This window comes from Thalia democratica, chromosome 4, assembly GCF_965202585.1.
Source record: "Thalia democratica chromosome 4, ktThaDemo2.hap1.1, whole genome shotgun sequence".
NCBI classification, from domain to species: domain Eukaryota; kingdom Metazoa; phylum Chordata; class Thaliacea; order Salpida; family Salpidae; genus Thalia; species Thalia democratica.
Window position 1 is genome coordinate 20,964,867 of NC_139168.1, and position 72,089 is coordinate 21,036,955.

At 25.9% G+C, this 72,089-nt stretch overlaps 2 protein-coding genes across 4 annotated transcripts; one reads left to right on the top strand and one right to left on the bottom strand.

The window, feature by feature from the left end:
• Positions 1-13,084: 13,084 nt before the first annotated feature.
• Positions 13,085-37,352, top strand: LOC145834038 (galactose-3-O-sulfotransferase 2-like). Of its 3 annotated transcripts, none has more exons than XM_082941360.1 (9): positions 13,085-13,182; positions 17,318-17,447; positions 18,264-18,479; positions 24,624-24,753; positions 26,063-26,168; positions 27,039-27,190; positions 29,280-29,472; positions 35,128-35,268; positions 35,788-37,352. In XM_082941360.1, exons 1-9 carry the CDS (start codon positions 13,162-13,164, stop codon positions 36,049-36,051), a joined length of 1,353 nt encoding a protein of 450 aa, XP_082797486.1. In that variant the 5' UTR covers positions 13,085-13,161; the 3' UTR covers positions 36,052-37,352. The 3 variants fall into 3 exon arrangements, with proteins under 3 accessions (XP_082797486.1, XP_082797487.1, XP_082797488.1); XM_082941361.1 differs by having other exon boundaries at positions 18,276-18,479; XM_082941362.1 differs by lacking the exon at positions 13,085-13,182 and adding an exon at positions 15,200-15,313.
• A 22,411-nt stretch (positions 37,353-59,763) lies between these two features.
• Positions 59,764-64,540, bottom strand: LOC145833120 (leukocyte elastase inhibitor A-like). Its single transcript, XM_082940321.1, has 3 exons — positions 64,328-64,540; positions 63,549-64,184; positions 59,764-60,006 (listed from the first exon to the last, which is right to left on the bottom strand). The coding sequence occupies exons 1-3, from the start codon at positions 64,538-64,540 to the stop codon at positions 59,764-59,766; spliced, it is 1,092 nt and encodes a 363-aa protein (XP_082796447.1).
• Positions 64,541-72,089: the final 7,549 nt, after the last annotated feature.

Here is a 72,089-nt window from a genome sequence, read left to right on the forward strand (position 1 = left end):
TCAAAATTATGATTTATTACCTTAAGTAATTAGTTTATTTTATAGCACATTAAACTTTTATGATTGACAACGTTTTTTGATGGCAATTATTTTTAGGCATTTTCAGTAGAGATTTAAAACTCTAGGTTTTTGTGTCTGAACATATAGGATAACTTCAATTGTTTTTGACATGACTGGAAACTTTAAAATATCGATAGACCAATCAACCTTATTAAGCTACAAAAATTATTAATGATTAGAAACTAAAGTTTATCAAATTTTTTTTTGACTTATAGATTGTAGAAACTTTTTTACATTTATTCATTTATCTAAAACATTTAGTAATTATAAGTTTTTATAACTTATGATAAGAGACAAGCTATGTTAAAACTTTTTTTGAAAAAAAATGACTATTCGGTTTTATTTGTATTTTAATGTCTGCTACAAAATAATATCAATAAAACTTAGAATTCTTAAAAAAGAAATGAAAATTTTAGAGAAGTTATTACAATCTAACGTAAGATAACGTCATAAAAAATTAGTTATAATGTTTAAATCTAATAACTTGGTGAAAAAAGTTTTAATTGCCGCTAAGACACTGTGTTTTATATAGCCATAATGTTTTACAATGTAATCCGTCAATAGTTTAAAACAATAATTAATTTAAAGTTTTAACTTAAAAATTTTCTAGTCTCATCTGTTAAAACAAAAGAAATAACTGGCCTATCAAATTACCTTTATGTGATTTCAAATCAAGTATAAATTTGTGATTAATTCTACATATTTTATAAAGTTTGTACGACAATTTTTTAAATTGATACTATAAATGATCTAGTATGATAGATTTTTAAATTTTACAACTATAATTAACCTGCGTACTTAATTTGTTAAAAAAAAAACTGCGAAATATTCTAAGACTAACAATCTCTTTAAAAAAAAAGTTTTATATATACTTTCAAGGTTATCACAGGTAAAAGTTTTTTTTTTGGTCAAAAATAAATCTTTAACCAGAGTTAAATAATAGTTTGGTAATAAATAAGTAAAAACTTTGACAATTTTATTTGTGGAATATGTTCTTAATATAAAAAGTTAGTAAGGCTTGCAGGTTTGCAACTGAGCTATAAGCAGATTCTGTTTTATAAGAATAACGTTTGTAACTAATTGTTTTTTATTTTTAAATTACAGTAAATTTCACTTGAACTTTATGAACATGTACAACTACTTAAAAAACTATTTTTTAAGTTTTATTTCAAAAGCTTGATAAAAAGCTTAATAGTGAGTATATTTTCACTGCTTTAATACTTACATAATGCATTTTATCTCATCATCTAGAAATTCTTACAATAACTTTGATAAGAAAGATACTGTTGTGAAGGTATCTAATCATTTAGAGTAGTGTTGTCAACTTATTTTTGTTAATTTTTTTACTTAGCACTAGTTATACCATCAAACATATACTACTTTACTTTTTTTATTATATTGGCCGTATAAAATATAAATTTAGGTGTCATGTAGTAATTAAACTTTTAATATACAATTAGATATATAACTTGAAATATATTTCACAAAATTTTATACTTGAGATAATTTTTATTGAAAGATAAATTTAATTTAAAGTTTGATATTTACATGTTAATATTTATTGTTTGTGGTTTCCAGTTATTTTACAACCAAATAATCGTTATCACATTTAAGTCTATCTGATAAACATTTGTGACAAAATAGTTATTACTTATTTTTTATGTATAAAATGTTTATACGTTAGGTTTTCTTTCTTAAAAGTAATTTTACTTAATTATTTAAAATAACTAAAAGGCTTAAAGTTTGAAATTTTAAATTTTAACATTTTTACTTATTTAATTTAAAGTTGGTTTTACGGTTAAAGTTAATTTTTATTTCAATGAATAATTGGTTTTAAGTTATATATAATTCCAGACACGTTAAATTGATTAAACTTAATGGTAGGTTAAAGTTTTAAACTCTAATTACATTTTTTTGGAAAGATTAATTTATCGTCTTAAACAGTATACAGATTTTAATGTTTTTTTAAACTTAAAAGATATTATGATTGCCTAAAGTTTTATAAAAGAATTTTCTATGACCAATATTAAGATTAATACAAAGTTGACGTGAATGATATTAGTTTTGCTGAAAATACCGTTAATAAAACTTTTGCTTATAACTAAGCATAACTTAATTAATTTTGCCATATAATGAAATATTTTCATGTTTGTAAAGTATTAACGTACAAGTTATAATTATGTAGTAAGTAGTAATTATGTATTATTAATAAGTAGAAAAAAGTCTATGGAGAGACAATAAAAAGTATTTAATTAAAGCATTTTAAAATCAAAGAAAGTTAAGTTGAGTTTAGATATTTTTTAAAGTACAATTAAATGTAAAAACACTACTATATTACTCACTAAAAAAGTTTGCATGTCAAAATACTTAAAATGCATAAAAAACTTAACAAACTTTGTTTCATATACTGTTTTATTATTATTTTAATACTATAATCATTATTGAAAACACTTACAACATAATTATTTTAGAATTCAAACTAAAAATTTAGACAATGAAAACAACTGAATTTAGTTTACAGACTAAACAGTAAAATGTATTACGAAAATTTTAACTAAAAATAAAGAAGATATTATCTGTGAACGTTTTAATAAGGAAAAATTATTTTTGCAAGTCGCTAATCTAGTACGGTTTTTGTACAAAAGTAGTGACCCGACAGACACTATTTTTTAAGTTCTTAACACCTACTAGTAGTATCTGCTGGTGCTAAGATATCTTTTTGTTTGCTGTTAGTCACATAAATTTAACGACAAATAAAACGAAAGTTAGTCAAGGTTGTCGTTTCAAAAAGGAATTGTTAATAGACTAATTACAAATTAAATGTTTTGTTAATAAATGTTGGTTATATTGAGGTTAATGAACAAGTATAATGTTTAAAAATACACATCGTGTTATAATTTTAGCATTTAATAAAAAAATATACAATAAATAGTTTATATAGAAAAAAGTTCTAACAAATATGCAAAGTAAACAATACATATTTTTTTAATAAATTTTACTTCTATTTAAAACATGCGTACGTTTAATAAAATGTTTAAGCATGTTCAAACTTAAGCAAGCTAAATAAAACCTTTTATTAAGCTATTATTGATATAGCTTAATAATTATAATAGTTTTCAAATGAGAAATAAAACTACAGATAAGGTGTTTTTTCTTTGTTTAAGAATACTATGTTTTGATATACAATTGTTTTTTATTCAGAAAGAGCTACAGCATTTATCATGTTAGTGTAAAGCTAATATTATTCAATTGAAAATATTAAAAAATTAAGTACTAAAAATTATATTTAGAATATATTTAAGTAATTAAAACATGAAACTTATACTATTGAGTAGACTAAAAAATCTTTATAAATAGCTTGTATAAAGTTTTCAAATAAGAATGATACATTAGTTTATGTATCATTCTAATAATTTTAGTAAGTTATAGAAACATTAAAAGCTTAATTGTATAGATTCCACCATGGGGAAAGGTGTGAATTAAATTCGAGGTAAACAAGAATTAGATATACTATATTCACGGATGTCTAAAATCAATTATGCAACTAAAATTTGCAGAAAATACACGTTTCTTCCTTAATTTGTATAAATGTTTGTTTAAAGCTTAGTTACTATTTGAATAAAACTGTAAACAAGATTAAGCATAAAGTCAAATTTATAAGCTGGTAAGTTTTACGAAAAATTTTTAAATTCATGATTTAACTAGGTTAGAAAAAAAAAACTTTAAGTTTAAAAGTCATTCATTTACATAGTTGTTTATGTTTACATTAACACGAAGGCGACCAAACCTTAAAAGTATTTATTTTTACTCTAAATAAATATGGTTTATATCATATTTTTTGTTTTGGATATAATATATTTTCTATTACAATAAAAGCTTTGTGGTCGGTTAAAAATTAAAATTGATTATTTTTCTAGAATTTAATTATCAAGATTTGATATATTTTTAACAAATAAAAAGTTGTTAAATAATTTTTTTAACCATTCTAGATAGAAAGAAACAACTAGAAATACTCACACTTTTTATATCGGTTTTAGCTTTTAATTTCTTTACTCGTTATTTCTTTTAAAGCTTAATAAAGTCCCAGTAATTCTTCACTCATGCAAAAACTATAAAAATAGAACTTTACATGCTTAACAACAGTAATTAAAACATAAATAAGATTATTAGTCTGCATAAACCGTTCTTTTTAGTTTCAAAGTAATTATTGAAATATTTAAAAAGGTTGCAAAAATTTGTTTAAGGTGTGCAGATAACTAAGTTTAGGAATAAAAAAGTATGTTACATATATAATAAACTTTTTGAAAATAGTAACTAATTTCAGAACAAAATAAAACAAAATCAATCTATTTAAAAAACTTGCGTATAAATATAAAGTTTTTATTTCAATGTAAAAATTATGGCTTTTTAAAAACAGCATAAAAATCCTAAAAATTTTTTTTTTTTTAATAGAAACTAAACTCATCCATAGATGTTATTTGTGCTATTATAAACAGTAGAAATAACTCTTATTAACCAATAATTGTATATACGACTTTAACTAATTCCACTTTAAAACTTCATATCTCTAAAAAATTAACCAAGCTTTTTATGTATCTCAATAGAAAAGAGGATAATTTTCGACACACTTAAGACTTTAGTTCAGATGTTTTTTATAAACACACTTAACATGAAAGGAATGTTTTGGAAGCTGAAAGACTACTTATCAGTGCTAGCTTCCGTGTCAACTAGTTGATACGTTTTTTAATCTAGTGTGCCACATTTACTTTAGTGAAACTTTAGAAAAAATACTGCAAACGTGTCGGTTACGGGCAGTGCCAAGACAAAACCTTGTTTATAAAAAATAGATTGCTTTAGTGATAAATACGTACGTGTTAAATTAAACTTTAAAGTTGAACGAATGATTGAAAGTTAGTTTAAGTTACAAAAGCAATGCATGAAATATAAAAAAGTGTTTTTTTTTCAAGTTTTTACATTTATATTTTTCTTTCGAAGATATTAGTTTCCAAAATTAAATTCTCAGCTAAAATTCAGAAAGTTAAGCGTAATGCATATATTAAATATTTTTGTTTTATAAATAGGTTTTTATAACTTAGCAGGTTTTGTTTCTACACAAGTCTGATGTATTTTGATGTTTTAAAATTCTTTGAAATTAAACAAACTAGTTAATTTTTGCTCATATGAAACGGAAAAGTCGAAAAAATTAAGGTTAGCCGTTGTTTTGATTCACAAGTTGAACATTTATTTATGCATACCAGTTATTTAAAGTTTTTATGCGTAAAAATATTTAATTATTAATTGCATAAAAGTTTTCAGTTAAAAGTGTACTGTTTTTCAAAAAGAACAACTTTAACTCGTAGATAAAACTTATCTATTCAAAATACTACAAATGCTTAACAAAATTTTTTGTTGCTTTATTAATTTTTTATACAAATGTTTTTGAATAATTTAACTAAAATTAAATCTGATGACTTTATATAGAAATGATATTCATTTTAATGTATTTCAAATAGATAAAATCTTGTTCAGATATTTTTCAAATTGTATGATAGCATCAATACATAGTCTTTATCTCAATTTATCTATTGTTAATACTTGTTGATAATACCATACATATTACTTTACTGCATAAAATAAAAGATCAACTAAATTGTATTAATAAAATACAGCTTACTTTAAATAAATTAGAGCATAACTATGCGATTAAAAATTTTACAGATATTGGCATCCATGTCAATATTAATAGCAATTATTTGAAAAATTGTAAGTAGAAATTTTTAAAAACTATGTAGCATAAACTTTCTACAGACAGTATTTTGTTTAAAACAAATTGTTAAGAATTTAAACTAAATATGGCTTTTATATGAATTTAGTAATCATTTTCTTTAATAAATAAAAAACATATTTTGTTCTAGAAAAAAACGTGTTTTTAAAATAATTTTATTTATTTTTAAGTTATCGTCATCTTTGAACTCAATTTCTTTTTTTAGGAGAGCTTTTAGTCAAAACAGGATTTTAGCAAGACTTTTTCATAAATCTAAAAGTTGTGATCGTTACTAGTTTTTAACAAAAATAGGCTGCTAAAATACCTAATTGTAGTTTTGTTTGTTCTAAACAAAGCATCCGTATTATGTATTGTAGATATATTTAAAGATAAACTTATTTTTTTGATTTTTAAGCTAAAACGTCTTAGTTTTCTAGTTGTGCTTTAATTACAATGATTTCTTGCATTTACGCTTAAAAGGAAATTAGTTACAGCTAGTTATAGAATCAAAAAATAGTTTTTCAGAAATACTTATTTCTGTTTGACTAAATTAACTAAGCTTAAATAAAATCTAAAAGTAATAAAAGAAGAGAGTTTTAGTTAGGAACATTGTAATCATAATTCATAAAATGTTTAGGGCATTTTCTATTAAAGTAACATAAGAAAAATCTTATCAAAAGTAGTAATTAAACCATCTTTTACACTTTAATAAAAACAACTATAACTATTGAACTGACGTGTAAGATTAACATGATTAGTTGTTATAAAACTATTTAATATTTAAAGGAAATAGTTTGCTAATAAATAAGTTCACTGGAAAATATAATACTAACAAATTAAAACATTAGTATTTCATTTTAAACTAACACATGTTTCTGTGTGTTAACAAGTTAACTTAAAATTTAAACCTGTTATTAATAGTTGTTATTTATATATTTTTGGTTTGAAAAAAAAATATTTAAAAGTGCTTCTAAAATACTTAAAAAATATAAGAACGTTAATTTTATAACATAACATGGCGTGTACAGACTAAATGTTGTTGAAAGCTAATCTTATGTAACTAGTTTATCTTGAAAAGTTTTATAAACTGTTTTATACAATATAACTAAAATAATAACGTTTAGTTTGTTTGATATTTCAATTATATTTGAAACACATTTAGCTAGAGTTTTCTTACCTACTTTACTTACTTTCTAAAATACTTACCTACTTTCCTAAATGAGTATATCTGATTATTAGTTTTATTCAACGTATTAGGAGTGTCTCTTTAAAGTACAAAAGTACAAAAGTAAGTAAAGCATAAACTTAAAAGTTAGATTTTTTCACTTAGTTTATTAATAAGTTGATAAAATTTTTTACATATAAGTAATGCTGTAACAATATAGTTATAACCATAATTTTGTTCTGAAAACTTTTAAAATGAAACAACAATTTGATACACAGAAAAAAATTGACACATGTACTGTAGAAATCATTATATAATTAAGTACAGGTGTATGACTTCAACGGAATAAAAGCAAATGTTCATTTAATCACGTCAATCAAATTTACTTGCTTTCATTAAATATGAATTTGTCATTTTCAAAACACACTTATGCCCCTGCAACTGCACTTTTGTAGAAAATAAAGACGGGTTTATCCGTTTTGAAGTTTGTTGTTAAGATATTAAAAGTTAGAATAAGCCGATCCCCAAAAATAAATTCAAAAACTACTGAGTAGGTTTGCTAAGATTTTAATTAAAAAATGTAAAAGCTTACGTTAAATTAAACTTACGAATTACAATTTTGATAAAATCCTAACATGTATATTTAAGTATATACAGTATACCTCTTTTTTTTTAATATTTAAAGCTTTTACTATAAAAATACTACTGTGTAAGAAGAAGAAAAAATATCAAATAATAAAATATAAAACTAGTTGATCACGACTTAAATCAGCTAATTTAAAAGATTGTATGCAAGGTTTTGAATGATATTTATTACAAAAACTTTGCTTATACGAGTATACACTAACTTAACCATACAAATAGTATTTTGGGAGCCGAAAGATGAAACGAATTTAGAATTTTTTCTTCAATATCTTATATAAATTTTGTAAGACAGAACAAAAATAACATAACATCATAGTCAACGCCTTTACAGTTAGTTTCTACTTATGATTGTTTAGCAGATTTTTTTTAAAGAGCTTTTAATTGTTATAGACACAAAATAACTTTAAATAAAAAACTTTTAAGAAAGCTAACGAATTAAAGTCTTCGGAACTATTACTTACAGCGTCAAGAATTTAAAAAACTTACTTTATACTTTCAAACACAAATAAACTAACATTAAACTATTTATTAAGATTTAAACATGTTAGTTTTGAAGCTTTTTATTATTATAAGTAAAAACCATTAGACAGGGCTAAAAATTAAACGTTAACAAAAATTAGAACTATGACGTTTATTGAAACAAATCTTGCTATAATTATAAGTATCTCAATAAAAGTAAAATCTTTTAAGAAGATTAGTCCAGTTATTGGCGCCTAATAATTTATACAAGTACTTATAATATTTGTAAACTTTCAAGCATAAAGTACTTTTAATCGTTTTAAGGCAACCAAAATTTTCGAAATTTTTTTTATTTTAAATGATAAGTTTTTTTAAAAACACTAATTTATAAAAACTAAAAGGACTGTAAGATGCAGTTTTGTTAAGAATATAACATAAGTATTTCGATTGTCAAAATTTTACACTCAAAAACCTTTATATTTAATAGCTTAGGTATGAGAGTGTTAATAAAAATATTAGTAAGCATCTGAATGTTTTTGTATATTAACAAAGTAAGCAACCAAATTATTATTTGTAAAAATGGGTGTCATAAATTTTTAACATATCATTTACCTTTAAGAATGTCTATGTTGCATTATGTCTAAAACAAGTTACTAGTTATAAATCGAGGAAAGACATAGATTTGTTAACTTTTAACAACTAGTCGTTTAATAACAAACTCAAAACCGGTATAACAATATTTGAATACGTAAAGCTGCTTAATTTTTTTTATTAACTAAAATTATTTTTAAGATGTAAAAACAAAATAAAGTTAAATAGTCTTATACATACGTAAAGTCAACATCTTTACAGTGTAAAAGCAATTAACTTTGTATTTCTTAACAAACTATCCTTGAAGTTTTAAAGAATAAATTACTAGAATCGAGTTTAACATGATTTATTGCTATGTAGGTGTCAATCTCAAACAAATTAGCAAAATTAGAGCACATTTTATATGTTAATTTTTGTATGTAAACAAAAATTAAGGAGACAACATTTTGTTTACATTCTAAGATAATCGTACCTAACAAAACTAAATAAGGTGATTATAATTTTATTTATTAATCCCTAACGACTTTAAAGAAAACAATAGATAGCAATCTGTTTACCCGTTCAAGCAAATTACAAACAAAAAAACTGGTTTGATTAATTTTATGGCAACACAAACACTTACACATACTTATTAGCGGATTAATAAGTTGTTCATTGTACTTTGCCCTGGGGTCAGTTGAATATTTTGCGGTGATGAAATTATTAATCATTTTTATTATATGAGTAGAATAACTTGAAGTCGGATTATCATTGTTTTTAACACGGGTGTATTGTCTTTACTTTTATATTTTTAATTAAGTGTATCCATGCACTTTAATATAAGATAAAATTAATCTATATCATTTTTTGTTTTATTTTATGTATTGAAATATTTCTATCCGTTTTCAAATGCAAAAATAATTTATGTCTGTTTTTATTCTATTTTGTAATTAATCTTTAATTCATCTATTGTTGTGGTAAAAGTGTATTATGCTTAAGAAAATAAGAACGTTTCAAGTCTGGAAACTTGAACTAATCAAACTTTTTAAATACAAGTAACGTGTTTTTGGTGAATAATTTTTTACTTAGTAAAGTAAAACTTACTAATTGAAAGTGTTTCGTTTTAATGATTTTATGATACATTTCTAAATTGATAATGTTCAACAATAGTTACATCTTCATTTAAAACATTACAACTAACAATAGTATAAGTTTTATTGAAAAGCAATGTACAAAATAAAGTCAAATACTTAAAAGTATTTAATCTATAAAGCATACAACTGTAAAAATAAACTTGGTAAGTAAGCTTCTAATTTATTTATGCTTATTTGTATATACAATGTTGTTAAATTTTAATATAGTTAGTAAGGTTAGTTTTTAAAGAAAAAAACTTAAATATGTTAAGTTTTGTGTATTCGAGTTTTAGTTTAACTCCTTGCATATGCTTGTTTTATAAAAGGTGGTAAGAAAACAATCCTTGCTTATAAATAGCTTAAGTTAAAGTAAAACTAGAACACCGTTTTATTTATAAAAGCTAATGATTACTAGCTTAACTTTTGTTTTATTTGATAACTTTTTTTACTAGAAAATAATATTATTTAAAAATATTATTTTTATTTTTTCTTAAATAATTAGTTATTTTTACTATATTTTAATTATACATTAAATACTCATGCTGTTTCGATGTCATTAACGTAAAAGCATTACATTTCTTATATATTAAAAATGATAAATCAAATTGCAAAAGACTTTAGCAAATAAAAAAACTATTACAAACAACCTTTAGTAAATATTAAATTTTAAATACAATGAAAAGATGATGATTTTAATTTAACTTCACTTAAGTTACCATCACAAAAACAAATTTAAAAGATGACGTTAATAATAAATCATTTAATTGCAGTTTACATCAACACTCAAATGTTAACTATTATTAAACTTTTTTTTTTATATTAATGATGTTTGTTTTGCACACGGCTATTAGAATACTCCTTTATTTAAAGTTATATTTCCAAACCACATTTTTATGTTTGTTTACTGCACAACTGTTATCTTTACATATTATGCACTATTATCTTTGAAAAGCATCTATAAATAAAAAGGAAATATGAATTAGTTTGCAAAGCAAGTTTTATTTTGATAAAAACAATTTATTCAAAAGTTATAATTTAACAGTTTAATAATTTATTACAACAAGCTAATATAGCATTATGTTATTCTATATCGTCATTAATTAAGCACCAATAAACATCCATATAAAGCTTAAACACAACTTCCTAGAAAATTATGTTCCTAGAAAAACTTGTTTTTTTTTTTTTGCAGACACTTATATTTACGCTTCCTAGGATTTTAACTGCCATCAGCTAATTGCTAATAAACTGTGTTTAATTTATTTTAACAACAACATTGATAAGTATTGTTGCGATATGCACACGTAATAGTTGTCTGCACCCTTTTAAGTGATCACAATCTTATTATCTTCGCTGCCTGTATGTTATCTTTGTGTATTACCTGCTACCATCTCCTTAAAATCGGATTAAATTTTCCTTGCCGAACATGTCATGGAAATGTTTTTTCATCCTTTTAGTTTTCAGAATTCTAGACAGTATGTATAGTACAATTATTCTCATTGCAGTCAGTTTGTGAACTTTGTAAAAACACCAAATCAAAGTGATACTATACAAAACAAACGATTATATGATGGGATAAAAAAATAAATAAGAGTTAGGGGTAAAATTATAAAATATTTAACATAACTGTCGTTACTCACGTACATAAAAACAGTTATATTATTAATTGAAAAATACAAAAGTTTACAAAATTTATACTCTTTATAGTTGTATACTAAAACTGTATTTTCTAAGAGTTTAGGTATTACGTCAACTTAAAATCTAAAAGTAATAGAATTTAGTTTGCTTGAACTTTATTGTCTTCCTTAAATAAAAAAATTGCGGATCTATAATTAGTTTTATCAGGATTAAAGTCTATTTAATTGTTTTTGTCTTAAACTTACCTAAAATACTAATACTTAAAAAGTAATTATGTAAGTTAGAAAGTATTTAAACAATTATGTATAGACTTATTAAAATTTAAGTTTTTATGTCGTAAACACTATTATAAAAAGGTTCGTAATAGTTTTAACGGAAAATTTCTTATTTAAAAAATCCACTTTAATTTGACGTTTGAAGTATAAACACTCTTACATTCTTTCGCATTTGTATAAACAATAAGCTTTAAAAGTGGATATAAAAATTTAATAAAATTTTAAAACTTAATAATAAAATTTTAAATTAAATTTTTTAAATCGTTGTTTATCAGTATGTTTTTCAAATTTTCTATAACGTTTTTGAAAATTCAATAAAAGTTTTTTAATGATCAAACTATAAAATTTTAATCGAAATATATAAAAAATTCTTTAAAACTGCTTTTTCGTCGAAAGTATTAATTTATACCAAAAAATTGGAAAATAAATAATCATTAAAAAACATATATTTTAAGCAATCTATAAACCTAAATCAAATGAATAACCGTTTATACGAATTAAAAGGTGTTCCAACACCAATCAATTAAAACAAACCAGTTTTAGTGAGCATCTGAGGTAAGGCCCATCATCATGAAATGTGTGAGGAAAAGTTGCTTGTCCGCATTTCACAATTGAAGTTAGAAAAAAAAAGTAGGAGAGAAAATTAAGAAAAAGTATGGTGAAAATATTGTTTAAAATATCGCAGTGAGTTGACACTTTGAAGCATATATGAAGTGTTAGTTGGTTGGAACCTGAAAGTTATTTAGGAGGCCGTGCAAATTAGCTACAGTTTATTAATAGGCTAGTGAGAAGTTTTTAAAAAGCTAATTAGTTGTATTATCTTAAAATGAAAATTTTATAGTAGTTCAAAATCTTAAGTTACAAATATAGTTTTTGTAGTTTTATACCAATAAAAAAAAGCCGAGGTAAGTTTTATAAGTTACAGAGCAATATGAGCTGAAGGTTAATTAAAGCTTTGGTATATAAAATAGTGAACAATATAACTAGATAGATAAGTTTTATAATAATTACAATTTAAAAAAAAAGATACTTACCAGGAAACAACTTTTCTATATGTTAAACTAATAAAAAAGCACAACAAATTTTAAAATTTGTTACTTGTAAAGTTTAACAACTTTAAAATGAAAAGTTTGAAGTAAAAAAACGAGCTATAAATACAGTAAGTAGCGCGTGAGAAAATAAAAAGTTATTAATATAAAGACCATAAGATTTATCAAGCTGTAATATATACGAACATACAACATTAATTTTTAGGAAAATATTTAGATAAACTTACCTTACCTAGTAATAAATTTATATGACTTAAAATTAGCTGATAATCTGTAATAGTTAAATGTTTAGTTAACTTGTTACTTTCTCATGAAATTTGTTACCACAGGAACGTTTGTTTTGTTTCAATATTTATACTTCACCTAAACATTCTGTCACAGTTTAAACAAAAAGAAGCATCAACAGATGAAGTTTTCTTCCTATTCTGTAAGTTTTTAAGTTTGTAGTTTTTTGTATAAACTATAAATTTTATAATATCAATTTTTTTATTTAAAAGGGGTTATATTTTTCAACCAAATATTAATCATTTAATTTTTTCGCATTGTTCAACATTTGGTATTTTGAAATTTGAAATAAATGTTATTAAAATCTTGTTAGCTCTTTTCATTAAGCAGCTGTTTAGTCTCTAAATTTTTTTATCAAGAAAGATTATGTGCATAAAATTCACTGTATTTAAATAATTTAATTTGATGTTTATTAATTTTAATATTAAGATTGTAGTAGTAAAATATTTCAATATCCTTTAATTTATTTTTTACGAACAACATTTAATAAAATTGGTTTGAAATAAAGTTAAAATGAAATTTTTCAAACGTAAATTCAATTTACTCTATCTTAAGGTTGTTTGACCATAATTTAGCCTACTTTTAGTGAAATGACGCTAAAAACTATTATTGCTTAAAGTATTTTATATTAAAAAATAAAGTTAAATTTAAACAGTTTATAGTTCTACGATCAGCACCGTATTTGTATTGAAAATATCGTTGCTTTTTCGAACTCAGATTGTTTAAAAACAAAATTTAGATTCTAAAATCAGAAACTAAAAGATATTTAATCGTGATCAGCGGTATTAATATTTAAAAAGTTAGACTGCACTAAGTAGATAATCAATAAAAATAAATAAATTAATTTTGTTCTGCATTCTAATTTACATTATAAGATAAATAACTATAAACCAAGTTGAACTGTTTTAAAGACATACTCAACTAAACACAATATCCGATGTACTTTCAAACCGGTTGTGTTGTAATACATATTAACACGTCGCTTTTATCAGACGGATGGAATATTAAACAAACACAAGTTTTAAGCAGCAAATAATTAAAAAAACTGTGTATTTAAGTAACCATAAATTATGAAAATTTATAGCTATTAAGTGTTGGGAAGTAAAGTTTGCTTAAAACATGTTAAAACTTATGCCGATTAGCTTGAAGCCGTCAAATCGATTTCGTAATTCCAAATGTAGAAAAAACCTTAAAATAAATAATTGCACATATGCCTCGTGACAAATTATACTAAGTTGTGGACAATTTTGCCCATGTCGACAAGATAAAGACGCCAAATTCGGCATTTAGAAATTTAAAAAATATGCAAGATTATCAGATTAAATACTTTGTTTTACGATTTTAACATAAGAACCAAGAAACTTACGTCAGATTATCAAAATAGTGGTTTTCTAAATACTGAGAGATAAAAGTCACTAGTTTTATTAGAAATTTCTAAAATATTTTTTTTATCAGATGCAATCAAACTTTCTACTTTAACATGCAAAAGAAACAAACAAAACTAAATTAGTTATTTCTGTTCAAGTAATATAAGTTTTAAATTATTTTAATAAACAACATAAAAACTAGATTCATCTTGAAAAAAAAAAACAAAAACGTTATCAAATAGATCGGAATCAGATTTAACACTTCCGATTGTTGCGTCACAGAGAACGTTGAAACGTTGAGATTTTCGCATTTCAGCCTGAGGGCATGCGGGCCAGCAAAAGTTGCCAGCCACAATTAGCTCATTGTTAAAACGCTGTGTGCAAATTTCTACGTGTTTTTCTACTGCAATATGTTTTTTATGTTTTTGTGTCGGACACAGCTTTTGCTGGTTTTGATGAGAAAGTTTAAGATGTTATAAGAGTTGAAATATTTTTTGTAGATGTTTTAAGTTTCAGTCTGTGTTTTTCTGGTTAGCCAAGTTCAAACGTCTTTTTTTAGTCACGATTTTAATGTAATGAACAAGAGAAATTTATTCTTTTTGAGAGCTAACATGAGTTTGGTTTTGACCTCATGTAATTGTAATTATTTTAAGTTATATTCGTTTTATCATGAGTTATAGCGAAAAAATGTATATACTTGAGATTTAAACTAACTTTTTTTTTTGCAAGATAAAAAATACAGTTTAAATTGTTAACTTCAATACTAAATCGTTAAAACTTTAGAACTATTATAAAAAAAAAACAAATTTATATGGCTAAAGAATGAAAACCTGTAACGTTTCATCAAAGTCTTCAAAATAAAAAAAAGCTAGAAAAAAAGTTACATAAAAAATAGATATATTAAAAGTAAGTTTATTAAAGATGATTGACTTTTAACAAGTATTACTTTATTCATAAGAGCTTGTAAGACTTTTAAAACAATTTAATACGTACTTGAAATATCGAATAGCAAATTAAGTTGTATAAACTTAACTGAACTGGATTTAATAAAAGTGGTCAAATCAAAACAAAAAAACTTAACTTCCAAGAAAACAACAAAAAGTTGTACTTCAACTAAAAACTGAAGCAATTATGTTTGCATTGTAGTATGGAGAAAATGTTAAACTTTTTCTAAAAGAGATTACCTACATATCAACTTTGTTTACTGAACTAGTTTAATATGGAGTATGTAAAGCTTACAGCGTTATAGGATATATTTCAACAACAACTTAATCTGTAATATAGGCTGTAACGTGTACAAAAAATTTAAAAAAAAGCTAAAATATTTGTATTTTTATATAAAAATTAAATACATTTCTCATATCAAGAGTTTCATTAGTAGAAAGAAATAGTTTATTGTGCAATGAAACATGTGTAATCCGCTGCAGTCTTGAACTTGATGTTGAAGCAATTATGCACCTTACGCGCGGTATAGAGAAAATACACTGCATTACACTCTGTAGTAGTGCAATTACACAGTTGCAACCTGAAACCCTGCAATGTCGGCACACTTTATAATATAGGATGGGCTCATTAGTGGACCTTTCCATTATATTAGTTTGCAGACGTCCTTATACTTTTTGTTTGTGACTTGTTTTTCTGTGATTGCTACAATACGTGACTAAATGGCGAATCAAAATGTTTCTCAAAAAACAATTTATATATTTGCTCCAAATTGCACAAATTTCGTTTAAATAAGCGTGAAATTTTTTTTTCATAATTCGTTTTGAAGTCATTTTGATTAAGTAATTTCGTAGAAAATTAGATTTTTCTGACCATTACAAAATAGGTTTTATGTCATTTTAAATATTTGATGCCTTAAAACAAAAAAAAATATGTCAGTCTTAATTTTTACTGACCTAACTAGCCCTGATGATTCACGAAGTACAGTTCAAGTTCAGCTTTAAATTACTCTAAATTGACACATTAGGTATTGAGTTCTTTAATCACGCATGCTTTGTTTTATCAAAACGAATTTTGACAGTAATAAAAACAAGTCAAGAAAATAAAAAACACTTAGTGTTTACTCTTAGACTTTAAATTGTATTATTTGCTAACGATGTTTTAGAGAATTTTGTGGACATTATCTAATAAGTGAAACACTATGTAAGATAACACCCACTAATTTTAGTTTCCTTTTAATGACTTTACGCTTTTTACCGTTGCAAAATAATTTTTCAAATACTGTTATATTTACTTTGTAAAGTACATCAACATATGTAATTGATAATTTTTGACAAGATAAAGTCCTGAACAAGACGTCAAACTTTATAAATGTTGTATTAATCGATAACAAAAAGGTTTTTTCGTAAACCAGGTCCAAGGATAAATCATTTTTAGCACTTATTTTTCGTTCAAAAAAACATAGTATCACTCTTAATGTACATAAAGTGAATCGAACTACAAATAAATCGTCAAACATCACTTAAGCGCTATATACTGATGCCTTAGTTAAGCAGTTTATCTGCACAAAGCAAGAAGCGCAGATGTTTGGTATGAAGCCAACTTAAATCTTAAAAAGTTTCTCCATAAGAACAACAAACAAGTTGAATGATCAATGTAACAAAAAAAAAATTAGTGATTCCCAAAGTGGGGGGCGGACACTTGATGATGATTCAAGTTCTAAGTAAAAATAATTTAATTTGATAAATGAGCATTAAACTTTTCTTTTACTTTTATAATGTTTTATAAAATCTCATAGTCTAAGGCCTAGTGATGTAAATCAGTTTGGTTAGACAACTTTAAAACTCTGTATCTTTTATTAGTTTAGTAAATTTGACTTTAATCATTCAAGCCACCGATCGTAGGAAAAAAAAACTATTTTTTCAAGTAATTTTTTTTATTTTTGATTTGATTTACTTATTTTCACAGCCCCCAAGCGGAAGCTCTGCTTCAACAACGATGAGCGCAATCATGCGAGGAAGGAGCCACCCAGCGTTGAAAATATTGTTCGTGGTTGTGGTTGCTTTTCTCCTGTGGAGCTTCAATCATCCTGATTCAGGTAGATTTTTGTTGAAAATATTTTTCTGATCGTCACTGAACTAACGATTAATATCTAGCTCCATATTGAATAACGTTTTTATACAAAAAGCACTAAGTTTATCATGTAAAAATTTAATAATGATCAAGTTTTAAAGGTTGTTTAGTAATAAATGGTTAGAGTTTTGTTTGTTATTTGAATGATCGAGTTTATGGTTTTGGTCCGGGTTTTGAATTTCGAATTTTATGGTGGTTTTGGTTAAACATTTGGGTTTGTAGTATCGATGTGATGAACTAATTATGTACATCAAAGTCTAAAGAAAAAAAATATTTAATAAAATTTTAAATCGTAGGTGTTTGTCAAGGTTATAAGTTTAGGGCAAAGCACAGGTTAAGGGTTTTTTTTAGGGTTTTTCGCATTATTTTTTAGCTTAATATAAAAAGATTTATGTAGACGGTAAACTATTTCAGAACTTAAAGCTAATTGTTTAAACTCCAAGTTAGCTTAGGCACTAGTATTTTATGTGAAATAAGTTGCCTTTCTAATATTTATTTAAAATTAAAGAAATAGTTACTCTATGCTAAAGAATATTTTGTAGTAACAAATCGGTTACTTATTTTATTAAAAATTATGATTTGTACATCGAACTCTTGGATACTTTTCATAACACAGCAGATAAAAAATCAGCACCAAGAGTTTCACTTTCAAACAACTTTAAACTCGTGACCATTTTACATTTGTTAAGATTTACGTTTATCAAATTTTACAGAACATAACTTCTAACACTGAGTTTTTAATAATAAAAAAAAACTCACCAAATGTATTTATAATTAAAAGTTTATCAAACAGAGCGCTCCCTGTTAAGCTCCAAGTCCCGATCCTTCTCTTCCAAGGTGGAGAGGGAGAACACGGGATACAGCGGACCCAAGCGACCCGTTTCAACCTTCAGGAAGGTGGAAGGAACCTGCACGAAGACGGTGACCAACGTGGTGTTCCTGAAGACCCACAAGACCGGATCATCCACCATGTCCAATATCATGTTGAGATTCGCTGGTGAGTATAAGTAGAAATAAATAGTTGATATTCTTAAACAGAAAGAGCTTTGAAATGGTCTAGTAAGTATATCTAAATAAATAATAGTTAAGATTGTTATTTTATTTCTGAAAACTCACAAAACTAGATCATCTCCAATGTTTAATATCATGCTCAGATTTGCAGGTTAGTAGCAAAAGGAAGCATCATTTTGGAGCAAAACTAAGTTTTTTAATAGAACTTAAGTATATGACTTTAACATTCAACATGTCCAAAACCATGCTAAGATTTTTGTTACTTACCTGTTTGTACGAATATTATATTTTAGTACTATATTATGAAATTAGGTTTCACCTAATTTAGTTCTCAGTTAAAAACAATTCTTATTAAAATCAACAGGTATTAAAAAAATCAAATAAACAGTAAGAATTGATAAGAACAAGCAAGGCAGCAATTTCAAACAATAGTTTATATTTAAAGAAGCCCTTATTTTGATATAATACTTTAGCATTACCTTGTTCAAAATCATCTTCAGAATTTCCTACGACTATGTACAATGTTTTTTTTACTACACGAATACTTAAAGAAATGTTAATTTTGTGGTCATAGACTTTTCCACAGTCTTGTGAAAAGCATCCTCTAGACTTATTAAGAGTAAAAAACTAAAACAAGTAGAAAGCAAAAATGTTTCAAGTGCTTTTAATATAACAACAGTATATATTTCCATTAACAGTAAAAAATTATAGTAAACAACTGAGTTATGGAAATTTTTTTTAAACTACGAAAATTATGCTTTTTGTAAAAACGTTAATCTAAATATTGATAACCAGTTCATACCGATACTTTTTTCTTTTTTTAATATGACTATGCAATCTTCTTAATTAGCTTATGTATCAGAAAATTTAAATTTACAAACACTAAATCAAAATCATGACTAAAATATAAACTAGTGTAATTGAGTTTAAGAGATAAGTTAAATGACTAAAACCGAGCACTTCTAACTAAAAGCCACATAGTTCTAGCTATCGCATACAATAAATTATATTTTAATAAGGTAGGCATTTAATTCAAGACTTTAAACTTAAACAAACTTATAAGGTTGATAGACGTTAAATAATCGTACTTAAATGGCAAAAACATCGTTGGTTGAGCTACTTAATAAGAACTATAATTTTAATCTGTTTTATTTGCATTTAAGATTATGGCAGTTTGTTACAAAAATTTAGAAAACATTTTGATTTATACTATTTTAAATCCTAACAGCTTTGATAACCACTTACACACTTACTTATTCTGTCAATAACAATTGTAGTCAATATCAAAATACTTGCTAATACAACACGAATTAAAGGTTAAAAGACTATAAAAACAACCTTGCAGTTTAAGTACTAATACTTTTATAACTTTTTACAAACAAAAAAATTCCTATTTTTTAGCTTTTGTTTATATGTTTGAGGATTTTGGTAAAAAATTAAGCTTTTTTTATAAAGGGTATTGAGCATAAAAGTATACAAAACTTACGTCAGATAAATTACTAAACATTTAATAAAAAACATCAAAAGGTTTTTATCAAAAATTATTTTATAACTAGTTTGTTTGAAAATAATGTAATTTTTTTTTTAATATGATTTATATGTTGAAACTAAGTTACTGCATAAGTGAAACTGAAATTTGTACCTTGCTATCCTCTTAAACGACGCATAATTTACTTTTTTTATATTTGTTTTCAAGCTCCTAATATCGTTTCAATTCAATAAGATTGCAATCTATCGAAACGCCACTGAAATTACTCTTACTTATCTTCTGTTTAGCCCGATTTTTCTTTCTTAATCTTTATATTGACACATTGTTGTACAAATTCCTTTCACGCAGTCTGTAATTTTGATAATTCAAAACTTATTTTTGTTAATTATGATTTATATTATTTTGAAAAAAAAAGCTTATTTTATTTTTGTTTTAACCAAAAAAACGTACATAAAAATGTGAAATTTTGAAAACAAACATTTCTTTTCTATAGAATGAAATTTTGAACGTTAAAATGATTTATTCGAAATTGACCATAAGAATTGTTTCGTAATGTCAATAACAATTTAAATCGGAGGCCACATCAAGTTCTTAAAATACTAAACAATAAATTGAAAAACGTAATAGATTTTTTATTTTGGCCGTTGGTCAGGTTTATTTTTTGTTTAGGTGAAGATTTCACGCTTAAATTTGTTTTTGTTGCTTGAATTTATACAGTGTTTAGTAAAAAAAACTCGGTTCAAAACAATTTAAAAATTCATCTTGTTTTCGTGCTTATGTTAGTTTTATAAAAGGTTGTGAAAAATTTCAAAATTTCCTAGAACTAGTGATTAACAGCTACACACAGTAAGTACTTCAAAACTTACTTTTTTATTTTTAGCTGTGTGTATTGTACAACTTTACACACTTTAAGAACAAGTAGTTAACGAAAATAAAACTGTATATTGTGATTTGGAAACTTTTTAAGTGTATTTTTATCTATCTTTTTTTTTTTTTAATTTTATGGTGTGTATCCGTAAAACACACTAAACCACATTGAAAAGGCGACAACAAAGTGTCTTTGAAAATGAATACATTTATTTGTGTGAAAAACTTTTGTTCATTTATAATACAAACGTGTTTATGAGTACGCTTGGTAAAATGAAAATAAAATACAAACAAAAATCGCTATTGTTTGTTTTATTGTAACATGGTTCGCCATTTAGTACACTTACATCAAGAACAGTTGACGTTGTTCTCACATAATTGACAATAAACAGCTTTGTAAGATACCAAACCACATTACAAAACAGATAAAAAGTTAAAAAAGTATTTTTTGAAACTTGATACTTACATCTGAGCTTTTAAATAAACTGAAAATTTATTTTTTAAATGTATAATTAAACAAAGACTACAAAAATATCCTTTGTAATAAAATACACGTCTTGGCTGAACGCTTGAATTCACATCCAAAATCTTCGTATCAAAACCTTCAAACAACACTCAAAACTTTTTGTTATCAGTTTCAATCTCATTGCAAAACGCAAAACCGCAATTTAAGTCACAAAAATGTCCCCTTTGAAACTCGACACCCCACTTACAAGCGAGTATCCACTTACAAGTGGAAGCCCTGTCACATTTAGATGCCTAGAAAATGTGTATTTATCTTCAGAAAAAGATGAAAGAAGATTAAAGCTTTGAAAGTTGCAACATTTCACTCTGACCTAAATACTTATGTCGCATTTGAAGTGAGCAATTACGGAGGGCGCTTAGCAAATTAGAGATTTGTCACACTGCTAACAAAAACTGCCATTGACAAATTCCAGTTGACCCGTTTTTTTTGTTGCTAGGCGATTTCGCGTTGCCTAGCAAGTTTTCAGAATTTAAAATTTCGCCGTAAGCAATTAGCTGTGGTTGTTTTTGGTGCCGAAGGATTAAAGTTCTTGTGGAATGTTTCAACTTGAAACTTTTATGGAGTTTAAGAAGTTGACACGTTTATAAGAAAGTGAGTTGCTCTCTCTTTTTTATTAATGAAAACTTGTTGATTTAATGTTTTAGTTTTGCGATTGACACGTTTTATGTAGAAAATTGTAATTTTATTCTTTGTATGAAAAAAATTGGAATGTTTAATGTTTATGTAACAGTTTGGAGCTGGCTGTCTTGATAAAATTTAACCTTTAAAGATTTGACATTTGGTTAATAGCGAAATATGAACGTTACGTTTTGTCTGTACTCTAAAACAAAAAAACTTGTTCTGTCAATTATAAAGTTACTTAAATAAAAAAATTACTTAACGTGTCATTTCTAGCAAATACAAAATTGCCTTAGACTTTTTAGATAATTTGAAATTATTTGTTTAGAAAAAAGTCTGAAACTTAAATTTTTCACGTATTACATAAGCAATATTCAAAACATTATTAAACAAGCACAATGAAAAAACTTACCAACTTAAGTCTGCTAAATATAGTTAGCGGATTTCGAAAAATTTACTTTGTTGCAGCACTATCTTTATGTTTAAAACAGTTTTATTTTCAACATCTTTTTCTAAAAACTTACCATAAAGAAAAACTGTTCAATATACCATGTCCAAAATAAAGCAAGAAAATGTTTAAAACCAAATGTTTGTTTGTAGCAAATTAAAATGACTATGATTGAAGTCCAACTTTATGTTTATAAATATATGTCAAGGTGATTGTTATCAATGAGATAAGATTTTGTGTATTACATTTAAAGTCTGTTAACATTATAAATATTCTCATATATTGTACAACTCATAACAGTTTGTTTACTGAAACAAAACCAAAACACCTTTGAAGTTGGCGATATGTTTGTTGTAATAAAGAAGTTGTAAGGTTTTAGAGGTAAAAACAAAATTTTCACAGTAAGTTTTGGGTAAGTTTCTCACAAGACTGAAAGTTTAAGCTCATTAAAACTTGAAAAAAAATTACTGGTAGGATTAGTGAAAAATAAATGTAAGTAATTGGTAAATTAGGATTTTACGAGATGTTTTAAACAACTGTGCTAAATCATGTTTTGATAAGTTGAAATTAAATTTTCAAAGTTTATTTTAGACTAACTTTTTATGTTTGTTATTTGAAGGAGCCTTAACACATTTTACTTAATTTTTTTCTAAGAAAAACATTAATAGCTTGCTTTAGATGGTTATAACTAGTATAATCCCAGACTTACTTAAGAATAATAAAGTGTTTAGTAATAAAAACATGTTTGTATAACTTGTAACAAATTTAATAATGTGTTTGTACTAGCTGTTGTACAAATAGTAGTTCAAATTGATATAAACGCTACTTTACTGTGATATTTTCCTAGGTAAAAGCTTAACTATGCATACTATGTACTTAACTATGTACATAATATAATAGTTTTTACATATATTAAGAAGACAATTATTAGTGTAGACAATTTTTTTTAATAATTGTATAAATACTTTGTAAATAATCATTTAATAATAGCAAGATGATTGTATTTTATATAGTTAATTATACCGTAAGACTAATTTTTGATTTTATTGGAACTTATATAAAAAACCCAAATAAAAATTTTTCTAGTTGGTAATAAGTAAACTTAAATAATCAATATCAGTAACATTTGTTAAAATTTTCAAGACCCAACTTTTTTTTTCTAAATAATTATCTATGTTGATTAGCTATAAAAGTTGTAGAATTTGGTTAAATGAAAGATATATAAAATACATACACAAACAGTGATTAAAAAGTATTGTACCATAATAAACTGTCGTTTTCTGACGTTTCAATATAATTTATCTTACAAACGGCAACAAGTTTTAGTCCTAATTAGATCGAATTAGCGCAATTAAATACAATTTAAATTTATTTTTACTTGTACCTTTGGCGTGTAAAAACCGCACTGTATAAACACGTATTAAGGCTGGAAAAACCGCAATTGATGATCACTTTTTTTATTAATATTGTTTTATCCAAATAAAGCTCGATTTTCAATGCTAGTTCTCGAATGTTCTAAGGTTTTGATGTTAGTTGAAATATAAAAAAAGCGTGTTTTTAAAATATAATATTTTTAGATAAAACAGATTTTTTAAAATTTTAAATAATCGTTTGTTATTGATTAATTTAGTTTCTATTTAAGATTAGGCTACTAATAGTTTTTTTTTTGCTATGTAAAATACTGCAGTGAAGTGTATATATACAAATCTTTCAAATCACATATATTGAGCTATCATATGGCTTTAATTCAAAATATAACGAACTAACTAATACACTTTTCTGTCCAATCTGTGGGGCTGTTTTGACTAAAACTAAATCAAGGCTTCAATTTTCCCATTTATAAGGTTCTTTTTTTACCAGCACCTTTACATTAACAATTAAAATAAATAAATATTTTGAACATAAGCTTTTATGTTTTATTCATCTGGTCTATATAAATAAACTTATAATTATTTAAAACATTTTCACTAACGGTTTAATTTTTTCAAGCACTTTAAAAACATATTTTGCTGCTTTTTTAAACTTAAGTAAGTACTATGCTTTTTCTTCTGATGTTGTAGTACTTTTTTATTTAATTTAATATTTAACTTTTATTAACAGACAACCGTAACCATTTAGCGGCGTTCCCCTAAAACTTAACTATATTTATTACTATAAATTAATTTATAACTTTTTTTAACAGATACCCACAACCTGACTGTCGCCCTTCCCCTCAAGGGTCACTGGGAATTAGGGGCTTACCCTGCCTACATCGACAAAAGGCTAATCGACCCCCAACTTCCCAAGTATGACATCATCGGCCATCATTTTCGGTTTGTTGTTTTGTCGTACTTGATTTGAACTTTCGAAATGTTATTTCGTTTTACGATCTCTAAGTTGCAATTTTAAACTTTTTTAAATTTCAGTAAGTTTATATTACTTCGTTTGACAATATTTTACAACCTACTTTAATACAATATAATATTTTTTTGTTTATTGTAAAGTTAGTTTAAAAAAGTATGTTTAACATGTTATACAACTTAACAAATTTTTTCTTAGTTTATCAAACCGTTTTTTGTACAGTTAACTATTAATTCACTTGGAACTCTTTTTTGAATTATTTTTTATAACTAAATGCATATTATTAGTAATAGATATAACATCTAGGTTTACGAAAACTCAAATTATGGAAAATATACTGTATACCGCATAAGTTTTATTTATGATACTTCATTTAAAATATACACTTATAGACATATATGTTAAAAGAACACAGTCACTGATTTCAAACTTATGAAAAACCGTTAATTTTTTTAACATTTATTATGTGGTTATAAATTGCTGCGATTGTATTATAGAGTTAAATTAATTAATCAAGTGGTTAAAAGTACCTTACACAGGCTATGTATAAAAAGATTTTGACCAAGAAACCTCAAAAATGATTTGATAAACTTTTTGACATTTGTAACAAGCTTTCGTAGGGTCTAGAAGCTTTTGCAGCTGCCTTTATGTTTATTGCTCAAATTTTATGCAAAAATTGAGTTTCATGTTAAGTTTCGACTTTATAAAAATTTATTCATAATTTTGATAATATTTTGAAAATGTAGCAGTTTCTTAATTTAATCTCGTTATACGTCTAGTTTTAAGAAAGTTCAGCTCTGAAGAAGCATAAAGGATAATAAATATTTAGTCTCTTTGAGTTAATGGTTTATCAAACATATTACGTTAGTTTCCTTAAAATTTTAAAACAAAATAATATAACACAAAAAAAAGCTAGTTCTAATTAATTAAGCTGAACTCAGTACCTTAAGATTATACATACTTATATGTAAAATAGTGTTTTAGTAGTTAAGCTAATTAAAAGTGTAAATAGTACTTTTTAAAAACTAATGTACATATTTAGTAACTACTAATACAAATAGAAAAATAAAATAATTACTCGATTTGCAACTACTAACATTAATACTTATACTTTACATTTATTTATGGACTAACACTAAAGTGAAACTAAAACTTAACATTTATATCTCTTTGCAAGAACTTTCAAGAATATAAAACCAATATTGGCTGCAAAATTTTTCAAATATTTCATAGGTCAAACTGTATATAACAATCATTATAACTGATTTGTTATTTTAACAGATTCAACATTGAAAACCTTAGGGAAATAGTTTACCCAGAGACCCAATACATCACAATTATCAGGGCGCCAAAAGATAACGTGGAATCTGTGTTTGGTTTCTTTGTTGTTAGTTTTTTTGTTTATATAAGATATACTACTTTATACATATCTTTTTAAATTATGCTTCAAAGGCATAAAACCTAAACTTATTAGATATTAGAAAATTGTTTCTTGAAAATGCTTAAGAGAATAAAACAGGCAATTAAAATTTTCTACAGCGCTTTTATGTTTTTATAGAAATAAAGGCTTATCTAAGTTGTGAACAACATAAAACTTTTAGCTCTTTAAATCTAATTTTAATTAAAAGACGTTGACTTATTTTCAACAAAAATGGTCTTAGATGTAATAATTGCAAAGTTTGGTATACACGCTTAAGCTTGTTTTAAAAACAAAAGCTTAAAGCAAAAATAATAAATAAGTCCTTTGATAGTTCTCGCTTTGAATAAAGGTTTTGTCAGATTAATTTAATGTTGATTTATTGACAACTTTTTTTTCATTAACATAGCCGAACGTCAATAATCATATTTAAGTATATATAAGAAACTTAATAACAAAGTTTTTACAGAACGGTATAAATTTTTTGAATAAAATGAACTACTTTTATATTGTTCTTTAAAATAGTTCAATAACTTTAAGCTTGAATGAATTTGAACTAATATTTTACTAACAGTTTAACTGCTTCTTTTCAAAATACGATTTGAACAAACATAAGGTTGATAGATTTGATCAGTAGGGTTCAGATATTTTTCTTATAACAAAGTTTCTTGTATAAATTTAAACTGAAGTTAGCTCATAAAGTACAAATAAGTTATATTTTCCTTTATGTAGTTTAGGCAAGCCTTTTAGCTGTTTTAAGGCTGCTTATTTCGCAAAACAAACAGAAAACTTTATAAGCATCAATTTCTTAATTTTATTTACACATTTTTTCTTATTCAGGATCAATCACCGTTCAACGACTGGCTGGCGAATGTGAAAGCCGACACGACAGCACTGAGACTGCAGACATTTTACGACAAACCTGACAGTTTCTTCACCAAGGACACCGATTGGTACTTCAGGTCCAAGAACCACATGTTCTTCGATAACGGGTATTTTTTTGTTGTGAGAATAATAATAAAGTTTTTTTTTGTTACAAGCATTGTTTTTACTTTGCTTTATAATCTTTTACAAAAAGTTAGTTTTTATAAAATAGAGGCAGAAACTTTTTTTTTGTTATTTTTATAAAAAGTTTAATTTTATTAAATAAGTAAATGGTTTTAAAGGTTAAGGAATGTAACATTTTCTTTTTGTCTAAGATATTAAGTGTTTGTTTTTACGAAAAATAAACACTCTACTTTACAACTATCCATTAAAACTACTTGTAAACATAAATAAATAATTAAAATTTTAGATTAAAACTAATATAACAAAAGTGGAATATGATTTTTATAATAAATACAGAACTTTACAAAACAAAGTATTCCTTCACATTTATAATTTCTTAATCTCTTTTCGCGTACTTCTAATCACGTTACTACATCATTTGAGCACCCGAAGGCATAAGAATAACCAACAATTCTGACACGATACATCCGTACAAGTAAATATATATGAAAAAAATATCGAGATACAAGAAAATGTCTGACACAAACACATAAAATTTCCGGCGAAAAACGTCGCATTAACGGTCTTGATTGGATTTGAGGTTGCGTTCAGGCTTTGAAAATAGCACAATTAAAGTCTTTCATAACCTTTTCATTTTTTATCAATAAAACAGTAGCCTGGCGGATGCAGAAATTCCGACGTAATTTCAACGCCTCTTTTTTGTTAAATTTAAATCAAAGTTGACGCATAAAATCTTGTTAATTGAATTGCAGTCTGTTGTAAAAAAATTTGCAAGCAAGCCGCAGTGTTATGGAAATAAAAAACGTTGTTAAGTCTTACAACAAATTTAAAAAAAAAGTGAATTCTTAGCAGTTCTTTAAAGTTCATGAACTACCGCACGAGAGCTTTTGTTTATTGGTAAGCTGCTTACGAGCTTTGGCAGCTTTAAAGATCACAAAACACTGAGAAGTGTAGTTTAGCGCACTTGAATGAATGTAAGTGTCTAAGCTTTGTTTAATGTCAAATAAAATTAACGTATTTTAGTGTCAGTAATTGATTTTTGATTGCTTTAGTCTTTAAGCTTCAAACTGTTTAGTTATTTAATTTATTGGACATTAAATTTAAAAAAAAATAAATTTGACTTATTTTTATTAACTTATTTCTTTCTTGTCTTGATAGTCAAACCCGTTATCAAAAAATCAAAGCTATAAACACTAACAGGTATGTATTTTAAACCCTTTACTTTTGTTTAAAACCAAAACCATCAGGTTTATATAAAAAAAAAAACTATAAATAGGTTTGTAAGTATGACAATACTATATTTGTTACCTTGGCTTTCACTGTTAAAAGACTTTACTAAATACAACGTTGCATCAAAAAAACATACAAACTAGTTTCTAACACATGCTAACAGAAACGTAGCTAGAAAACATCTGCACCCCTTTATTTTCTTAAAGGTTGAAATTTATTTTAATTGAGCTTGCTTTATAATTTTTGATAAGCTAAACTCTGAAAAATAATAAAAAGTACTAGTTCATATATACTTTGTTAATTTAACGACAAAGATAAAAGCTCTCAAATGTTTTATCCTAGGACCTGGATGCACAAAAAACCTTTTGAAGTCGCATACCGCTTGGATACCTTTAAACCTCTTGTCCAGGACTGAAAAACAACAAAACTAAATTTATTTGAAACAATCACTGCAGTCTATATAACAGCTTATCATCCCTTCTTAAAAAAACTTACCAATTTTAACATTTTGCTGAAAAAACACTATCGTCATTGTTTATTTACAACATTATATTACTACAATCGTAACTAATCATAACTCACCATATTTCTACCACGCAGTAACGGTTAAAAAAAAAAGTAAAGCTACAAATAAAAAAACCCGGCATCAGCTTATAAAATAAATATTTATTAACTATAACTAGTAATGCATTTTTACAAACCTTTGTTTTACTATTATATTCATAGTTACGACGTATCAAACAATAATAACTGCTCATAACTGACCATTTTTGATAAAACCATAAAATACAAAATTTTCAACTAATTTTTAACAATCAATGATCTCTTTTTTATCTCAAACAGCTACGACGTGTCAAACACGGACGAGGCTTACATCGACAGCAGGATACAGGAGATGTCCAACATCTTCTCGCTGGTGCTCATCACGGACTTCTTCGACGAATCGCTGATCATGCTCAAGCACAAGCTCTGCTGGGACTGGCAGGACATCGTCTACATCAAGTTCAAGATGAGGATCGAAGAAGCCAAGACTGAGGTTGGTGATGAGATTGTTTGAATTTTTTTTTACTGTTTATAATATAATTAATTAAACATTACAATAAGATGTTTTTGGTACTTTTGTACGGTACAGTGTGTGTACGAAACTTTATGCGACAGCTTGTAAGGTAATGCTAATATACTTTTAAAAGTTAATTTTTGTTAGAATTTAAAATTTTTGAATAAGAAAAACTACTTTGCACTTAACTTAAGATATTTACCAGCCGTAGATACTTATTTTGAAGTAAAGTAAATTCTTTAAGGTTCTGATTTTATCTATGAACGCTTGCCCAACAACGAATAAAACTTATACACTTACCTTAAGTGTAATAAATATCAACCCGTGTATATCTTTAAAAAGTTAGCTTCTAAAGTACTAACAGTGAGTGGTTTTTAAAAGGTTAAGTAAGTTATTAACAAACATTTTTAAGAAAACAGCATTTCTTAGAAATAGCTGAGGTACATTTATGTCTACATTAAACCACAGCTAAGTGCTTAATAAGCAGCAAAAGTAGTAATTTATTAACACACTTAAATCTAAAAATTATAAATAATTATGTTCTGTGGTGTACCTTAATGCTTTTAAGGTGACAAAAAAGTTTACAGTAACAAATAATAGATTACTGAACATTAAGAAACAATATTCTACCTTGAAAAACATAAAAAAGGCCGGCGCTAACAGATGTGTTAGTATATGTTAAAGCTTTTTAGGTGACAAAAAATTGAAAAATAATATTTAGCAGATAACCTTTTATTTTAAGTTAAGATTTTACTTAGATTTTTAAGATCAATAAATTGTTGTGTCGTTGCTTTGGCACTTTTATCATGTTAAGTTTTAATTTTGAAATATAAAAGTTTCTGCCTGTAAAGATTAAAAGATTGAGCAACACAAACATAATAACAAACTTATGACAGTTGACTTACGAAGGCTGCCACATTTAATGTTTTTATAAATATAAAGCGAAACCAAACTCCAACACAAATAAAACTCAAACGCACTTATATCACCTTGTGTCTATCAATAAATAAGCCCGCTTAAGTCTAGCCTAAACAAGATTTTCCATCTATGAAACCAGTATTTGATCGGTTTTCAGTAAAATTTAGTGCTAAATAAAGACACAAACTCAAATGAGCTTTATACAAATGGTATGTCTATCATTATAACTTGTTGTTACGAATAACACCTGCAATGATATAAACATTTAATACCGTTTAAATTCGATATAAAACGGCATTTATATGACGGAAATATAGAACAGTAATGCCATTCATTGTAATCTGCTGTTGTATTGCATAAAAATGGCTGAATACTCATGACCTATAATATGTACTTTTTAATGTTTTAAATAAAGGGTTTGTAGCTTTTTGTGAGTGTTTATTTAAAATGTTTTTTTTTTTGCGTGCCGCTGTAACTTTCGGAAATTGTATTAATAAATATATAGCTTAGAAGAAAAACTTTAAAAAAACAACAATTTTTAAAATAAGCTTGATAATAAAATAAAATTATCAACATCCCTTAAAATTCAGGACGAAAAAGCTATACTCCTTTTCCTTAAAACAATTATCTTTAGCGGAAAGCACGTCATCAACCTCATACTCTTTGCCTGACAGACTGTATCTGTTTTAGATTCCTGTTATTATTAAGTATAAACTGTATTTCCACAAGTTTGTTAACTATGTTTATTTTTTACGTTGCAAATATACTAAAACATTGAAGCTAAGCTAACGTAATCAAAAAAAGTATGCAAACTTAAAGTATTTAATAGCACTCAAATAGTTGTTTACTCTAAACACAATATATTTTATTTAGATCTACGTGAATAAAAATAACTTAAAATTTTTCAAACACAGCATTTGAAGTAGATATAACATATACATGCCACGAATTTATGTCATTAAGTCAACTTAAACAACATTTTTCTTTATTGATTGCTTTTTAACATCTGGTATTGTTTGTAAACAAGCAAATTTATTTTAAATATTTACACTATTGAGGTATTTAATCGTAGTTGTTCAGAACTCAAACATCTTAAATTTTTCGCTTTTCCCATGATTTGATTGAAACTTAACATGTAAAACGTTATTAAGAACATAAACATGTTTTACTACTTAATACGATTTAAAAATGTCTGAAAAAATATTACGGTTTCTAATATTACATTTCTTCTACTTTCTTAATATCTAAACTGTACAAAAATAAAATAAAGCATAAAAAGTCGACTATAATTAATCAACATAAACTAAACTATTCTGAACAACGTTATCTAAGTTCGTTGAGCTTACAAAAATAACATAGCACATGCTTTAACACAAGGCTTAACAAAGAACCTTTTCAAGGTTCTGTAGTTAAGTATGCATGTTAGCAATTTGATTTGTAAACACGGATTTATTTCTAACTGCAAAAAAAAGTTGGTAAATTGTTAAACATTGACTCACAACATTGTTAAGTTTAAAATCAAACAAATTGGTGCAAAAAATTAATTTGTTATTATCACGATTTATTGTTACCTAAACAATAAACTTCTTAGCTTCAATTGTTTGTTCTCTCATGCAACACATGTAAGACTACAACTTGAGGGTATTGTAATTGATGAAGATTATCAAAAGACTTAACTAAACGTGCTGCTTTTACAAAACAAAAAACTAAACTTTTTATGAAAACAACTAGCCACGAATTTCATATGTATAAACAATAAAACTGCTTTGTGTGAGATCTCTTGTTAGAAACTCTTGGTGTTTTTTATAACCTTCAAACATAAACGCTTACATTCAAACAAACTTAAAGAATTAAATATTAAAAAATAGTAGTTTTTCACGTTTTCTCGATGTTAAAACACAGAACACGGTTTGGGTCTTTTAATTGTCCTAAACAATTTTTTAATGATAAAAATACGTGATTAATATTTTAATTTCTTAAATTTCATTACAACTTAACCTCATACGTACAAAGTTTGTACACGTTTAATTTATGATTTTAAAACTATTTCAGCAGTTTGCTGCAATTAATTTTGCTCATCTAAAAATTTAAACATAAGTCACTCATTTAAAAAAGGTTTATTAATTAACTTCGTTTAGTTCATCATCAGAATAAACTTGCTAAAAACTGATAATGTTATAGCGTAAATTTAGTTATAAACACTAATTTTGATATACATAGCTAAAAAATGTTACGTCATAAAACATAAAAGTCTGTTTAAAATGTCTAAATCAGAGTTGAATTATATTTATGAATTTGAAGTTGTTTGTTAAACAGTTGAATCTATTTTTTGAGAACGAAACAATAACACATTGCAAATTTTGAAAGTATATATTTCCAATGTTAACTATGAAATAGATTTAACTTAATTTTGATTAATTCATATTTTCATTTTCAAGAAATACTGTAATTTCAAGATTTAAAGTACGCTAGTTTCGAGTATTCTAAACTAAAAATACAGCGTAATTAGTTGTGCAATTTATTTTTACATGCAAAAAATACTTTATCTGTTTATTTTTAATAATACCTCAAATAATTTGATGATACTTTTTTAATGTTTAATATTAACCCAAACTAAAATATTTCATTTAGACTTGCTAAAATGTTGTTGTTTTCAAATACTGTAATTTTAGCCAGGAAAAATAGTTTTATTTTCAAACAACTAGTTTGTATAAACCTACTACAAATGCTGAATTTAAAAATAAATAAAAAATTCTTTGTGTAAGATCTCTAATAATATTTGACACGATTTGAGGTTGCCACATAGATTTTGTGTGGTTATTCTAATAATTTAATTAAGAATGAAAGATTGAACACTTATTTCTTGGCCACATCACAGAACTAAAAAATATTTAAACCAGATATTAGTCAAACACTGTTACACGTACATTACATAGAAATAATTTTAATATTACCAATTTAATTAGATATTTAAATATTATTTTGAAACTTCGTTAATTGTTTAAAGCTTTATTATATATAAATTAAGTATGGTATTGTATTAATGAGAGTAACCACAAACGAGTATATTAGTAAATTACAAAACTAAAATCAGCCACATAAGTTTAAATATGAGTTTTTTGAATACACGTAAAGTTTTAACTTTTGGATTTGATTTCTCATAAGTTTATTTTACCTAAAATCAGTAACTAATTAAAATAAACAAACTTAATGGTAGCGACAAAATAAATAAAATAAAACTCCGTATAAATAAAATTCAATAACCACAATTAGTTTTAATTATTTATGTAACTTATAACAAATTAAAAAGTACTGCAAGTATGTTTTTAAACAAGAGAAGTGCTTAAACATTTTGTAAGTGTGGTAAACCTTTGTTTTCAAAACTGACAGATAGCAACTTTAACTAGAGATTAAAATAAATTTACTCTCTTTTAGTTTAATTATAAACAATGCGTGTTAGCTGGTGCTTGTTTTAATTTGATTATTTTCATTTTAACTGAGTTTACAAGCAAAACATATGAGCATGCTTAATATAAAACCTTAAGTAGTACGTGACCTACCTTTGCTTATTTGAAGGACGTGCATTTTTATCAGCTAGTTATTTGTAAGTTAATTTAAAAGTTGTCAGTTTAATTTTTAACTTAGAAACATTTCTTTATTTCATACAGCTTGTTCGTTATGTATAAATTAAAATATTAAAAAAAGTCTTTATACTTGTGAACTTAAGAAATAGCATTTTATTATAAGCAGTTTGTTTGAATTTGTTAGTGAAAGCCAAGACTTAATAACTTATTCAACTTTATTTACAAAAAATTGTTAGTTAAAATATGTTTTGAACAGAAAATAATGTTTAAACTTATTTCGTATGCTCGGTCTAAAATTAGACTCTACAATGAAGATTAATTAAGATTTATAAAAGTTGTTTAAAAAATCTGAGCAAGCTAGCTAACACTAAAATATATGTTTCTTTCATTAGTAATCATTTTAAAAATTATTATTGATTAATTAGCTTTTCATTTTTGCGAAACTTGTTTGTTTACAAAACATTCAAGGCCAAACGGCTTTAGCAGATAAACTTCACTGTAAAACTGTTATTGATCGTTTTTGTTTCTATGAATGACTTATTGCTGAAAACTGTTTGTTTGTAAAAGCCAGTAGCTGGTACAAATATGTGAAAGTTACCAAAATAAATTAAACTTACGTGAACCTAACTTTGTCAAAATTTAAAGTTTGTCTAAGTTAACAACTTTTGTTGCAAAAGATTAATTGTAGCTTTTAAGACACAATATAACACCTTGTTTAAGTTAAAATGTTATTAAAGTTTGATAAATCTTTTTTAGAGAAAGTTCTACATCTACAATATCTAACTTCGTATTACTCATTTAAATTATTACTTTATTTACAAGTATTATAGGCTTTTTTTTTCTTAAACTATTCTACCGCTTTATTAATTTTTTCAACTTAACAAAAGATTTGTACGCAGTATGCAGCTTTATAGTTCGAGTTAATTAAAGAATTTTTTTTTCTACGTACATCACATAATTTAGTATATCGTAAACATCGTAAACAGGAAGGTAAAAAGACTCGGAGACAATAGATTATGCTAAACTACTACCGTGTACCTGTAAACTATTATAAGTAGTTAAGTAAACACTCTTTAAAAAACAATAAATGTTATGTTTTATGTAATTGTAATCAAATTGTAAATTACCACAGGTAAACGAGGAGCTGGGTGAGAAGATACTGAAGTGGAACCGGGCAGATATGAAGTTGTACGACCATTTCAACAAGACTTTCTGGGCGGAAGTTGACAAGTACGGGAGGCAGAGAATGGAGGACGACCTCAAAGTTTTCCAGGTTTGAATTTTCTAATTTAACAGATAATAATATAATTTTCGTTAGCAACTTAAAAAAAATGTTTAATTCAAAATTGTTAGTGATTTAAAGTCTTATAAGTGGTATAACAGTAACAGTCTACAGATGATAAAGTGTTACAGTGAACAATAAACTACATAAGAAAAATAATAGATTTATCTACTGCTTAAAAGGTTTTAATAGTTAGTTTTAATGTTTAATTGTACCAAGTATATTTTTACAGAAGACCTATAAGATTGCTTAAGTAAAGCTCAAACAGTTTAAAAAATACGATAAAAAGTATATCAATACCATAAAAATAGTTTAAAGCTTAAAGACACTAGAAGCAGCATAGAAAAGTTTTAAAAAGATTTATAAAGTTTTAGCTTTGCCAGTTATAGCTTATAAAGTTCTTAAAATCTTGGCAACTTTAAAATTTACTTAGAAGACAGATTTCCTAAGTTCAGACTGTCATTACATTAAAAACACACTTAATAACATCGCTAAAATACATGCTAACAGGAGAAACGCGACGAAGCTGAAGACCTGTGCATCGACTCGTACCAACCGTTCAAGAAGAAGCCGTGGATGCTGGGAGCCAAGCTGAAGAAGAAGCCCTCGGACTACTGCAGGCACCTGGCGTGGAGCGAGACGGTGTACGGAGAGCACCTGAGGGAAAAGATGTACTCCTCCATCGACGGCATAACCACTCCGACGGAGGAGGAGGACGCCAAGAGGGAGGAGCTGTTCCAAGAAGTTGCCACGGGAGCGCTCAGGACCCTGTAAAGGGGGTTCTGGTTTAGGGGAATTTTTGATAGCTTTTTCTGGTTGCCTTGTTAATCTGTGTAAGGTTAATGCAAAATGATGGTTTTGTATTTTTATAAAGACATATTTATCATAGCAACAATATTTAACATAAGGATCTTAACGTTTTGTTAAGTAACCAACTAATAAAAACAATCTTTTTGAAGGTTTTAAGAAGTTCTTGGCAAAAACTTAATTTATTTTATTACCACTATTCAAAAAAATTATAAAATAAAATTAAAACGAGTTCCATTCCATTAAAATCTTTGCGACTATATAATTGAATAAAACTTCCTTTACATTTTTAGTTCAGAACCCGCATTATCAAGCTTTTACTTAATTACGACGTTGTTTTCACAATCTTATAGTTTCAAGCAGTATGAATTATTACGCTTAAAATGTAAATATTATTAAAAAAAAAAGATTTCTGTTGACATTTAGGTTTTTACTTGTTATTTAGTTTTCTTTTTTACTTTTCTTTCATTTGTTGGTGGATCTTAGCCATAAGTCTATTGCAAAATTTACTTTGACCCTATTTTAAAATCCTTCTATTTTGCAATAGATCTTGTACATATGTATATTTTCGCTGTTTTACTTCCTGTTTTGGGTCACATCTAATCTACTGCAAAATGAACAGTAGATATATTTTTTATTTTCTACTAAGTTTGTAAATAGTTTAAACGTTGTTGAAACACATAGTTAACTTAATACTTATTATTTTCACTTATAGTCTAGTTGGTATTGGTGAAAGATTAAACTTGTAGACTTATACTGGTAGAAATTTTATTTGTTTAATCTTAATTTTTTATTTTTCATCTAAATTGGGGTGCTTTTAATACTCACTGCTGGTTCAAAAACTTGTAAATACAAAAACTGATGTTAGTAGGTTGGCCAAATCTATTAGAAGTTTTAATAAAAACAATATTTTCTAACTCGTTTTAAGATTCGTTTTCACTAACCCTGTTTTACACCGACTGTTTTGTTGTTTAATGCACAGTCTTTTTTGCCAGTACTTTTTAAAGTCCTTTTTCACGACTTCTTTTGTACAAAAGCTTTCACATACCTTTGTTAGTTTAATTCTTGCTCTAGTTTGTGTTTCATATGTATAAACCAAATTTGTATAAATGTTTTATTTTTAGTTTTTTGTTGAACTTACTATTTTGTGTTTTGCAAATAATTTACCACAATTATATACATTTGAAACAAAAGATAAACGAAGGCCTACATCAGATTTTTGTATAAACAAAAATTGATTAACTTATGTTATCTTTATATATTTTCAAAACTACATGACTATTTAAACAAATATTGTTATAAAAGTCAAGTTTGATAAAATAATCTGTCTAAAAAGTTTGAAATAACAAAAATCTTATTATAGAAATTTATACATTATTTAGTCTGATTTTTATTTTTTGAGTTCATGTTGGTTATAGTTAGCTATGAACTTTGTTTAAAACTTTAGAAACATCAATTAAACCTCAAGTTTTAATTTCTATCAAAGCACGAAATTAAATCTTCTTTTGATTATATAAACTTTTTTTTTTAACTTTTGATAACTGCATTTTAAGCAATCTTTCTTAATAACTTTTAATAAAATTATGATGAAATAGAATAAATTTTATATCAATATTCTTTTAAATAACAATTTATTTATTTTTCCAAAGCTGTACTTTATGTTTTATTTTCTACTTTTTAACTTTTATTTATCTTTGAAAGCTGTTATTTGTTTTACTGCTAATAAAACATTCTTGCAAAACTTAATATTGTTATTCAATTAAAATAAAAGATTTGTTAGTCAAAATCAGCCGAATATAATTATAAGTTATAAATCTTTAAAAAAGTTTAAGTTAATAGTCTTGTTCGAATATAACACCGCAAATATTGGTTCTGGAAAAGTGGTCAAGTAACCCAAGCCAAGCTTGAAAAACGGGTAGCAACTATGGTCGCAAAGGAAATGTTGACAAAAATGCCTGAAAGGTCAAAGGAACTTGTTTCCAAATGTCGCTACGGTGATGTAGTTTCGCACGTCGAGAGATAAAGTTCCACTAAAACTTGCACCACGCTTACATTCAGCATTTTGTTTTTACTTCTCACTGGACTCGACTGTTACAAACAAGTTTACTTTAACTCACATCTTATTTAAGCTAATTGTTTTCATGAACTTGCGTTACAATCATTAGGATTTTTTTTGCTAATTTGGCTTATGAAACTTAAAATGAGACATAACAGTAAAGTTAATAAGGATAGATGTATAAAAAGATAAGCAGAGTAAAAAAGGTAATTCTAATTTAAATAAATTCGTTGTTTATTTGTAGCTTGAATTGAAAAAAAAAAAAAACGTTAAAGGAAACAAAAACAATGTTTTTATATATAGCTCAATTAAAATATAACAATACAGTTATTATTATTTGAGAAAAAAACAACCTTACATTCAAAAGAGATTAGAATTTTTCTTGCTCATAAACTTATGATGGATTTTCTTTAAAAGAAATAAAATATTTTAAAGAAATAAAAGTTCAAGCTAACGAAAGATATCAGCTATTAAAATTTCATATAAAAAGAAAAGGAAAAATGTGCATACATTTTATAGCGGGCTTATATCACCACACGATTAAGTAAATTATATTTTTATTTGTGACGTAAACGATAGAATTAGATTTTGGAAGAATTTTTATTTCACATTTGAATGATTTCTCTAGAAAACCTTGTGTTGTGAACACATCTAGTTTAAGATTTACTTTTATTTGTTGGCAATATTCTTGTTCTTCTTTACAATGCATATATTATAAAAACAAAGTAACATATTATGATTAAGTAAAAAAACAACGAGCTAGTACATGTTGCAAGCTTTGTAATGATATAAGATCAACTTCTTTAAAAAATATTTTTGTTTCTTGATCATATGTATTTTATCAACATCTTTGGACAATTAACTCTTTAATTTTGTCTGTTGAAACTTCAAGCAGTTACAAGTTGTGTTCTTCTTATTACAATTGTAAATGTTAAGGTAGAAACTTACTTCTAAATTTGGAATCATTGTTTCTTACTGTCAATACTTCTATTCAAACATGTAAAACAATAGTGTTTAAAAACACTTGGAGTAATTTCTAAGTTTGAAGCGATCACAAGTATTAGAATTTCAAGCAACTATAAGTTGAACTATTTGAATTCTTTGTTTCCATCTTATAAAAGTATTCCGACTGATATAAATCAACTCTTTTGAGCTTATAGCTTGGTTTGTTGGTAATTCCTAAGATTTAATTTGCATATTTCTAAATGATTGCCTTTATGGCTAGGTAGCTTTTTTAAAATCCACTGTCTTTTTGCTTTATTTCTACATGCCTTATTTTATGAGTACTTTAATACTATTCAGATAAAGCTTAACTATAGATTACTTTATTTTAAGCATTTAAGAGTATAAATTAAGCAAAAGTATGACTTTATCAATTGTACTTTTGTTCAACTCATATTGTAACTTGCAACTCGTAAGACTACTCTTGTTAGGTAATAGTCAATTGGAGTGAACTTTTGTAAACATTTTATTAGAATGTCAAGTACCACACAAAACATTTTCACAATGTTACATGTGGTGGTAGGCATGCGAATATATATATTTTTTTTAAATTTCTGTCTGAGTAAGTTATGTTAACGTGTTTGCCACCCTCTTGATAGTTTTTACAATTTCTTTATAATTATTGGAGTTAACTGACTGAAAACCGGAATTCTATATGACTAGTCTATTAATAACATGATGGCTAATAAATTGAATATTTTAACATGTCGTTTAATAATAATTTTGTTTATAATAAGAGTCTCTTTTTACACATTATAAAAAATCACCATGTTGCTAGAATTTATGAATCTGCACATATTTTATGAACATGCATGTTGAATATATGCGGGCTTTAGCTGATTGAAATTTTGCAAATTTTATTTTCGCTATATAGCTTAATCTCCCTTATAGTTGCTTTGTTAATTTGAAATTTACTTTTGGAGTGAACCCTTATTTAAAATTTTGGGAAATTTCCTAATGTGAAAATTTATAATCTTTGATTCTGCAGAAGCTAACTGTTTTAAACCTTAGTCAGTTAACGTAATTGTCAAATCATATATGCGGTATGATACTAAGGTTTAAAATAGTTCACTTCGGGTAAAGGGGTAGCGGACCAATTAAAAATATCGACGAAGTCCTACGCTGGCGGACATCTTCGGTGTCATGGCTCCGGACATTGTCGATATTTTAAATTGGTCCTTAAGGCGTCGTCGTAATGCTTACGCCGGACGAATCTCTGATACTTTTAACCAGCTGTTTACATTGCTTAAAATTTGTTAAAGTTATTTGTTTATAAATTTTAGTCGATTTTTTTATAAATAAAATTTATTCAAAGTTTCCAAAAAGATTTTGGTTTTAAGAAAACAAATTAAGAGATTTCAATTACTAGAGGAAAAACAATGAATTTATTCTTCCAAGAATTTATTTTTCAAATTAAGTTTCGATCTCTAAGACCTCCTCAGTGCTCGTATGAGTCTAAAAAGATATGTGACAGGAATGAAAAATAGCATTTTTACAATTAAATTTTTATTCATAAACTTTACTTATTGAGTTTAAGGTAAAGCTTGAATTTTAGTAAAGTTTTAAAATCAATATAACAATAAAAAAATTATAATAAATAAAGAATAAAAGTATTTATATAGCTAGTAGTTTGCTTATTCTTAATACATGGTCAACCAGTGTATAAACTGATAGTTTTTAAGTGCATATGCAGAAGACAAGTATATATGTTACAAAAAACGTATTTTACAATACCTCATATCCGGCTATCGATGAAAAATAAGACATGTGAATCATAAAGCTATTTTTATAATAATGAATATATCTAAAAACAAGTATAGTATTATTTTAAGGTGACAAAAACTATACTTGATAGAGTGAAACTTATATGCACATATTTATTTTGGTCATATAAAATGACAGTTTTAATATAAAATTTTAAACAAACGACGGTGATAAACAATTTTTAATTTAAGTGTTGATTTATATGACCAAATATTATTGTATTAAAATTTTTAAAGACAATCTCATATCTCTTAGTCTGTGGAATTATAAATAGTTCCTAATCTCAAGACTTATCTGTATCTCATTGTGGTACGAATTGATAACTAAAAGGTTACATCGAGTCCTAGAACCTATTATTTTGAGCGCTTTAATTTTTATACTCAAAAATTTTATTATACTTGTGGTCAGTAGGCTTATGTCTAAAAAAACCTGGTAGATAATGCGTACTTCAAAATAATGGGCACTTCAAAACTTTTCTCACTACCCTAAAGTACATGGGGGTTAATTTACTTTTTAAGTCTTAATTCATTCAATTATCATACAATAAACATAATAATATGCAAAAGTTTATTCAAATGTTTATTTGAAAATGTTATCCGATCAGCACCGATTCCACTTCTGATACTCTTCATCTTTCCCCGTACTTTCCGCCTCCTACAAGTTGATCGTTCAAGCTGTGATGTAGTTCTGTTTAAAAAATTATTTAATTTGTAAATATATATGGAAACAAACTTATTTACAACACTACATTTAATTTATTTATAGAATATTTATAGAGCATAGATCATGGTTGTCATATGTTTTATGAATTGTTTTTTAGATTTTCTACCAGTTTTTGAAAGTGCTTGTTTTTTTGTCCTTTTTTAGTATGAAATTCAACTTTAAACAAAAAAGTGTAAAAAATAAAATAAAAGTAATGAAGAGATAGTGTTATGCCATTTTAAATTTGTATTGTAAAATTTTGGCAAACCCTGATAGCTATGTTTAGCAAAAGTTAATTGATAAAACTAAATAGTATTCCAAACTTAATTAAGAAAAGCAAAGTATTAAACAATTGAGTTCTTGAAAGTAAGCATATAACTGTGCATCAAAAATTTATGGACTTTAATTTTTTCTAGCTTTTCTGTTGCAATTAATTTTATTTACCTTAAATTGTTAAGTAAGAATGTAATAAAATACAATAAATAATGTTCCCTCAACAAATAACCAATGCAGTTTAAATTGTTACAAGTTGTACTATAACAAGAGTATCAGAAAACATCTCACGAGTAAAATGAAATTATTTAGTTTAATATATCAACATGTTTATTTTACGTTAGCTAAAAAGATAAAACAATTTATAAGAAATACAGTAGGGCGATTTAAATTCAACTAACAACTTTTCTTCCATATAGAAAATGTTTAAAAATATCACATGTACACAAGAATGATTTTAAAGCAAATTAAATATAAAAATACTTGTGGATAACGTATTCTGAATGGGTTATGCAACTCGTAAAGATCCATCAACCTGGGCATCTGTTTACTTATCCATGAAGACCTGATTCGTTCAAAGAGAGGGCTTCACGGAATGCCTGTTTAAAGCATTTAGTCTTCAAATAACTTTATTTATAGGCATTTAGCCCTAAAACATAAGTTTATCATTTACCTTAATTAAAAGGCTGTCCATTCTATTAAAATTAATGTTTTATTCATTTCGGATAAAATATAGTATTAAATGAGTGTAATTTAAAACAATAAGTAATGATTTAATTAGACTTTGTACAACATTTGTACAATTCAAATTTTTTTTTTAATATACTTTCGAATAATAATTACTAAAAACAACTTAACAAATGTTTTATAATAAAAAAATAATCTTGTTTATGACGTAACATTGTGTGCAGTTTTACTACACAAGAGTTAGCAGTATGTTATATGCATATCTATCACTACTACTGACAGATAAAACTTTTGGCATCTTCAGTTTGTTATGAAGTCCAAACCTCTATCCACAGACTTCCCATTAAAATTTGAAAAATTTATAGGCAAACACACAAAATATAGCAAATTTATAGGGAGATAAAATGAAAAAAAAACAATAAATCTTCATTGTTGCGAATATATATTCAAGGTTAATAAAGTAATATATGTCATAAATCGTTTATAAGCAGTTAAAATAAGGAATTTACAAAAGTTCGAGAGTTTTTAAGCTCTAATTTCGGTTAAAACCTCAGATAATTCATGCTATATAAAAAATATCCACTAGGTGGCGCCATAGAGTCGTCGTTTTGTTCGGACATTTCAAAAATTTTGATTAGTAAAAAAATTTCACAAGTTTTTTAACTACGTGGTGGTGCTATTTTGGCATTAAAGTGTTAACCACTAAGCTAGTAAAAGGTATTTATAGGGATTTCTAGGGACTTTCACATATTCTTCAATGTTTTAATGGTATTTTTCAGAATATCAAAAATCTATAGGAGTTTATATGTAAATGGGAAACCCTAATTAACCAGAAAGCTCCACTGAGTAGGGTATAAAAGTTGACATAAAACTCATTTGTATCTGCATATTGTGCTCAAAGAATATTATTACTTAAATGACAGTCTATTGTTAGGAGGGTAAGATTAGTTCTTGTTGAATACAACTTTAAATCATTAAGTCGTAAGTTATTACAATTTTAGTACTGAATGAAAAGTATTTCATTATTATTGAGTTCTTTTTATCAGAGATATTAAACTTGGTTAGTTTTTAAATATGGTAACCCCCATTTTAAACAAAAACAATGGAATAAAATATTTGCTTTGAAACTTAAAATGACTAAGATACACACATCTAATCTAAAAATTTACAGTTTGAAACTGCTCTATCTTTTCCCACTTAAAGATATTGTGGGTGTTGATAGGTTTGAACAAATTGTTACAAACAGTAGGTATCCAATAAACACAAATTGCATTTAGACTATGTAAACATCCTATAATAGGTCTGGATTCATTTATGTAAATAATGTTTGCCCAGAACTTTTAATATGCAAGCTAACATTTGCATTTAACACGTACAAGGCAATTTACGAATTATTCATAAACAAACAAGTTGATTCTTTATAAAAACTATTAAATGCTATTAGCAAAACATTATCAGGGTAACAACTGAGTTTCAAAAATCTACTTAAGGATTTCCTTCCAAGTTTTTTAAGGTACAAGAATTATTGGCTCTACTTAGCAGAATACTATATTTAAGGTTGATAAAAGCTTTGAACAGTACAAAATTTCTAAAGCTATAATGTAATGCCAGTTTCAAGGTGGCCACTGCTTTTACAGAAACTTCTTGAAGGTTTTAAGAATTTCCAATTTTTTTTTACAGTAGTAATCTTCTTTATTTAGTGGAAAAAATAATTTAATTTATGAAATGTTCTTAATTAAAACTTTTCTAATTAGTATGATATGCTGATATGCTATTTTAAATAAGTTCTAAATACGACCGATAACTATCCTAATGGATTTTCTAAATTTTTCTATGCTGTACCACAAAAGTTATTTTCAATTAAAGTAGATAAATTTTAAATCAGTAGCTTTGAAAATTTTTATTGAACAGCAAGTTTCTTAAGAATATTTTAACCCACTCCTATCTTATAGCATTAATTGGTGTTCATATATTTTTATAAGTTTTAATGTTTTCTGAATAAATTCGTACTACTTGACTTCAAATAGTACACATTGTTTTGTTTTCAAAAATTTGTTAAATTTAGTGAAGTAAAAATTAGTAAAAAAATGAAACACATAACCATTACAATATATCTTGTTTAACTTTTATTTATATATAAGTTCAATATTATCACCAATGAGTAAATAAGAAAAATAACTTATTATATGTTTTGATATTGTGCCAGTATGATTTTTAATAAATTCTGAGGTTGAGAACAGCAAACAAAAATTAAAATAAGATTTCTAAAGTTACAACTCTTACAATTCTGTTTTATGAATACCTTACATAAGTTAATTTCTAATAAAAACCAAATTACCTTTTCTTTTGCTCTTCGATTGAGCTATGAATTCCACAACTTCAAATTTGTTTGGTGGGCAAACATCTGCAATTAATTATAAAACATAAATTTATGAACAACATTGCTTTAGAAATTTTCAATTTCATAAAAAATACTTATTTCATGCAAGCATGCAGTTTATAAAGGTTTAATGTCAAGGTTCCTCAAAAACTCATTTTAAAAAAATCTAATTTTCAAACCATCTTAGCTTGTAGGCATGGATTTTAAAAAGTTTTACAAATTAATTTTGAAATTATTGTTACACAAATATGCATCAACTTATTCTTTTAGTGTGCACAAGACTTTGACTAAACTTCTACACCTATTCTTTACAAATTTAAATCAAGAAAGAACCAATGACTTAAGCATTTTTTAGAACTTAACTTTAATTGTACTTTTTGTTATTAATATTTTACTTTCTTCAACATTTGCTCTAATAGAATAAATATTTCTTTTAAACTATCTTTTTTACATTATCTGTAGTTATTAGTACCCATAATACCACAATTAAGACTTTTTTAAAGCAATTATTAATCCTAGTGCTGGAGTGGTATTGTCATATAAACCAACTGGCTATAGTTTAATCGCCTTTTTAATTTTCAAAAGGCTTAGATATTTCTACAATCAAATAAAACTGTTAATATAATGAAAAATCAGTTTATATTAAGTAAAACCATTCAACTTTTTGACTTTTTGATTTAGTTTAGGTTTTATTTTTAAGATACATTATTAAATACAATTAAAGTTTACTTTGTAATTCTCAAAAAACATAATTAGATCACACATTTTTGGTTATGGTTATGTGTCAGTATGATTTGTTAAAAACTTTGAGGTTTAGAAAACTATTAGAAAACTAAATATTAAACTAAATTGTAAAGTAAAATTTTTATTAGGAACACTTTGTTTTCTAAATACCTTATATAAATTATATTGTAACAAATAAAAAACTTTTGCTTTTGCTCCTAGATAGACCCATGAGTTTCACCACTTCAAAATTTGTTTAGTGAGCAAAAATCTGCAAAATAATATAATACAACTTGATGAACAGCATATATTGTAAGTCATATTTACTTAACTAAACTTGAATTTTCGTTTTACCAACAGTTAAAAAAATATTTATTAATATATATTAAACAAAGTTTAGTAAATAAGGGTTATTTATATGTTGTTTAAAAAGAGTATTAAATATGAAATAAAATCTTATGATGTTTACTAGACTATAAGATATTATTTAAAGTTTAATTCTCCAGTACAAAAATTAACATTATATTTTTATTTTTCAGATATGTTCTGAAAGTTATTTTAACAGTTTGGTATGGCTAACCCTGTACACCTTTTTAACATTTGAAAAAAAAAAATACTAATCACATTTAGAAATGTATGTCTTTAAATATTATCTTTTAATTCTAAAAATAACGATATAAAAATTTACATACCTTGGTTGGTAGTATAAACAACAAATTATCTTCTCCAGACAAGTAATGACTAGGAAATTGTCACATTGACATTACATAGTGAGTATTAACTAAGAACCTAGACAAGATCATGTTGTTTATGGGAAGGAGAAACTATACAAATATGATATGTTTAGTTCAAGTTTTTATATTTTGGCTGTTTCCAACCTAATTGTGGTTTACCATAAGTTTTTACACTATCTGTGTTTATTGTGACCAAGGCATAACTCATTATTAGTAAACTATAAAACTTTTATTGAAAAATTAAAGAAAAATTGAATATGTTTGATCAACGTAAATATCTATTTAAAATTCAAAGAAAAACTAATACGTTTAACCAACGTAAACGACAGTTTAAAATTTAAAGAAAAAACTAATATGTTTAAAAACGTTAACAACAATTTAAACTTACGTCAAAATCAAATATCTATTTTTAGAAAACAAAACAGTTTATCGGTTAATTGCTATTAATTTATTTTATTTTGCTATCGGTTATTTACTATTAATTAGAAACTTTATTATTAATTATTAAAAATATATATTTTTTGCTATATTTATATCCAAAAAGTACTTCAAAGTTGAACTTTGTTTTTAAAATACACTTTATAAGAAGATCAACTGTTTCAAAACCTTAACGATCATTAAACAATTATATCAAACTCAAAATAACTTAATAGCTTATTTATTAGATATTTGTACAAAAAGTTTAAAATAATTTACTTCGCTAATTTTTTTTTTTGTTAAAAGTACTACGTAAACAGAACAATTTTAGATACAAAAGTTAATAGAAAGATACTTAAATCTATATTAAACCAATAAAATGCCTACTTAAAGCTCTCGTTCAGTTTTATAACAGAGAACAAATTTTGCTATTATTAATGTTTCTACAACTTTATGGATTAGTTATGTTAGTTTAGTACATATACTTTTAAAAAAAGTTGTTTTTTCTATCAAAGCATAAGTGTCTAGTATGTTTTTAAGGTAAACAGAAAACTTAACAACGCTAATTAAAGCAAAAATACTACTGAATATTTTAATGATCCTCTATAAGTACAAAGCGCAATAAAATTACCGGAATTTTAATATTTTAAACCTTAAACGTATAACTTATTTTTGAAATTGTTGATCTTTTTAGCAGTTAAACATTAATTGTCTTCGATTTCAACCTTAAAATGCCAGTTTTTGACCGTGTTAGTACTTTTAATAATACTATCTCAGTGCTGAAATATAAAAATTATTTGACTTTTGATTGAAAACGATCAGTAATAAACTCAACTAATATTTAATCACAAATTTGGATTTTATGACGTCATGATTGTTTTTAGCTTATATACAGTCTTTTTAAATATTTCGTTTTTGATCAAATCCATTCTCAGCGGTGAATGTATAGTGACATAACAATGTTATTTATCAAAAACTGCATTCGTTTTCTAAGCTGTCTTACATATTACTTTAATATGTATGTGAGTTACCTTAACCTGTTTACTGTATATGACTGTTAACTTTTAAATGTTATCTTTTTCGGAATATTAGAATTGAATTGTTTTAATAGTGAATGTTTAGGCACATTAATTTCGATAACAGTTTTGGTAAAACTCATAATTTAAATCAATTTATATACATATCTATACTTTTTGTCATCGTATCATATGTTATCAAGTTGAGTAGAAACAAAATAATTGAGACCTATGATAAAAAAAGGTTATTTTTATTACTAAAAAAAACTTATATTGAAAACAGTCTATTTTGCTTTTTAGGTACCAAAATCATATCTTTTAATTAGTTTGCAGTATTTTTATCTAGTTGCTTGAGAACTTTAATAATTAGTTTGAAACAACATGACACTTTTTGTATGAATTTCATTTTAACTTCAAAACTATGACTTTATAAAAAAATAATAATATACTATAAGGTTTTTTAGTAATAACTTAGATAAATTGGGTAGGTTATATTTCTAAAGCAAGTTAAAAGAGATAATTTTAACCTCTTAGTAATGTTAAAAAGCTGTTAAACTTGTGATAAAATAGTTGTCTAAGAAAATTTAGATAAAAATTCAATAAAGTAAAAGCAATTTTATCAAAATTCACCTTAAACTTATTGCTTTTTGTATTCAAAGACTAATTTCACTTCAGCTAATATGTCTTAGTAATTGAAAACTGTAAGCCTTGAAGCTTTTTATTTTATAATTAGTTTGTAGCCATAATCTAATATTGAACTTCTTAGAAATTAAAAATATATATTTTAGATCTTTTAAATCTAATCCACGTCAAAATGCAAACTAACGAAACAACCAAGACCCCAGGTCTGAGCGAAACCACCCGGGTTCCCGATGGCGTAATTGGACTTCCGGACGGACCTGACCGTGAAGAGATCGCGAAAACAATGGAGGAATTTCGGTGTGAAATTTTGTCGCCCACTCCACTTCGAGCACGGAAGGGAGTGATGTCGTCATCGCGGGAGGAAGCGGGGAGCGGATTGAAGGAGCGGACAAGACGATATCCAGTGACTTGGTGGAGCGACTGAGGACTGGGGAAGCCAAAACAATAGCTCAAAATCAAAATAATCACATCACTGAACAAGACGAGAGTCAAAAGAAAGCACCAGCTCTGAACAGCCAACGGCCAAACATCGAAATTGTCACCGAGCCGCACGTTGTGCCGGCCGACTTGGCTCCATTCATCATCGACCACGGACAGGATAGGATCAAAAGCATCTGCTCCGATTCTAAAGCACTGGTCACGGATTTGACCTATTCAGAAGGCGGTGATGTCGCCGTCTTTAACGTCCAAGGGACGCGCGATCAGGTCACGAAATGTCGGCAGCTGATCCATAATATAGTGCTTTGTGTTCTTTGGCTAAGGATGCCAAAAAGAAAGCACAAGGTCAAAATAATCAGGTCACTGACCAAGATGAGAGCCAAGAGATTAGACCAGACCAAAATAATCAGGTCACTGAACAAGATGAGAGCCAAGAGATTGCACCAGATCAAAATAATAAGGTCACTGACCAAGATGAGAGCCAAAAGATTGCACCAGATCAAAATAATCAGGTCACTGACCAAGATGAGAGCCAAAAAATTGCACCACCTCGAAGCAACCAATAGCGAAAAATTAAACTGGTCACCGAGCAGCACAAGGTGCGGATCGACCTGGCTGGGTTCATCATCGGCCACGAACAGGAGAGGATCAGAGACATCTGTAAAAAGTCCGGTACAACGGTAACTGACGTGACCCAACCAGGAAGCAATGTCGCCGTCTTTGACATCTCAGGGCAGCGCGAGCAGGTCACAAAGTGTCGAGAGCTGATCCAAAAGATAGTGGATCATCAGGAGGAAAAGGAAAAGAGAAGGAAAAAGAACGCTTCACGACATCAACACAATTCCAGTTAAACTTTGAATTTTAAAGAGTAAACAACTGTTGCAGTTAGATGTTTCTGTTAATTAGTTTATTGGTCTGTTATATGTTTTTATCGATTTATAAACTCAGATAGTTTTCTACAGTTGACTTTGTTACTCACTATAGTATTTTAATAGTTCCATATCAAGGAAGTGACCAAGAAATATTTCCATGACTTAAACTAGCTGGAACAATTCGTTAAAGTTATTTATTAAAAATATATATATATATTTATTTAAAGTCGAAAGTTGTACTAAAAACTATTTAAGATACTGTAATGAACAAGCAAGGGTTACATAGATTAGTTTCAACTGATTTATTTACCGTATAATATTAAAGAAATTATTTTTTTTGGTAGCACAGTAACATCTCGCATCTTTAAGCACTCGTGACTTTACGAACTCTCGTTTAAAAATCCATTTTAAAATTCTAAAAAGTTTAAAAATTTTAAAAACTATTTTTTTAATATGCACACATTAGGTTTATTATATATTATTCAGTGAAATTATTAGTTTTTGCATTTTTAGTTTGTGCTTTCCATAAGGAACCTACTGAACGCAATTGCTTTGACTTTCATAGCTTTGGGTGTCTTAAAACTCCTCCTTTTATACCTTAAAAAAAAATTCAGTTCCTTAAATTATTATGGCATGAAATTTAATTCCCACTCAAAAAATCACCAATATATTTTTGATACAATGCAAGACAAGTTTATTCTTATGTTGACAAAGGACAATTTAAAAATTTTTGTAGTAACATGAACAATTTTTATTAAAAATTTTTCTTATTCATTATAGATTTTGTTCAAAAGAAGAAATATATTACAGCACCAAATGCATAATTTTGTAAAAGCCTATAGAAACAAGTATTAATATAGACACCACTTTATTTCTTAATTGTAAGCATATGCTTAGTTAAAAATTGACATTGCCATGTAGAATAGAATATGAATGTTAAGTATCAAATAAGTCACATATAAATAAAGATAAAATCTACTTATTATTAAAATTAAGAAATTTGATTAATAAAATTATTTTATATAATTTTTTTTTTTTTTTTGAAATATTTATAGTTTCATCTTTTGTTTTCATATTCATAAGTAAAGTAAACAAATTGTTAAAAGTTGGAAAGTCCCTAGTCTGCTTTTACTAGAAGCAATATCCAAAAACAGCCATTATAGTAACTATATTTGGTACCTCTCGTATCTTTACGATCTCTCGTACCTTTATGCACTTTCTCTGTGGACACAATGTGCGTAAATAAGCGAGAGGTTTTTGTATTTCTACCTCACAATTTAATATTTAAGTATTCTCAAGAATGATAATTTTCTCTTAACAAAACTTTCTTATGATTGACATTTAATTATTTTAAAATAGGATTGAGTCAACAATGTTCAATGGCCTAAAAAACTCTGTTAAAAATGTCTACAAAACGAAACAAAGTACTATTGTTGAAAAGTTTTGTTAGAGTAACTTAGATCAAGTTTGTTTTAAATAAATAGACTTTTAACTTTAATTTGAGTAAACTATGGTAATTATCAAGGATGGTCTTGCGTTTATAGAGTTTTAAATTAATATTAATAAATAAATATTTTACTTAAAACTCGTTTAAACTATATCAGATACTTTTATGAACAACCAAAACTTATATAGATTAATCGCAAATTACTGATTAATTGTTTACTACTATATCAGTAAATAAAACTAAATTCAGTCTTTTTACCACATTAAAACAACTTGCATTTATTCCAATTGATAATAACCTTCCTCTAAACATAACTTTTCCTAAAAACTTACATTAAACTCTTTTAGATAAATTATTAAAACTATGATAAAACAGAATAACTTTTATACCCATATTCTTTTAAATAACTTTTTATTTATTTTTCCAAAGCTGTAATTTATGTTTTATTTTCTCCTTTTTAACTTTTATTTATCTTTTAAAACTGTTATTTGTTTTACTGCTAGTAAAACATTCTTGCAAAACTTAATATTTTTATTCAATTAAAATAAAAAAATTCTTAGTCAAAATCAATCTAGCTTTGAATATAATTATAAGGATTTCTTTAAAAAAAATTAAATGAATAGTTATATTAAAATATGGTTTGAAACATGTAATAAAATGTTAGCTACTACACTTACTAAGGTGTAAAAATTAGGTAAAATCAATAAACTATAGATATAATAATTTAGTTTTCAAAACTATTTTATTCTATAAAAACAAATTTGTATTTTTAGACTGTTAAAAATAATTATATATTTAAACTATTAAGCTATGAAATGAAATTTGAAAGCAATAAAACAAAGACAAAAAAAGTAGATTAGTTAGTTTCAAAATGATACATACGTTCAAAAACCTAGAAAAATGTTTCTTTATTTTCAGCCAATTTAAATTTTATAAAAAATAAGCTTATGTTGCATTCTGAGTACAAAGTGTTTTTAATATAAACTTAATCAATGTTTTTGTACTACTTTAATCATAAAAACTTAATTTTGTGCTTTTTACCAACAAGTAGTAGATGTTAAACAGACTATTTATTTTTACAAAGTTTCAAATCTAGAAAGATTAATTAACTTAAGTCATTTCCAATTTGTTATGAAATCTTTGTTCTTTATCGAATACCATATTTTAAATGATTTTTAATACAAGAACCATAAATCTAAAACTTAGAACGAAAGGTTTATTTATTTATTTGAGTTTTTCGATATGTTTAGTACATACTTAAAGCGTTTAGCTCTTTCTGTACGTTTGTTTTTAATTTTCAGTTAAAGTATTTTTTTTAATATAATTTATTTGTATATATATGATATATTTTTTACCAAGAATAATAATTTATAATCTTTGAGACAGCTATGTTTTAACATTCTAACAGTTGTTTAATTTAACATTTTCGATGTACATGAATTTAAACTACGTGTATTAAAATTTAACCTCTCTTATAAACCGTACAAATTAAACTATACATTAATATTACAACCGGTCTCAGTCTACCGAGAGCTTGTGGTCTGACGATCGAATCGGAATGATCAAACCTTATGTTAATATTACAACCAAAATATTATAAAAAAATCGAATGTTCTAAATAATTTAGGTCAGATGATTAATTTTTAGTCTTGTTATTTAGCAATTCAATGCTAAAAACATGTTATTTTATATGTAAATTTTATGTATAAAACCCAAAGGTAGTAGATAAATCAATCAATTAGCTTTATTAAACAATTAATTATAAACTAAAATTGTTTGAGTTTAATATAAGGGTCAAAGGTTTTAAATAGTTTTACAAGTAGAATTTATAATCAATTATGAACAATAAAAACTTTATTTTTATATTTACTATTTTGTTAAGACCTGTAATTAATCTTTGTTAAAATCTACTTAATAGTAATAAAAGTTAAAAAAAAATTATGGTTTAATTGTTGCTGCCAACTTATTGTCTTATTATAAAAATTTAATTTATTTTTGCTCATATAAAAATAATCGAATCTAAAAGCAAAACATTTTAATTAACACATTTAAAGTACTTGACAGTTTAAATAAAATTACTGCTAAATTTTTAACTTAAAATTAAAAAGTTTAAATTCAACTTATATTTTTATATGATTTTTATTTACACAAATTACTTTTGTCGTTTTTTTTTTCTTGTTTTAGATAACAGCTACATATATAATTACATTTTTAACATGATAATACAAAGTTTGCTGTAAATAATCAATTTACAAGCAATCTGATAAATATCTTTAATTAAAGTAAAAGCAAAAATTAATGAGAACTTTTACATTTTTTAATGAAATATCATAAAAAATTTACGAGACGCTGAAATTCTTAGTTTGTCATAAAAAATCATAAATCATCAGCATGATTTTATAAGTTTTTAAAAACTTTAAAAAAATTCTAGTATAAAAACTGAAGTTTGAACTAATCAACTTTATATACTAGTTTAAATATAATTTTACCGTACTATAACTACTAATATAACTTAATTAACATCACTGCCGGCTTATATTACTAAATAACATATTAAATTGGAATTACAATCTTTACAAACAGCAAATTTAACGTTTGTTTTATTAAAAAATAAAAGTACGTTATTGTAATCTTTTATACAGGTTGTTCTAACAGTTTGTTTTAAGAGTAAACAAAATTGAGAGTAACATTTTAAAATGAATATATCTTTATTTCAACATGAATTTATTTTATTCTTAGTGAATTATAAAACATTGATATATGCTTTTATTTACTAGTCCTTTTTTATTAAAAACTTTTTTTATTTTTTTTCAGATAGTTTACTTGAACAATTAGAACTTACTTCATCACCTTATTGCATGTAGTACAAATATGATTTTTTTTACAAAATTAAATAGCTTAATATTCTGATGGTACAAACTAATTTACATTGTCATCTTTCCTTTTTCCTTGGATAACTTATACTTAAAATAAAAAACAGTAAAAAGTAATTTTGAAATGCTAAATTATCAAGTTGATTTAATTGAGTTATAGTATAAAATTATAACTTGATTCTTCTAAATGCTTGAATTAAAGTCAATCCAGTTTTATTTTACTTTCCGTACATTTTATAACATTTGCTTCAATTTCTATTTATTTGAACTTAAAATTGTAACTTCATATACATTTCATAAGTTTAAAATTAAATGCTTATGTAAAATAATATCAAACCACAATCACTTTGAAAATTACAAGAATATTGTTTATAAAACGTTTGTGTAATTACAGTTAAATGATTTACTTTATCCATAAAGTACTGAAAATAAACAAAATTTAAGTTGGTTAAAAACTGTGGATAAAAAAAACACAAATAGTGAGTAAAAATTGTAATTATTCTTAACGGATAACTAAGGTAAAATCTTTATTATTTAAGCTTCTTTATTGACCTAAACCTTATTTCGTACTAATTACTTTATAGTTTATAAATGATAGTTTATAAAATTTAAAATAAGTAGGTTGGACTATTTCTGTTTTTGTATTACTTTTATTTTACAATTAAGTATATTATAAAGCACATGTAAGCAGAAGGAGAATTACTTTGGTAAGAAAATATTACAAGAAAATATTTATTTAAAAGCACGTATATAAGTACATAAAACAGAAGTATAACAAGATGACTTATACAAAAAAAATATACAAATTAAAGTATAGTAATAAATGCATTTATAATAACTTTGTATATTTGACATAATTAATTGAGGAGAAACATATGAATCACATAAACATATCCCGGCTGTAAATATTAAAATTTATTTTTTTTCAACTTTAACAAAATCAGTATAAAATTACATTAAAGACTTACCAAATAAAACTGCGGCACATAAGACAAATCCAAATAAAAAAATTGAAGCATTCAAATCACTTGCAAAGTTTTCATCACCGAAAAGCTTCAGAACATCTTCAGATAAAATCTACAAAACACTTCTTATCGACTTCTCTCTCATAAAACCTTGCTGCAACATCCATAACGTAGAAGATGTTCAAACTCATAACCATTTCCCTGAAGGTAAACAAGACTTCGTTGCTCAAGTTCAACACGACAAATCTGGGTGTTACAACTCTGGTAAAATGATCCACGCCAAGTTTGAAGAACGAGTAGCAATTGTGGTCGTAGAAGAAATGTTGACTGAATTGTCTGAAAATATAAAATGGAACTTCTCTTGTATCTAAATCTCGAAGGCGTGAGGTGATGAAATTTGACACACCAAAACCTGGACATACATTAAGTTCGACTTTGACTTGCACTGCACTTTCATTCAAATTGGCCATTTATTTTTTACTCCTGACTCACTATATTCAACTGATACGTAAAAGTTCACTTTGTATTTATTCATATGTGAATTAAGTTAATTGTCATCATAAACTTAAATTCAAATAAATGTGATTGATTACTACTAATTTGGCTTATGAACATTATAATAACACAATCTAGTTAAGCTAGTTAGAACAGACGTGTGAGCAGACAAAGCAATGTGCTAAAAAGAACGGTTTATTTTAAACAGAAACTCTAATTTCGTTTACTTATAACTTAAAACAAAATCAAATTTTTTAATAGTTTACTTTTCGCTTAAAACGTGATAATATTTCGTTGTCATCTTTTAAAACAAAAACATACTTTGATAAAAACTATAATTACTAGCTAAGAAATTTATTTCAACACTTTTTGGACATACTTTCAAATTGTATATCTTAGGTATGCTTAAAACAGTTCTGTAAATACTTTGAAAAGATTTTAATTTATTGAACTACTTTTAATTTTTTTATTTTTACTCGAACACCCTTGATTTTTATAAATCTTGAACTTAAAAATAAAAAGTAGAAAGCTAAGGTAGAGCGTAGCTGTCAAATTTGCGAGAGGGCACAAAATTGCACGTAAATAATTTTCGACGATGACACTTTTGCGTGAAGGGTCACTTTTGCACGTAGAAATTTTTGCAAGGGTTGAATTTTTCTCTTTTTTTTAATTTTTTTCTTAATTATAATTACTTTTATTTTAGTTTCATCTTTAATATCATTGTTACCCCTAACCGTTACCCGAAGTCAGTATTTTTTTATGTTTTAGTTTTTTTTATCGGTTTTTTCTGTTTCTTTTTATATATTTTTATAAATTTTTTTACTTTCGTGCAAAAAATGACTCTACGTGCAAAATTGTAACTTGTCAAAAATTTACCCTTGGTGCAAAATTGTCTTCGTGCAATTTTCTCCCCTCGTTAATTTTTGTATCCTCGTGCAAATTAGTAATTTCGTGCAATTTTGACCCGTTCCCGAGTTAAGATGTAGGCTTTTGAAAAGTGTATTTCAAAGAAATGCGTTTTATTCTGAAAATACAATCGTTGATATCGAAGTTTTGGAACATGAATAAGTACTTGTACAAAATTTAGTTTTAGAAAAAAAACACCTAGAAAGAACTACATTCATAACTTCTTAATGTTCTTTCATTTATAACAGGGTTCGGCAGCCTTACGTAAATCGCGGGCCGCACAAAAAATATAATTTTTATTGTTTTCGAAATATATACTTTTGGCTTGGAGCTCGTCGGACGCAAATTTTGACTTTGATGGCCGAAGTTTGCCGACCCCTGATTTATAACACAGTACTATTATTAACATAAAGTTTCTAACATAGTTCTACCGTACTATAACTACTACTATGTTATAATTGAAGCGTCTTTAGAACTATAAAAATAATATAATTCAAAATTTCAACTTAGTCGATTGTTTTTAAAGGCTGTAGCGAAGAAAGTTCACTGAAATATATAATAAAAATAATCTATGTCGAGCGAATTATGTTCAACGGAATTCTATTAAAAACAAAAATTGTAAAGAAAATATAGAAGATGAAAAAAAAACACACATTCATTTATTTATTTTCTACTTTTTATAAATATTTAAATATTTTAAGAATTCCGTTTAGATGTTTTAGTTTGCTTGAACCAGAAAAATATGTTGGTTATATAAAGAAAGAGTATTGTAAAAAGTTGTAAATAAGATTAAAAAATATATTTATTATTTCTTAGAATGCTTCATGGTTAAGACTTATAAAAAATATAAGCTTCTTAATGTTTTTTTACACTTTAATTTTTTCTACTTCTGCAATGATTTGTATCATAGATTAAAATGGACTAATTTTTAATTTTTTTTTTTATTTCACCAAAATTGTTAATTTGAAACGAATGTTAATGGTTTGTAAAAAAAATTTTTCATCAACAATCAGTTGAAAAGATAACGTCATAAGAATATTATTAAAATCTTTAAGACTTTAGATAAGTAGCTAGTACTACATATAAATTACAAATTGCTTAACTTTATTATACTAAATAAAATAACATGGAATTTATTAACCACATTTATGACCAAAATATTTTTATAATGATATTATTTTAAACAACTCAAGTTGTATAATAAAATTAGATCGCACCAATACTTTGTTTCAGAAGCTCTTATGTATAATTACAAAGCCTTATACTTTATAGCAGGGGCGTGTCTAGACATTTTTCAAAGGGGGTTCATAATTATTTTTTGTTCTTAATTTTCCACTTAAGTACGCAATATCTTAAGTATCAAAAAAATATGTGTTTAAAATGCTTTTTTGTGTTTAGAAATAATTAAAAAACATATAAGTAGTAATAAAAACAAATAATATATATTTATTTAATTATACTGTATTTAAAAAGTTATGAACAAAAAATTTGTATATCAAAAATTAAATCCTTTATTTAAAACAAATATATTACATACAGTTTAATTAATTAATGAAAATAACAAACATTGTATTATGACTAATATAGGTAATTAAAGACCAAAACTTGAAGGCACTCTTAGTATACTATAATCACTGGTTTAAACTTTGTAATAAAAAACGTAATAAATCTGTTGTATAATACAAAACTTATTAAAAAACCTTTATAAGTTGTATAAAATAAAATTGCAAGTCAGTTAAATAAAACATTTGAGAACATAACTTTTACGAGCATTATCATTAACTTTCATATTTTGTTGTTTGGAACAGAATTAATAAAAAGCACAGCTGGAATAAAATTTTCTAAGGTAAATTAAAAACTTTGAACTTTAAACAATCTAAAAGTACCAGTCAAACAGAATGTAAAATCTTGATAATACATCATTCAAAAAAGTTTCCCAAAAAAGATGCTACTTTAAAACTTTTACCTATTATCACGTCACAATTAAAATTTTATTTGAAGTCTATTTCAGCTGGGCAAAATCGAGCATTTTTTGTTACAGAAACTTATAATATTTCAGAGTTATAAATTCAACATTCATTTTTCAAAGTTTATCAAATAACCTAAAAAAAAGTCAATAAAAAACGTTATTAGTGATATTTTAAGATTTTTTTTTCTTTTTTCGTTTTATTTTTCAGGAGTTTATAGGAAACCAGTCAAAACACGCCCTTGCTTTATAGTGTGCTTAATTTATAGTGTCTGAGTTAATTTTGATGTTTAAGTTTACTTTTGAAGCCGTAGAGTATGGAATTTTTTTTATTAAAGGTATACGTAATTTTTTTTTCACTGCAATTTTTTTTTAAACTTTTAGAATTGTGTTACGTTCTAAGCTAATTAGTTTAAAATGTTAAAATATCCACTTCATTTTTCAGTTATTTACTGGACTTTGAAATTTTAAGGTACTACATTGTTTAGCTTGTTTTGTTTTCAACTTAGACAAAAAAGCGCTTTTGAACATAACTTTAAATTATATTTCACTACAGTATATTGTACTTTAAAAAATATACACTTGAAAAATTGTATACTGCGTATTAAAAATAATACTAAAATATTAGTTTCTAGAAATTCAATAAAAGTTATAACAATCATCAATCACGCAAATTATGCTGAACTTCCTAAAACAGTCGGTTTTTTGATTGTTATAAAACTATGCGATAAGTAATCAGTTTATTCACTACTAAGACTAATATTTAATAAATCTTAAGAATATATAGCGTTTTGAATTTTTAAGTTTTTGTTATACAATCTAATCTACTACAAAGCAGTTTAGACTAAAATACTTAAAGTTTTACGATAGTACTAAATTAAAATGCATAGATTACTTAAAATTTAAACACACGACAAATATTTTTTAAGACTCGAACTGATAACAACAAAAATTTGCTAATAAATGCAAATCTACTAATTTCATAGTGAAGAACCTGTAAAAAAACACTTAAAGCCTAAAACATTTAAATTAGGCTGGAACACATAAATTACACAAACATAAGCCTGCTGTAAACATTATAGATAAAACATGACCAATTAAAACAGCTAAGCGAGTGAAATAACATCCTAACAAACAAACTGAAGCAACCGATTTAGATGCTAAGTTTTTTTTTCACCGAAAAACTGCAGGGCATCATCAGATAAAATCAGCAAATCACAGCTGATCGACATTTCCCTCAAGTAGTGTTGCTAAAACTTCCAAAATTAGAACAATTTTGAGTTCGTAACCGTTAAGGTAGACAAGACTTCGTTGCTGAAAATCAACACGAAAAATCTGGGTGCTGGATACCGCCAAGCTTGAAGAACGGGTAGCAATTGTGGTCGTAGAAGAAATGCCGACAGAATTGCATGAAGGTCGGGAATGGTACTTTCCTTGTTTCCAAATCTCGCAGACGCACGGTGATGCAGTTTGGCGAAAGACCAGTAGATGCATTTAGATTCACTAAAACTTGCACTGCAGTTTTATTAAAATCAGCCATTTTTTTCCGATTTACTAAACTCATCTGAAACAAATGAGTTTACTTTGCACTTAACTCATATGTGAGTTAAGTTAGTTGGTTTCTTAAGCCTACATTCAAATAAATGTGATTGATTCAATATATGATATTTAATTAAGACAATATTGTTAAGTTAATAAGAACAGACTTCTGTGTAGATAAATTAAAGTAAAAAGGAAGATATTATTCTAAATTGACTCTTTGTTGTTTTGTTCACTTATAATTAAAAAAAAAAAAAACAAATACTCACGTTTACAAAAAAAATTCAATTAATCTACTTTTTTAAAAATGTAATAATATTATGTTGTCATCATTTAGATAAAAAAACTACGTTTATAAAAACTATAACAATTAGCTAAGAAAGTTATTTTAATATTTTCTGGTCTAACAAGAGTTAAAAGTACTACCTTTTGATTTCACGCTGTAAAAAGATAAAATTAAAGCAACTTTAGTTTACGAATATTTTCTTTTATTTTTACTTAAACTTACACATCTTTCTTTAATTCAAGAAAATTTTAAGGTTAATCAAATCTGCACTGCAATTAAGTTTGGTCTATATCTAACGAAGTATTTTAAAAATATGTGGCTTGAAGTATTTTAAACTATTGTGAGCTAAAATTATGTTCATTTTCATTAAGAAATACTTTCTAGCCCCTGTTTTGTAGACCGTTTGTAATCTAATGAACTGTTAAAATTAATTCAGTCGGATGTTGAATTATATTCAATTACTATTTTTGTCGTCTAAAAAAGAAGGTCACACCAATTTTATACCGTGAGGATTAATTTAAATGTGTTAGTATTTTACTATTTAATCAATTTTTTTTTAAATTAACCTTGCTTATTTCTACAAGTCCATTATCATTGCATATTTTTAGAATAAAACTAGTTTTTAAGTTACACCTCCAACAATATTGTTTGTTTTTTAATTTAAAACTATTTAATCTAGGCACAATTTTATGTAAAACGGACATTCAGATGTATTCCTGTTCAATTTTACAAGTCTGTTACTTACATGTTGTTAATAGTAGAATAAAACCAACTTTATATCTTAATGTTCAATGTTTTCATTTTCAAATAACCCAACTTCGGTTAAAAAATTTTATGTAAAGTATAAGCAAAAATTTAAGCGGCAAAATTTTCGGTATCCGCTTGACAACTACTAAGTATACAAATAAATTACCAATATTAACCTTTTAAAACTTCAAAATTTTTCTGTTCCAATCGAACCGTACAAGTTTGAAAGTAATAAACAGTTTGCCTTTTAAACATCCCCTATGCTTTATGGAAAAATTTTGCTTGGAATTGATAAAACTAAACGTTTATTTTAGCAAATGTATCAGGAGTAAGGTTTTTGTGACTATAGCAGTCGTATTTGCTAGAGTTATAAAACTTAGACCGACAGTTTCTAGCTAGGTTTACTGTTTTAAATATAGTTTAATTTTAATTGTTTACCTTACATGAACTTTAAGCTTACAATTTATATACTCAAGCACATACAAATGGTTAAAACATTAGTTAAACAAAAAATTAAAAAATATTTGATTTGTTCAACTACAAAAAAGAAGTTAGAGTCCTAAATATAACGTTTAAACCGAAAAGTTTTTATTTACTAAGAGATTTTTCGCATTCAAAAAAATTTACATTTTAAGTCATTTTAAAAAAGTTAGTGAAACAAACTAGATTGTATGCATTTAAGCACTTTAGAAGGAAAGATTAAAATTAAATTATATGTAGGAACAAAGCATTACTACGAACTTCTATTAAAGTAAGATGAGATTTATCTAGTGCACATTTTCATTTAGCCATAAATTTATTTTGTAAAACTTATTTAAATTGTAGTAGGTTTCAAACTACCTTTCGTTTTATTATTTTTAGAGTTTAGCAATTTTCTAACTAAAATTTTTTTCATAATTGTAGAAACATGATTATTATAAAAACAAGTGATTAAACAAAAAAAGTTTAAACCAAATCAGCTTTAAAAAAAAGCTAAAACATTAAATATTTTCTATTTAAATTTCATGTTTTTTTAAACATACTTGTTTAAGTTAAGTCAATTAAATACATTTTTTGTTAGTTTAAATATGCAATTTTATACTTTAGGTGCTATATCGAATTAGTAGAGTATTGTAATCGTAGAGAACTAATAAAAATTTTCTATGTAAACAAGTTTTCTATAACTAAACTACTTAATTAAACTCTAAAACTGGTCAATTATGATTAGCTAATTTTGGTTTTAACTGATTTACAGTTTTTAATCACAAAATGTTTTTCAAAAGTGAAATTTAGAGTTTTTTTCAGTATAATAGTCGCAGAATTTGATTTAAAGAACTATCCTATTTTGATAAAACTTTTAGCTCTTTATGTCAGTCCAAATTAGTAATTTTATAACAGCTATTAAAGTAATTGTTTTTAGGAACGTATAGTTTAAAAAAAGATAAAAAAAAACTAGCAAATTTAATATGTATCAACTCTAGAACAACAGAAAAGGTTGTTCAACAAATTTAATACTTAGAAGTACATGAAGTTTAGTACTAGAAATATTAAAAAGCATATACTATATGCTGGCAGCGATGAAAAATAAGCAACTTTTTCAAAAAGTTGTGATTATTTGGATGTAAAAATTTAAGTTTTAAAACTCTGTTTTTAATGTACGTTCAAGAATTGTTTTAGATAAGTAATACTATTTTTTACAGTTTAGACCTTAAAAAATTATATAAATTTTTATAAATAAATTATAAACTTATCCTTAGTTGACAGAGGTTCAAAGTTGACAGAGAAAATTAACATTTATTCAACATTTATTCATAGTTGACAGAGAAAATTAATACTCTAGCAAATAAATGGCTATAAAACAAACTAAAAAGTTATCATTAAGACCTTAAGTTCCTTTTTTATAAATAACTTATTTAAGTGTTTTGGTAATAGTTCTTATTTGGGGCCTTAACTAAATGTCATTTGTTTGTTACTTTCGTAACTTTTGTGCTATTTTCGTTCATAACTTAAAATAAAAAGATTTGTTGATTACTAAGTTATTGACTAACTATTTAACTAACTATTTAACTAAGTATTTAAGTAAGAAAATGCATTAAAACAATATAATCAGAGTATTGTATGCACTAAATATAATATATAGATAAGAGTTAGAACCTTGTGAGGAACTGCAAATTGATACATCAGTTTTTGAATAAAACTTTTATTTTATATTTGAACTGTTTATCTATCATAAACGTTATTTAGTTTTCAACTAAGCATTAATAAATAAACAAGTCAATAGTTAAACTTATTTTATTGATATGAGAACAAAAGCAGGAGTACAGAAAGAAAACCGGTTTCTAATCAAAACATCTCAAACGAAAACTTTGCACAGTATTAAACACAACTAAGAAATACATAAAGCTCACAAATTAACTAGTCAAGATAATTTACAACAAAGTAACTTTTCCCGTGAACAAAGTTTGGTCTTCGTATAAAATCATGAACAAAAAAGGATGATCAACTGTGAAATAGATTTTTCTAGTACCTCTTGAACTTTGTTTAACACGACTCACTTTAACTCCAGTTGCTGCAGCAGCTTCAGTACCTTCTTCACTTGTCTCAATGAAAGCCTTGTGAACTACTTCAGTCACAAAAAGTCTTGAATCTCCTGCAAACATTGCGCTTAAGTCAGATTTTCTCTCATCAAAAGCGTCTTTGATTCCCAACGAGCGCAGAGTTTCGTACAAGCTTGCTTCAAATTCGATTTTGAACTTTGGCATTTTCAAAAAAATTCGCGTTTCACTGAAACTACTAGGGTCTTTAAGACTTTCAATAGTTTGGACGTCAAGTTTTTCGATCACATTTTTCAATCCAAACCTTTCATCAGGTAAAACTATCAGCATTCTGAAATCTACTTGCTTGTAATGAATTTCCACACACTTGAACCCTTTTTCATCAAATGAAGCAAACGAATAGTACTTTTCCTGTTTCATCATTTTAACAGTAGATGTTTTTTCTTCGGTACAATAGAATGGAGCATCTCTAGTGTCACTTAACTTGAACTTATCATACCAATCACCTTTGAAGTAGATACAACTAACTAAAACACATACAGTATCAGGATCCAAGTCGCTAAACAGATCTTCAATTTTTCCATTAGTACAATCTGCAACCCATTTATTGATTATATTTTTCGATTCGTCTGCATTCTCTCGTAATTTAAAGACTGAATGTGGCTTTTAAAAGCAGATTCCATGTCACGTTTGTAGTTAGCATCAATTTCAAATTCTTCTGAAGGAAAAACAGAATTAGCAAGCTTGATTTGTAAGCCTTTGGAGTTGTAAGTTAATACATCATTCAGCTTTTTAAGATTTGAAAGAAGTTGTTCATCCTTCACAATTCCTAGTGCCTCTTCAAGCTGCTTCTTGGTTGCTCCATTAGAACCTATAAGCAGCATGGAAAGAGCAAGCGAAACGCTCAGTGGTGAAAAGAAAATGTTCTTGTTTTCATCATTGCTTTCACAAAGCTTATTAAAAAGATTGACGTCAAACGAATTTACATTCATAATGATTTTAAACCCAACTAACCTTGAAAAGTAAAATATTATGTGTAATCGAGATTTTTAAATGTGTTTGTACAAGTTGTACATTTTATGTTTTAGCTTGAATAGTTAAATAGTTAAAGACTTTTCAAATTTTACTTTTCATTGAAGCTTTTAATTGTACTGATATATTTACAACTTTTAAAATTTTTATATAACATTTAAAGATGCTTCACCTCAAAAATAGCATGAAATAGTTAAATTTTTATAGTAAAATTTCTTTAAAGTAAAGTATACTGGTAATAGATGTCTGTAAAACTTTTACAGGTCTCCATAGCTTCTGACTACATAAACTATAAGCTATAATAATCTATTTATATTTGTTTTAAGTAACAATAGCAGCATAGAGGGTTTTTCTAAAATCCTTTGTAAATAAAAACATAAAAACATTAGTATTTAAAAACAACCAGGATTAAGTAAAAAATGACACCGGGTTCATTATTTTAACTTGTTTAAAGTTAGGGTAGTTTTTTACCTGATCTTTGCTTTTAAACTTTCAACTATTTTGTTCAACTATTTTGTTCTTTTTTCAATTTCACTGTTTTCAAATTTTATTATGCAAGATATTTAGATGTACAATTTATACATAAAGAATAAGGTTTAGTTTATATCGCTAAATAAATGTTTTTGAGAAGGCCTAAATAAAACAACTTCAAAATATGTGAAACACAACCGTATAAGAACTGATGTTCAATCAATATTTTAATTTTTCAAAGCTTACTATGATTTTTACGACACTTTTGGCGCTAATGAGCTACATTTTGTCGATCTGTTGGAAGTAAATACTACAGCGTATCAAACTAGTTAGAAAATAAACTATTATTTTGATAGTTTTTTGAAATAAAAATAATTGTGGATAGCGTAAACTTTGATAATAAATATGGTTGAAGTCCTAATTGTTTGATATAAATTTGGTGTTCTTAGTTCTAGTAGCTCAAAATTAGTTTTCGTAGTTCGAGTTTCTTATTGCTTTTTATTGGAACAATATTTTCTTTACTCTGTAATGTTCATTTGTTGTAATAAAATCTGTACCTAAAATAAAGTACTGTTTGTCATTTAGATTTTATAAATGGTATTCTAAATTAAAGTTGAAGCTATTATTACAGGACTTTTAAATAAGAAATTGAAAAGCTATTTTATATTTGAACTGATAAAATATATTTGAATTAAAGCAAAAGCTTCAACTATAAATTTTAAATTACTTTTATCAAATTCATATCTTTTTTAGATACTTTTTCAAGTAAATATAAAATAACTATGAAGATAAGGTGTGAATCATTTCTAACATTTTATTTGAATAAATTTTGTTTACTTAAATTAAAAAATTAAAATGTTACAATTTAATCATTTATGCATTAAGCTATTAAGGTCGTCTTTTATATAACCTAGAATAAAAATTAACAACAAAAATCAGCTAAGTAAAATAAACAGTCAGACTTTGTACGATTAGTTGAATGACAGCAAAGTAAAAACCTAATATTAACTTTCAAAACAAAAAAAAAACAAGTTTTAAACAAACAACTTTGAAAGTATTTTGTTTAAAAATTTAGCCTTTGGTGAGAAACGTGAGTCTAGTATTATTAATTTATTTATAAATTAGGTAAGTCTAAAACAAATGAACTCAACTTGTGTTTACTTATAAAAATATTTTTCATTGTTTTCCAGCGAATTTAAGCAACTATTGAGTTTTATATTTAGTCAGACAAAAAAGAAAAGCTTCCAATTTTATTGTTGTGTTTAAATATATTTCATAATAAAACATTACTTTCAATAATAATTTATTTAGATATCCTAAACTTGCAGTGCACAGTAAAATATGCACGCCTGTGTGTACAGGTACACATTGTGAAACCACTGTATTAGCTTCTTATCTAATACGTAGGGTTAATGTAGTTCTACTTAGTTTAACAGAACTTCTGTTGCACATCCAAACGCTTTATGTAAATCAGGAAGTGGAGTAATACCGCCCCTGCGGACGAAAAAGTAAATGATTAGTTAGTAAAGAAGCGATGTCTGGAACTTTAATTATAAGTTGCGAAGACAACACTTAAGTTATTCACCTCCGTTTTTATTAAAAACCTGTAAAGTCTTCGTAATGTACTTACAATAATATAATGAACTTATTTATAATACTAAGCATTTTAAATAAACAATTTTCATAACTTTTTCATATTTTATTTGAAAATCATGAATTAGTCAACAGAAAAAAAACTAGGATTGGAAAAAAAATATGTTTAATCATTTTTGATACTTAAAAATTACTACTTTGTTTAGTATTATATGTATTATGGTATTATTTGCTTCTTGAAAAATAGATAGTTTAAGTTTAAACTGTTGAACTAAATTTCATGAAATATTTCAAACAAACATTTAAACTTTATAACTGAGCAATATTTTAATTGTGATATTGGCTTGTGAAGAAAATGAAAAGTTTAGTTTGAATTTTGATTCTTTAATTTTTAAGTTAATCAACTGTCATTTTACATAACAATTGATATATTACAATAGTAATCATTTAATTCTTGTGTTTAATTTATTGGCGACTCATGTATAAACACATGAGAAGAGAGATTAAACCTAAAACCAACAAAATGCTTAATGAAAATTATGCATAGTATCTAACACAACTAATTTATAAAAAATACAAAACAAGAAACATTTAAGAAAGTAACGACTCATGAAATCTTACAATGAAGTAACTTTTCCCATTAACAAAGTTTGGTTTTTGTATAAAATCATTAACACAAATGGATATTGAACTACAAACTTTTTTGGTTTCAGATAAACGTTTTCGTAATCATAAACCAATTCTAATCCAGTTGCTGCAGCAGCTTCAGTTGCTTCATCATTTACCTCAATTATTATTCTAAAGTGATATTAATTTGAACGAGATTTGTGAACGAGAAACTTACAACTATTTCTATTGAAAACTTAATACTGAACTATTTTCGTAAAAACTCTTGTAACATATGTTCAAGTTTTTGTACTTAAAAGTAATTTGATTACTTTAGAAAAACATTTAGCTAACAGAAAAAATCTATAAACTGGCAAATAAATTGCTATAAAACTGTAAATAAGAAAATGCTATAAAACAATATATTCAGATATAGTATGCATTAAATATGATATATAAATAAAGTCAGAACCTTGTGAGGAACTGCAAATTGATACATCAATTTTTAAATTAAAACTTTTATTTTATATTTGTACTATTTATCTATTATATAAGTTATTTAGTTTTCCATTAAGCATTGATAATTAAACAAGTCAATAGTTGAACTTATTTTATTAATATGAGAACAAAAGCAGGAGTACAGAAAGAAAACCGGTTCCTAATCAAAACATCTCAAACGAAAACTTTGCACAGCATTAAACACAACTTAGAAATACATAAAGCTCACAAAATAACTAGTTATGAAAATTTACAATGAAGTAACTTTTCCCGTGAACAAAGTTTGGTCTTCGTATAAAATAATGAACAAAAAAGGATGATCAACTGTGAAATAGATTTTTGGAAAACTTCTTGAACTTTGTTTAACACGTCCCACTGCGATTCCTGTTGCTGCAGCAGCTTCAGTTCCTTCTTCACTTGTCTCAATGAAAGCCTTGTGAACAACTTCAGTCACAAAAAGTCTTGAATCTCCTGCAAACATTGCGCTTAAGTCAGATTTTCTCTCATCAAAAGCGTCTTTGATTCCCAACGAGCGCAGAGTTTCGTACAAGCTTGCTTCAAATTCGATTTTGAACTTAGGCATTTTCAACAAAATTCGCGTTTCACTGAAACTACTAGGGTCTTTAAGACTTTCAATAGTTTGGACGTCAAGTTTTTCGATCACATTTTTCAATCCAAACCTTTCATCAGGTAAAACTATCAGCATTCTGAAATCTACTTGCTTGTAATGAATTTCCACACACTTGAACCCTTTTTCATCAAATGAAGCAAACGAATAGTACTTTTCCTGTTTCATCATTTTAACAGTAGATGTTTTTTCTTCGGTACAATAGAATGGAGCATCTCTAGTGTCACAAAACTTGAACTTATCATACCAATCACCTTTGAAGTAGATACAACTAACTAAAACACATACAGTATCAGGATCCAAGTCGCTAAACAGATCTTTAATTTTTCCATTAGTACAATCTGCAACCCATTTATTGATTATATTTTTCGATTCGTCTGCATTCTCCTCGTAATTTAAAGACTGAATGTGGCTTTTAAAAGCAGATTCCATGTCACGTTTGTAGTTAGCATCAATTTCAAATTCTTCTGAAGGAAAAACAGAATTAGCAAGCTTGATTTGTAAGCCTTTGGAGTTGTAAGTTAATACATCATTCAGCTTTTTAAGATTTGAAAGAAGTTGTTCATCCTTCACAATTCATAGTGCCTCTTCAAGCTGCTTCTTGGTTGCTCCATTAGAACCTATAAGCAGCATGGAAAGAGCAAGCGAAACGCTCAGTGGTGAAAAGAAAATGTTCTTGTTTTCATCATTGCTTTCACAAAGCTTATTAAAAAGATTGACGTCAAACGAATTTACATTCATAATGATTTTAAACCCAACTAACCTTGAAAAGTAAAATATTATGTATTATCGAGATTTTTAAATGTGTTTGTACAAGTTGTACATTTTATGTTTTAGCTTGAATAGTTAAATAGTTAAAGACTTTTTAAATTTTACTTTTCATTGAAGCTTTTAATTGTACTGATATATTTACAACTTTTAAAATTTTTATATAACATTTGAAGATGCTTCACCTCAAAAATAGCATGAAATAGTTAAATTTTTATAGTAAAATTTCTTTAAAGTAAAGTATACTGGTAATAGATGTCTGTAAAACTTTTACAGGTCTCCATAGCTTCTGACTACATAAACTATAAGCTATAATAATCTATTTATATTTGTTTTAAGTAACAATAGCAGCATAGAGGGTTTTTCTAAAATCCTTTGTAAATAAAAACATAAAAACATTAGTATTTAAAAACAACCAGGATTAAGTAAAAAATGACACCGGGTTCATTATTTTAACTTGTTTAAAGTTAGGGTAGTTTTTTACCTGATCTTTGCTTTTAAACTTTCAACTATTTTGTTCAACTATTTTGTTCTTTTTTCAATTTCACTGTTTTCAAATTTTATTATGCAAGATATTTAGATGTACAATTTATACATAAAGAATAAGGTTTAGTTTATATCGCTAAATAAATGTTTTTGAGAAGGCCTAAATAAAACAACTTCAAAATATGTGAAACACAACCGTATAAGAACTGATGTTCAATCAATATTTTAATTTTTCAAAGCTTACTATGATTTTTACGACACTTTTGGCGCTAATGAGCTACATTTTGTCGATCTGTTGGAAGTAAATACTACAGCGTATCAAACTAGTTAGAAAATAAACTATTATTTTGATAGTTTTTTGAAATAAAAATAATTGTGGATAGCGTAAACTTTGATAATAAATATGGTTGAAGTCCTAATTGTTTGATATAAATTTGGTGTTCTTAGTTCTAGTAGCTCAAAATTAGTTTTCGTAGTTCGAGTTTCTTATTGCTTTTTATTGGAACAATATTTTCTTTACTCTGTAATGTTCATTTGTTGTAATAAAATCTGTACCTAAAATAAAGTACTGTTTGTCATTTAGATTTTATAAATGGTATTCTAAATTAAAGTTGAAGCTATTATTACAGGACTTTTAAATAAGAAATTGAAAAGCTATTTTATATTTGAACTGATAAAATATATTTGAATTAAAGCAAAAGCTTCAACTATAAATTTTAAATTACTTTTATCAAATTCATATCTTTTTTAGATACTTTTTCAAGTAAATATAAAATAACTATGAAGATAAGGTGTGAATCATTTCTAACATTTTATTTGAATAAATTTTGTTTACTTAAATTAAAAAATTAAAATGTTACAATTTAATCATTTATGCATTAAGCTATTAAGGTCGTCTTTTATATAACCTAGAATAAAAATTAACAACAAAAATCAGCTAAGTAAAATAAACAGTCAGACTTTGTACGATTAGTTGAATGACAGCAAAGTAAAAACCTAATATTAACTTTCAAAACAAAAAAAAAACAAGTTTTAAACAAACAACTTTGAAAGTATTTTGTTTAAAAATTTAGCCTTTGGTGAGAAACGTGAGTCTAGTATTATTAATTTATTTATAAATTAGGTAAGTCTAAAACAAATGAACTCAACTTGTGTTTACTTATAAAAATATTTTTCATTGTTTTCCAGCGAATTTAAGCAACTATTGAGTTTTATATTTAGTCAGACAAAAAAGAAAAGCTTCCAATTTTATTGTTGTGTTTAAATATATTTCATAATAAAACATTACTTTCAATAATAATTTATTTAGATATCCTAAACTTGCAGTGCACAGTAAAATATGCACGCCTGTGTGTACAGGTACACATTGTGAAACCACTGTATTAGCTTCTTATCTAATACGTAGGGTTAATGTAGTTCTACTTAGTTTAACAGAACTTCTGTTGCACATCCAAACGCTTTATGTAAATCAGGAAGTGGAGTAATACCGCCCCTGCGGACGAAAAAGTAAATGATTAGTTAGTAAAGAAGCGATGTCTGGAACTTTAATTATAAGTTGCGAAGACAACACTTAAGTTATTCACCTCCGTTTTTATTAAAAACCTGTAAAGTCTTCGTAATGTACTTACAATAATATAATGAACTTATTTATAATACTAAGCATTTTAAATAAACAATTTTCATAACTTTTTCATATTTTATTTGAAAATCATGAATTAGTCAACAGAAAAAAAACTAGGATTGGAAAAAAAATATGTTTAATCATTTTTGATACTTAAAAATTACTACTTTGTTTAGTATTATATGTATTATGGTATTATTTGCTTCTTGAAAAATAGATAGTTTAAGTTTAAACTGTTGAACTAAATTTCATGAAATATTTCAAACAAACATTTAAACTTTATAACTGAGCAATATTTTAATTGTGATATTGGCTTGTGAAGAAAATGAAAAGTTTAGTTTGAATTTTGATTCTTTAATTTTTAAGTTAATCAACTGTCATTTTACATAACAATTGATATATTACAATAGTAATCATTTAATTCTTGTGTTTAATTTATTGGCGACTCATGTATAAACACATGAGAAGAGAGATTAAACCTAAAACCAACAAAATGCTTAATGAAAATTATGCATAGTATCTAACACAACTAATTTATAAAAAATACAAAACAAGAAACATTTAAGAAAGTAACGACTCATGAAATCTTACAATGAAGTAACTTTTCCCATTAACAAAGTTTGGTTTTTGTATAAAATCATTAACACAAATGGATATTGAACTACAAACTTTTTTGGTTTCAGATAAACGTTTTCGTAATCATAAACCAATTCTAATCCAGTTGCTGCAGCAGCTTCAGTTGCTTCATCATTTACCTCAATGCAAGCTTTGTGAACTACTTCGGACACATGAAATTTACCATTTGGTTGCAGAGCATCTTCAGACATTGCACTAAAAT

Bases quoted from the DNA above. Each gene is read 5' to 3' on its own strand.
- LOC145834038 (XM_082941360.1), top strand. From the start codon at position 13,162: ATGAAGTTTTCTTCCTATTCT. The intron at 17,448-18,263 runs GTAGATTTTTGT...TATAATTAAAAG, and splicing joins CTTCAATCATCCTGATTCAG to TTTATCAAACAGAGCGCTCC. The intron at 29,473-35,127 runs GTTGGTGATGAG...AAATTACCACAG, and splicing joins TCGAAGAAGCCAAGACTGAG to GTAAACGAGGAGCTGGGTGA.
- LOC145833120 (XM_082940321.1), bottom strand. From the start codon at position 64,540: ATGAATGTAAATTCGTTTGACGTCAATCTTTTTAATAAGCTTTGTGAA. The intron at 64,185-64,327 runs GTATTAACTTAC...AAATTACGAGAG, and splicing joins ATCTTAAAAAGCTGAATGAT to AATGCAGACGAATCGAAAAA. The intron at 60,007-63,548 runs GTGAGTCGTGTT...CATTTGTTTCAG, and splicing joins CTGCAGCAACTGGAGTTAAA to ATGAGTTTAGTAAATCGGAA.